The sequence below is a fragment of the Pogonomyrmex barbatus genome, unplaced genomic scaffold (assembly GCF_055798465.1).
Source record: "Pogonomyrmex barbatus isolate J1 unplaced genomic scaffold, ASM5579846v1 scaffold13, whole genome shotgun sequence".
Taxonomy (NCBI): domain Eukaryota; kingdom Metazoa; phylum Arthropoda; class Insecta; order Hymenoptera; family Formicidae; genus Pogonomyrmex; species Pogonomyrmex barbatus.
In genome coordinates, this window is record NW_028297109.1 from 928,415 (window position 1) to 1,000,503 (window position 72,089).

General features: G+C 35.1%; 1 protein-coding gene and 5 pseudogenes across 5 annotated transcripts; 5 read left to right on the plus strand and 1 right to left on the minus strand.

Moving 5' to 3' along the window:
• The first annotated feature begins 8,570 nt into the window (after positions 1–8,570).
• Positions 8,571–10,619, plus strand: LOC148937524 (uncharacterized; annotated as a pseudogene).
• Positions 10,620–10,677: 58 nt separating this feature from the next.
• LOC148937525 (uncharacterized) lies at positions 10,678–11,879 on the plus strand (annotated as a pseudogene).
• Positions 11,880–14,623: 2,744 nt separating this feature from the next.
• LOC148937526 (uncharacterized) lies at positions 14,624–16,423 on the minus strand (annotated as a pseudogene).
• A 4,817-nt stretch (positions 16,424–21,240) lies between these two features.
• LOC148937527 (uncharacterized) lies at positions 21,241–22,949 on the plus strand (annotated as a pseudogene).
• On the plus strand, positions 22,932–23,763 carry LOC148937528 (uncharacterized; annotated as a pseudogene).
• A 15,752-nt stretch (positions 23,764–39,515) lies between these two features.
• Positions 39,516–57,838, plus strand: LOC105431874 (angiogenic factor with G patch and FHA domains 1). Of its 5 annotated transcripts, none has more exons than XR_016138306.1 (10): positions 39,516–40,378; positions 40,814–41,044; positions 41,201–41,430; positions 41,559–41,714; positions 41,928–42,099; positions 42,670–42,830; positions 42,953–43,395; positions 45,882–45,981; positions 50,715–50,851; positions 51,352–51,649. XR_016138306.1 is itself a non-coding variant. In XM_089072510.1 (10 exons), exons 2-9 carry the CDS (start codon positions 40,882–40,884, stop codon positions 50,751–50,753), a joined length of 1,464 nt encoding a protein of 487 aa, XP_088928636.1. In that variant the 5' UTR covers positions 39,516–40,378; positions 40,814–40,881; the 3' UTR covers positions 50,754–50,778; positions 57,600–57,838. The 5 variants fall into 5 exon arrangements, 4 of the variants coding, with proteins under 4 accessions (XP_088928636.1, XP_088928635.1, XP_088928634.1 ...); XM_089072510.1 differs by lacking the exon at positions 51,352–51,649 and adding an exon at positions 57,600–57,838 and having other exon boundaries at positions 50,715–50,778; XM_089072509.1 differs by lacking the exons at positions 50,715–50,851; positions 51,352–51,649 and adding an exon at positions 57,600–57,838 and having other exon boundaries at positions 39,520–39,948.
• The last annotated feature ends 14,251 nt before the right edge of the window (positions 57,839–72,089 follow it).

Here is a 72,089-nt window from a genome sequence, read left to right on the forward strand (position 1 = left end):
TTGGTTTAAGTTTATCTATACTGTTAAGCTCTTCGTTCTCTTCGTTAGTTATTTCGCTTCCTCCTTCGTCGTCACTCTCTTTTTCCGTGTCGCTTTTGTTGGCTTGATCCGCGATTTCTTTGGGTTGCATTGAATTTAAGTGTTTATTTCGTTCATTTATCGTTTGGCTGCGAGTGAGCATTCTTCTGGCTCTCGGTGGATCGTGTATTAATGCTTTCTCTGTCTGCTGCACTGGTAATTCATCCAGTTCTTCTTGTGTAAAGGGTATGGAATCCGTATTATCTTTAAACAGATGGTCGTCAGGTAATAAATTTTCTGTTTGCTCGTCATCTGAAAGATATAACTCGAAGTTTTCGTCCTCTTCTATTTCTTCCTCCTCGTCGGATTCTTCTAACATTTTAGAAATTATTTCTGCATCCTTTGCTTCGTTGGGATTCAAAGTTTTGCGACCAATAATCGCCTTGCAGTTCACTTCTTCGAAATTCACCGGATTCCTGGATAGCGCATCAGCATTTACGTTAGTTTTTCCTGCTTTGTATACGACATCGTAATCGTATTCGGCTAATTTTAATCTCCATCGTAATATTCTCATGTTGGTATCTTGAGCGTTTTTAAACCACAATAAAGGTTTATGATCTGTGACTAAAGTAAATTTTCGGCCGTATAAATATGGGCGGAAATGCTTAACACAGTATAATATAGCCAGCGCTTCCTTCTCGTATGTATCGTATTTTAATTCATTATCAGTTAGAGTTCGTGACGCATACGCGACTGGTCGGTCCTTATTTATTTCACCTTGCGACAATATTCCTCCTACGGCTACTCCGGAAGCGTCGGTGGTTAGGATAAAAGGCTTTGAAAAATCAGGATATTGCAACACGGGTTCTTCACATAATCTTTGTTTTAATTTTTCGAATGATTCTTCTTGTTCTTGTGTCCACTCGAAACGTACGTCATTTTTTAATAAATTTGTCAAGGGTTTTGCTAATTTAGAAAAATTAGAGATAAATCGTCTGTAATATCCCGCTAGTCCTAGAAATTGTTTAATGTTTCGGGGTGTCTTAGGTCTAGGAAATCGTCGTACGGCTTCTAATTTTTTTGGGTCGGGTTTAACTCCGTTTTTGTCTATGACGTGTCCCAAATAAGTTACTTCGGATTTTAAAAATTCACATTTGTCGAGCTGTAATTTTAAATTTGCTTCGCGTAGTTTATCTATTAAAAGATTATATTTTCTTTCATGCTCTTCTAATGATGACGCGTAGATAACTATATCGTCCATATAAACAAATAATTCCTTTCCTTGTAATCCTGATAAAACTAAATCCATTAATCGTTGGAAGATAGCAGGAGCATTTTTTAATCCAAATGGCATTCTATCAAATTCATAATGCCCAAAAGGTGTTGTGAAAGCGGTTTTATGGCTATCTGCTGGATTCATTTTTATTTGATGAAATCCTGAGGCTAGATCGCATACCGAAAAATATCGAGCTCCTCCCAATTGATCTAAGATATCGACTATATTTGGTAGTGGATACGCATCTCCGATAGTTTTGTCATTTAATGCCCGGAAATCTAATACCATTCTCCATCGAGATCTAATACCATATTTCCTTGGGAATCTTCTTTCTTGGGTACAATCCATATGGGCGTATTGTAAGACTGTGAAGGTTTTACTATGCCCCCCTCTAGCAGTTCTTCTACTTGTTTGTTTATTTCCTCTTTGTGAACTTGCGGAAATCTATACTGACGGGTGTTAATCGGCTGATCATCTGTTGTAGATATTTTATGTCGTAAAACATTAGTTGCTGTCAGTTTTTCCTCAGGTATATGAAACCTGTCTTGACTATTAATTATAAGATTTATCACATTCTCCTTTTCATAATTATTCAAGTGCTCTAGTCGTAATAATTCTATAATTTTTGTGAGCCTATCCTTTTGGTTTTCTTCCGATAGTATTAAGCATTTGATAGCTCCGTTTTCCTTGTTATTACTTTGTATCCCTTGTATAACTTTCTCTTTATGTTTTGATTTGCGCTTACGTATACATTCGTCTACTATCACTTGAGATTGATTTTGTCTTAATTTAAAAATTCTCGAGGACGGTTTTTTATTTTTCATTCCTAATTTGCCGAGGTTTATTTCATTCGACTTATTTATTTGTATTCTTTCCATAAGCTCTTTGACGGTAATATGAGAGGGTTCATTTTTTTTATTCATTTTTTCTGAGAACATCCCAACTCTTGGGAATTTATCGCCTTTTAGCGAGACTGAGGCATTAGTATTGTCGTTTTCGTTTAGGCAGAATCGTGTCGGATTACGTAGTGAGGTTTGGTAACTTCCCTCCTCGTAACCGATGGAGCTGGAAAATGCTCGAGAAGTGCGGAAACTTTCATCGGCAATTCCAGAATTAACCTTTGAAGTGATTCGACAATTTTCACCTCCAAGGAACTCAAAATTTTTTAAATTTTCGGACGAGGTTTGGTAACTTCCCTCTCCGAGGATTTTGGGATGGGAGGATATCTCAGAGGAGGTTTGGTAACTTCCCTCTTGCTGAGTATCGAAATTATGATTTCTCCTTTTGTTTCCTCTCATTTTAATTTCGTTTTTATTTTTGACCTTTAAATTTTTATTAATTTTATCTCTATTTATGGAAATTTTGATTTCTTTATTATTTATATTTCCGTCCTCTTTTGTCTTTGCATTTTCTCTTTCATTCTCATTTTTATTTTCATTTTTATTTTCGTTAACAATTTCAATATTCATAATCTCGTCTTCCTCTCTACTTATTTCATTTTCGTTTAACAATTCTTTTTTATGGTCAATATGTTTGGTCTCTCTTGGAAAGGAATTCGGGTGTGAAGTTGTTAATTCTTCGTGATAATCTAATGTCTTTATTCTGGTTTCACACAGGTCGACCATCTCATTCAGAGGTCTAAGATTTATGGTCGGCACCCTGACTTCTACTTCTTCGTCCCGCGTGTTTATGATATTTAAGTATGCTTTCCCCGAGACATTTTCCACGATCGTGTCCCCTAGATAGATTCCGTAAGTTATCTTCAATTTCGGTACATATCCAATTTTGACATTAGGGTTGCCAACTCTTACATAAAATAACGATTCTGATCTGGGTGATACTACTATAGTTTCTGGTGACAGAAAAGGTACTTGGATACCGGATACATCTATACATCCTTGTGCATAATCAATTTTCGATGATGTTTGTTTAAAGAAATCGTTGCCTAATATACCAGCTTGCGGTATCGGAAAGTCGTCGGGTACTATGTGGAAATTTACTGCGGTGTCGAAAAGGCTTAGCGTAGTTTCGCCGAGAGTAAAGACCGGATAATCGTTTATTCCGTTTAATTTTAGAATGTTACAATAATTAATGCGTACTCCCTCAGGTATAAAATTTTTTTTAATTATATTAGGTCCGGAACCGGTGTCTAACATAAGAGTTATGTGAGGGACTGTTTTTTGTATTTCTACCTGAACGGTCGGCACGCGACTGTGTTTATCGAGGTTTACCGCTACTGAGCGAGCGTTCGGAGCGTTTTTTATTGAGGCGCCGAAGATGTCGACGGGCGTGGAATCCGTTCGGTCCCCTGTTGCACGCCCGGCTTCGAGGGGCCGTTGGAGTTTACCGAATCTTTTGCCATTCTTCGATTATTACTTGCGATGCGCAATTCACAGTTTTCGAGGAGATGCCCTTGCGTTTTGCAATATCGGCAAAATGGTGTGTTACTATCGCTTGCAGTTCGATCCATTCTAGATCTGCAATCCCTAGCAGTGTGCCCTGCGGTGTTACAATTCTGGCAAATAATTCTGGCTTTATTTTCTGTCATGCGCAGTTCATTTTGCTTTTTCCAGCAGTTATTAGCTGAGTGTCCCTGTCTATCGCACTACTGGCAAATCAAGAGAGGCTTGTTTTGATTAGTACTACGGCATGACTTCGCGTTATGACCGGTTTTAGAGCACAATTGACAGACAATCGTATTTTCTCGTATCACGTTAACAGTTCGCCGTAATTGCGGGTCGCGCATTCGACATTTACTAGCATCGTGACCACGTTTTTTGCAAATCTGACATATTAGTATTTCGTAATTCTGCTGTGAATTTTGAATGAATTTTCTACAGTTGCTGGCTAAATGTCCGTCTTTATAACAAATTTGGCAAGTTTCGCGTTGTAAGTTTATTTTTGCGATATTACCACGCCGTAAATCTGACATCGCGCGTAATTCTCTTTCTATGCGTATCGCGTCGGCTACGGCTGCTTTAACATCCATCTGTGAATTTCTTAATATTCTCTGTTCGATCTCCGGTTTTAACCCCTTGATAAAGCATTTACACATGTCTCTTTCTAACGAATCTTTAATATTCTGTTCGGGAAGAGAAGGTCCCGAACTTCGATATGCTTCGAGTATTTGCTTCCCCAAAATTTTTACTCTATTCGCGTATGTTATTACATCTTCGTCGTTCCCTTGATAGACATCCCAATTCCCCTTGTAGTTGATAGACATTTTTCGAAGGACCGTAAATTTGTTTTAAATATTTAGTGATTTGAGCGACATTGTTAAAGTCTTGATCCTGAATAGTTCGACGTGCCTCTCCGATTATACGTTCTAATGATTTTAGCAAATTGAGGCTCAGCCTCGGGAAGCATAGATTTCGCCTCCTCGCAACCCTCGATAAAATAATTCAATGGAATATTTTGTCCATCGAAGTATGGAATGGCGTCGACGGCGTATTTTAGCGTAGCGAAAGGATTATTTTGTGCCATTTTTAAAGATTCTAGGTTTTTTGCCTTTTCGTCGAAATTATCGGAATTATTACTAGTTAATGACGTTTCGCGTGTGGAAATATTAGATTCAAACGTTTCGCAAACAGTTTCGAATCGCTCCTCCGCTATCGAAGTGTCCTCCAGAGAAAAAGTGACGTGTTTGGAAGCGAGGAATTTAGATGGAGTGGATGTGTGCACTGTTTTCGACGCGCCTGGCTTGGGTTTACCGCCACACTCTAAACCGAGTTTATAAAGTTCATCTACTTCGGACTTATTCGAACTTGACCTCGTACTCATTCCCGCTAAAGATCGCACCTTTTAAATCCCGGACGAGCCCCCAAATTTTTCAAGCTCTGTTACGTCCGTGTTCTGAACGAAAGATAATATCTCTCGTCAGGAGGAGGAGAACTCGGGTGGACGCACGGAACCTCTCCTTTTCTCGCGGAGCGACGTCGTGATGCCGATCCGCGAGTCGAACGCGCGTTAAGGGGGGCAGGGATCGGGTCAGCGTCAGCGACGTTATTACCCTTACCTGCGCCCGCGCTATTCGGCGGTCCGTTTTAGGTCAGAGAACCGAATCTCTTTGACCAGGGATGGACCTAGTGCGATCCTGAGGGAGCCGGGAACGGCGCGGGGTCAAGTTTAGGAGAGAAAAAAAAATGTTTACTACCGAATTTTGATCAATTAATTTAATAAGAAATAATAAAAGTGAGCTACAATTTTCTGTTCGTGTACATAAAAAGGTTGAAGTATTGGTAACAAAGAGAAATCTTATACATAAAAAAATATAAAAAAAAAAACGAACGCGGGCCAGGAAAATCTCTTATAATCCCAGTTGCTCAAGTTGGGGTAAAAAATTGGTGATAGCGAACATGTCTATAGGATCGGGTTGCAGGTGTGGAGGAGGATTGGGGTGCGCGGTGCGGAATGCCTTAATCGGGACGAGGTAGGGGAGAGGATCACGGGAAATGTACATAGGGACAGTATCGGTTACTGCATGCCTGGAGATTTGGTCCCAGAATTGTTTGTCAGGTTTAAATTTTCTTGGGATGAAGAAGGTGCCGGGAGGTGGATGGGCGGGAGAGCGAGGGAATTGACGGACGAGGTGAAAAAACTTCTCCACGTCGAAATTTTCCGGAGTACACCTGCTCTCGAATTCGGCTGCGGAACGGAGGGCCGAGGCGTATTGGTGGAGCGATGTGTTGGCTAGTTCCGGCTCTACTTCTACTAAGCGCTCCGCGAGTTCTTCGGCGTGGCATTCGCGACGAATCCGCTTATTTGCCTTCTCGCGACGGTGTCGCAATGCCCGTTTCGTTGGTCCGTTCCGAATGGCATTTGTTTGGTTCACTATATAAATGAAAGTCAGATAAGAGAGAAGTTGAGGAATCGAAATAAGGCAGCTTCACCGAATCAATCGGCGGCTTGCCCGGTTGGAGTGTTGTGGAATTGGAGGAGGCAGCTTCACCGAGTTAATCGGCGGCTTGCCCGGTTAGAAGGTTGTGGAAATGAATATTGTGAAGTCAGGGAAGGCAGCTTCACCGAGTTAATCGGCGGCTTGCCAATTTGGAATGTTGGAGTGGTTTTAAGATAAATAAATTGAGAGAAATAAGTAAATAAGAGGTCGCGAACCAAACTGCCAGTTACCGCGGGAAAAATGATAAGCTTGGACTTACTTTTTGTTGTAGTGGCCGGTGGCGATGGTCTAGGAATGCAATTGCCCAGGCTGGATCGTTGAATTGTTCGAGAATAATAAAGTCGCGCACAGATTCTAACTGTAATAGTTACGGAAGGTGTCGATCTCGAATGTATCAGGAAGAAGAGAGCGATCCGCTCCGAGTCGCGGTTTTTAAAAGGTTCCGGAGGGATGGGAATATCTGAGGGCGTGATGGATTTCCGTGTTGGCTTGTCAAATGATAGTTTAGGAAAATTATGAATATAGAGGAAGGAGGGAAGCGGTGTCCTATGATTTGTGGTCGTTTTTCCATTTCCAGATTTCCCAGCGAATGATAGAATTAGTTTTTAGATTATAACGGTCTCGCTTTTCCGCGCGGAGAGCGGTCAGTCGGTTACCAGGGGGAGAAGCGAGGACGTTAGAGACAGAAAGGCGAGATTAAAGTGTGAGACGAGATTGATAATAAATAACGATGTTTATTTAGCTAAAAGTGGTGCGATGGAATGCACCGAATCGTCGCGTTAAATGTTCGTGGCCGTAGACGGGCGAGGCGGCGATCGGCGTGCGGAGAATGCGTAAATACAAAATAAGAGATCGCTCGGGCGGTCGGCGCGATACTGATCGCGGTGCGCAGTTCGATGGCGCGGGGCGCGCGTGGCGGTGTCGCACGTGTTAGTCGCGGACCTTTAAATCGGCGATTTAAACGTGCACGCGTGTCGCGGGTATTGTCGCCAGGGTGGATATTTCGCGAGGTCGGCGGATCGTTGAGATCGGAGAACGGGTGTGCCCGTTCCCTGCCGAGAGTGCTCGGCTGACGGGGGGTAGGCCCCTCGTCTGTTTGCGTGAACGCCGAGTGTACTCGGCCAGCCGGGGAGAGCCCCAGCTGTGTGCGGAGAAGAAGGTGGCGGCGCCGAGTGTACTCGGCCGACCAGGGTGTACCCTGGTGCTCGGAGAGGTAGTATCGGGGAGAACCCCGGTACTCGGCGGTGAAATCTCGGAACGGCAGAGTCGGGTCGAGCGAACTCGACGCGCTGGGGAGACCCCAGCAACTCTCGGCTTGCCGTGCGAGCTACGGAGACGGCTTTCGGCCAGGCCAAGCGAACTTGGCGCGTTGGGGAGAGCCCCAACAATCTCAGGCTTGCTGCCGGTTTCGGAAGATCGTTTCCTCGAGGCGAGCTCTCGGAGACGATCTAGGAACAGGAGTAAACGGAGCGTGAGTGAGTGATTTTCTGTGGAGAGCGATGCCTTTTTATATCCGAGATCGACCTCGGTATTTTCGGTCGGATGGGTCGGATTGGTCGATCTCGGGGTTAGCATCCCTCTCCCCAGGAGCGGAAAAAAAGGATCGGGGAGATGATTGGTTTTTTGGGTAGGGAAGGAATTCGTAGGGAAGGTAGCGGCGGGGTGCGGGGTGGTTGCGCGCTTGTGGACGCGGTCGTGGCGCGGTGCGGGACGCTCGCTCGGTTGCGTGGCGCGGCGTCGGTGCGGTGCGGGACGCTTTCGCGTTCGGTGGTACGGTGCGTGGCGCGGCGCGGGGGGCGTTCGCGCTTGTTGACGCGACGCTTGGCGCGGTGCGGGGAAATACCACGAAAACATCGTGTTTTCGCGGTATTCTCCGACGCTTTCGGAGTTCGCGTGTACAAGAAATTAAAAAAGGAGGCATTGCTGCCTCTTTGCGGCCACTGCCGCACTCCGCCTGATGTTCGGCGGTCCCCGACGGATGGTCGGTCGGGGGAAATCCGGAGGAGGAACGGAGCGGAAGGATGCGCTCCGTTACAAGATAGATAGAATTTATTAATAAAAATTCTCCCGCTAGTTCACACTCTTAATCGCTCATTGGTGTGCCAGCCAACGGCCACTAATCAGTTTTTCTTGATTGTGCTTTTTGTGTTTCCCCACCAATGTGGGGAGTGTCATCCCCGAACGATCCAACGCGTTTCTTATCCGTTAGGAATTTGCTTTTGTTAATATTAATTTTTTATATTGGTAAGTCGTAAACTTGTCGGCGCCGACAAGGCTGTTTACCAAGGATTTTTTGATAATGAGACATATCTCGGGAGAATGATTGTTTATTTAGAGTTTTTTTTTGTTTGATCGGGTTATTTTTGTTTGATCGTTCGAAGTGCCCGTTTATGGATTAGCAGCCGTTAAATTTTTCCTTCCCGAAAGAGAAGAATTTGTGAAGTCCCCCGGACGTAACACTATTAATATATTAAAATATATAAAATGTATAAGAAAGATTTGTGATAATGAAATTTACTGTTTTTTGTACGCCTCATTCTGTTTAATCGAAGTGTAATAATTCACAGAGCTTCTTTTGTACATTTTTTCAAGAGGTGTTTTTTTTTATAGAGGTATAGATTGTCCGTCTTTCACAGAGCGATTAATGCAACAATGATTGTTAAAGTTCTTTTTAATTTGTATACCCCTCTATTCCTTTTTCGACGGTTTACGCGAGATGTGAAATATAACCCTCATTAAAATAGCAATTTTTGCATAAGCGCCGACAAATGGCAGCTGCGATGAGATTATACAGAATAAATCTACTTTAGGCACGTTTTCGTACATCATTCGATATATGATATAACTGTAGATACTGCAACATTTGCAATAATATTAGCGCCAATATATGGCTGCTACGATGAATTTCGCGTAAATATCTTTATCATGTCACAATGAGATCACCTCACGTATTGCAAATTTGCAAATCCACATAGGTCAACGGTACGAAATATATATATTTTTTAAGAACAATTGATGTTTTTCGCTATGAGATCGGACACGTGTTAAAATTACAAACTTGCAATTTCATGTAGGTTAATGGTATGAAATATGATATTAAGAACACGTTGGGCACGTCACAACGTGTCCTGCGATGAGATCATTGTGTTAAAAACGCAATTGTTGCATTTTCACATAAGTCAAGAATAAATTCTTTATATATCATTTGATACATTCTGAAATTAAATGCCACATGCGAAAATATTCTAAAGGAGATACAACCATCATTGGTAAGATATAATAAAAAGACTGTGACACGTTCTGTCATTAGTCAAATTGTAAGTTGAGAGTTGTACATCAAAGAAGATAATTAATATGGAGCAAACCGAGAGTGTTCTTTTGGAACAATCTATCCGATTGAATTCGAGAGAAGAGTACATCGCGTGAGAGCAACGATGCGACAAGTATATCGAGTCGCTAGAAGAGCATGGTCGAATTAAACGCCCGCGATTATCAATTAGTATTAGGCAATCATTGGTCGCACGGATAGCGTGACTCGAAAGATTCGGTACGCCAACGATTCGTGACCGCGGGTGCTGGATACAGCGCAGACCTCAGGTGACGCGAGATTAATACGGCGTTTGAAAGCCGTATTTTGACTGGTGCGGTCATTAATACGAAGCACATCGAACCTCGCCAATTTCTCGAGGATGCGAAGAACATTGTGTTTGAGCGTGTGTAAAATATCATGCAGAAACATAACAATATCAAGGTGAATACAGTATTTAATGGTGAATTTGTTGCGAATAATAAACGTGTAAATAAAAGTGTCAACACGAGAAACTGTAAATTCTTTCATTCGTCCAATTTACACGAGTGGTACGAGTTGCGCGTTATTGAGCCTACCTTGGCATCCCTAGAAGAATTTCAGGAACGCGATAGCGGATGGGCATTGTTGCGTATACTCAATTTGACTGTTAATATAAACAAACACAATCCTCTGCACGCAGGATGTTACATTCAGTTACCACGGGAAATTATGATGAAGAGAGCGGTGATTAACGTACAATCTACAGACAATGCGTGTTTTGCATGGTTAATGGTTGCGGCTCTGCATCCAATTGAAAGAAACACAGAATAAGAATCCTCGTATCCACATTATACGTCGGTACTCAATTTTCAAACATTGAGTTTCCAATGACGTTGGAACAAATTAAAAAGTTTGAATTTCTCAACAACATATCCATAAATGTATACTGCATCGAAAAGAAGAAAGAACTTTCGATCTTTCTGACATGTCTTACCAATACGAAGAAGGAAAAGCATGTCAATCTGCTATACGTGCAGGATCCGCGGGACCATAACGCGGGACATTTCGTGTGGATCAAAAATTTGTCCCGCCTCATAGGCATCAAAAAAGCACACAGGAAATTTTTTTGTGACCGGTAAGTATACATATTTTAATAAGTTGGGAAATATTTTATACTCGTTTAAAAAAAACTAAAATAATTATGTTTCTTGCAGATGTTTACACTATTTTAGCATGAGTGAAAAATTGGAGGCTCACATTATAGACTGTACAGAGATGAACGACTGTGCTATCAGATTATCGAGTGAGGACAACAAGTGGCTCAGTTTCAACAATTATAACAGGAAAGAACGAGTTCCGTTTATCGTATACGCGGACTTGGAATGCACCCTGGAGAAGACAGAAAATGAATATCCGAAAACATCAAGCTATGCGTACCAACACCATCGGGTATTTAACATAGGCTATTATGTACGCTGCTCGTACGATAACTCACTATCCACATATCGGTTTCGTCGCGATAAGGATTGCGTCGTGTGGTTTGCCGAGGAACTCAGAAATTTAGCGCATCGCGTAAAAACTATTTTGTTCCACTAATGTCCCTATGGCAAATTTTACGCGAGAAGATTGGGAAAAATTTAATAACGCTATGTACTGTTACGTGTGCGAAAAACCATTCGCTCTAGATGACATGCGGGTACACGATCATTGTCATCTAACTGGTCGATTTAGAGATCCCGCGCATTCAAATTGTAATTTAAATTACAAAGACTCGCGTTGCATTCCCATAGTTTTTCACAATTTATCCGGGTATGACGCGCATTTTATCATTACGGAAATAGCTACGGCATATGAAGGACGAATAGAATTACTTCCGATAACAAAAGAAAAATATATTTCGTTTACAAAAAATGTCAAAGAAGACGGAAGACAAAAATGATCAGAAAAATTGTGTTAAATTACGATTTATTGATTCATTCAAATTTCTCAATACCAATTTTAACAAACTGGCATCCTTCTTGAGTAAAGATAAGGTACAAATATTGCAATGCGAGTTTCAAAATTTATCGACACAAGATTTTAATTTACTGACGCGAAAAGGTATCTTTCCGTACGAATACATTGACTGCGTCGAAAAATTGAAGGAGTTATGTTTACCATAACGCAAATCATTTTACAGTTCATTGACAGGTGACACCGTGTCCGAGAGCGATTACGCGCACGCCGGCAACATATGGCAGCGGTTCTCCATCCAAACGCTCGGCGAATACAGTGATTTATATCTCAACACTGCCATCTTGTTGTTGGCTGATATCTTTAAAAATTTTCGTGATAGTTGCATCGCGAGTTATGGACTCCTGCGTACTATTATACCCTACCGGGTTTTACGTGGGACGTAATGTTGAAGCATACTCGTGTCAATTTCGAACTGCTCACCGACATCGATCATGTTCATCGAACGCGGTATACGCGGTGGTCTAAGTTAATGTTCCAGCCGATACGCACGAGCCAACAACAAGTACACGCAGTCATACGATCCATCGAAACCATCATCGTATCTTATGTACTTTGACGTTAACAATTTGTACGGTTGGGCAATGTGTCAACCATTGCTTTACACAAATTTTCGATGGATCGTCGACGTGTCCAATTTTAACGTAAACGCAACCACTGGATTATCGGTTACTCGCCTATCCGTTACATTCTCGAGGTAGATTTAGAATACCCGGAATATCTTTACGACGCGCACATTAATCTACCGTTTTGTCCAACGCGCGATAAACCATCCGGTAAGCGACAGGACAAACTCCTCGCAACCTCACCTTGTACGAGAAACGTTATGTCATACATTATCACCTACAGCAATGTATTCGTCACGGTCTTTGCGTTATAAAAATACATCGCGTATTACAATTTTCGCAATCTTCATGGCTCTGGGAGTATATCGAACTCAATACGAAATTTAGAACACTCGCTAAAAATGATTTCGAGAAAAATTTATATAAATTGATAAACAACGCGGTCTTTGGCAAAACCATGAAGAATATGCGCAATCACGTCGACGTTAAACTTTTTAACAAAATGGGAGGGAAGATATGGCGCGGAGGCAATGATCGCGAAACCAAATTTCCACAGTCCAAGCGTTTTTTCAGAGAACTTGATCGCGATCGAATTGCGTAAACTCGAGGTGAAGTTCGACAAACCAATCTATGTAGGTATGTGTCCTCGATATATCAAAGACATGTTTGTATGAATTTCATTACGATTACATGTCACTATTGTATGGCGAGAAATATAAAGTAATGTACATGGATACCGATAGTTTAATTTATCACATCGAGTGTGACTACGTCTACGATATCATGAAACGTGATATTGAAAGATTCGACACGATTATGCGGTTGATAATGTATATGGTATTCCACTTGCTAATAAAAAGATACCAGGTTTGATGAAGGACGAAAACAATTATGACTGAATTCGTAGGGTTTAGAGCAAAAATGTACGCCTTGCGTATTGATGGAAAAAATGATACGAAAAAAGTGAAAGGCATCAAGAGTAACGTAGTAACAAAATCGATAACATTTGATGATTACACACAGTTTGCGAGACGAGACTGAAATAACACGACAGTCTTGTATAAGATCAAAATTGCATAAAGTATATACGATATCCGAAACAAAAATTGCTCTAAGTCCGTACGATGATAAGCGATACATTGTATCCGACTCTACCGACACACTGCCATGGGGACATTATAAAATATCGTCATAATACATATCTTATAAATAAAAAACTCATTTATTTTGTATAATATATATTTATATATTGTAAATAAAAATTCATTTTACTTCTATAATAAATTGTACATATATAATGTATAATTGTAATACATGTATAAAGAAACTTGTAATAAATTTATTTTACACGTTATTTTTGTGTATCCATGAATTGTGCGAATTATCAAATCACAACCATTTAACATAAACCTCGTTCCCCCTTTTGCCTAATACTTTTTCAACGAGATACACGTCGAGGTTTACAACGCGATGCAATTCGTATTCGTAGAATCCTCCAGCGATTGATTTTCCATAATCTTGCAATAGATACGTCATGGGATTAGTTTTCTGAACTTTGATGATCTTAAACACCTCCATGGTCCAATTTGGTGTATAACCTTTTTCAAATATTGTCTTGAATTTACTCACATGTACCGAATCGCCTGTTTTGAATCGTGCGGGTGCAGCAATTTTTATGTGATTAAACACTGTGGTCAAGAGTTTGTCTGCGATTGCGGGGATAACGATGGGTCGCATATCGATAATTCGATGCTTTCGCGTATTATACGCCGAGACAAGACGTGTAACAAGTCGGGCCATCTATAATTGCCATTATGAGTAAACATCTTCCACATGTCATTTTTCAACGTGCGATTGAACCGTTCGACGATTGATGCTTTCATTACAGAATATGTTGAATAGTAATTAATATCGTATCTCTTTATGACTTTTTGTACATTTGCATTATAAAATTCCTTTCCTCTGTCGGTCTGCAAATTTTTCGGACATCTTCCATCGTCTCAATCATTATCTTTTCGCTCTTGCAACTTCGTCTCCACTCTTGGTCTTGAGCGGTACGGCCCATGCGTGCTTACTCAGCACATCGATAATAGTAAAGATATAGTGGTAACCTTTGTTGAATCGCGTATAAGGTCGCATTTCTACATCTGCCTGCCATAGGTCATCGTACCCGCATACTATGACACGTCTTCGTGGAAAATTTCTTTTCGCCGGAGCGTGCAGTTCCTCCACTAGCCACTGCTTCTCAGAATTTTTCTTCTTCTCGAACATCACGACACGAAAATAACACAAAATTTGGTGTATATTCTTATCTACGTACTCTCGGTGCGATGAGTAATCATCATTTGTCGAAGCTCGTTTAAAATAATCTGCATGTCCTTTTGGAACGTAATCAATTTCTTCTCGATTTCGTTCTGTCGATCCTTCAAAATTTGTACATTATGTTCCACGTACCGTTTGTTTATAACGTCGCCATCATCTACCGATAACACTACACGTCGAATTTTGCGTGACTTTGCATCAAAGTCGGCTGCGACCACGCAAAGAGCGTTATCACGCACGTAATTTCTGACTAATCCACTCCATTGGTAGTATGGTTCCGCTCCGCTTCTTCCAAGTGATGTCCCAAACTTGTTGATTGGCATTTCGACACTTGTTAAATGACTCATTTCCTTGACACGCGGTTCAATTTATAATGAGATCAGCTTCAACAAGTTCCTCGATAATTGACTGTATCTCATTGTCGTGAGCGTTGTGTCCAGCTTGGCGCGAAGCCTCGAGTAATCGGAGACGATCTACAAGTTCATTTGGATCATCCCAATGCACGTAATCGATGGCATTATCGTTTAGTGTCATGACACGTGATATACCTACCTTTTGGGGTAGAAGGGGTGCGATTACATATTTGTATTTGTATCCTTTATTACCCATAACTGGATTAAGCATATTATGATTACGTATATGCGCGTTTGTCAGTAGCAAAATATCTTTGTATTTCTGTTTATCTTCTTCAGTGTACAATTCATCGTCAGGTACTTTTTTAAAAATTAACTCGTAAAGACCTTCCGTTCCCAAGTATCTTATTCCGTTTATAAATATATTGTCATCTTTGCTTACATCGAAACACTTATCACCAAGCATCAATTCATCGTTGGTGAAACACCATAAATGTTATCTATATCTTTGTTTCCGGTTAAAATAGCTCCCATGTACTTTTGTCCTAGTGGACCGAAATGGTTTTGCAACGTTTCTAAACCTTCCGAGGTTTGTAACTGACGTTGAATAGACATCACCAGTGACTCGTTGGTAGTTTCAAAAACATCTTCGACAGGTAAAATATTGTTCGAAGGCTGTTCATATGGTGTTGCATGATGTGTGACATTAATCGGAACAGAGGTCATCTGATATATCCGATAAAGCGTTTGATCGTTTTCGTGGAATAGAAGTTATCAGTGAATCATCTAAATTTTGCGACCGTTTTCGTTTTGTCTCCCTTGTCACATTAGACTCCATCTTATAGTTAGGTTCTTCACCGCCAGTATTTTCAACAATTTGAATCAAAGGTTCGACAATCGGTTTGAACTGTCTTTCTAAAGCAATATCCTCTTCCATCTTACCCGTTTTTAAGGCGCGATACTTCTTGCGAATTGAATCGCTTGTTTTCGCAATCTGCTTTACTATCTTCTCGCGATCTCTAATCTCCTCGTTATTATCTATTTTCGTAAACGTTGTCTAGTCGACGTATCAATAACAAACTAACAACATTATAGTATCGCAAAATCGTTAAATTCTTTTCTGTATCGTCCATTAGCAAGCGTGCTGTCTTTGTCTATCACTACGAAACCATATTTTTGTTGCCAACAACTGCGACACAATTCACAGAAATCCTCGTAGGACATGTCAGTGTTTACGTGATTGTTGTATACATGTTTTAGATTGGTATCATCTTGTTTAAATAGAATCAACAGATTTGCATTGTCGCGTATAAGATGCTTGGGTATCTTTACATACGTCTGACAGAGATAAAAGCAATCAATGTCAGCGTGACGGCCCATTGCAAAGTACTCTCTTACTGTATCTTGCTTGTCGCACGCCATGTCATCAAAGATAAAGATGGAATTCGGAAGCGCTTCGCTCGGTGGAATGACGTCGCTATTATTGGAGAATGTAAAATAACCAATTTCTTCTATCGATGTTAATAAATTTTCCAAGTATCGATATTTCGATTGCTGCAGCGATTTAGAATATATGTACACGTTTTCAAAGCGTACACTATGTGGATTTTCCAGCAAACTTATCAACACATTTGTTTTGCCACAATTTGACGGTCCACATATGATATCACGTATAGAAATAGGAAGCATGTTTCCATGTTTGCGTGTTTTCCTTTCAAGTTGTACTTTGTCGTCTAAATTAATCACTCTGATCGTCTGTGATTGTCGCACGAATTGCATTTTGTCTCCCTACAACGACAATAACTGAAAACGGTGTAGAAAAAGCGGATCTTAATATTTATAGAGGAGTACGGAGCGAAACCGCTCAGTAATCAAAATGTTTCTTATCGTGTCAGATAGCTGCAATATTTACAATATAACATCCGAACAGTTACAATATATACCGAAAGTTGTTTTACTACGAGAATTTCAAAACTGCATAGATCTGTTATGGGACAAGCTGTCCGAGCATATAAAGACGGATTTGGAAGTTCGAACCTATCGTCGCTGCGACGAATATTATAACCAATCGTGGCAACGCACACACATCGACGGTCCAACACCGTTGATAAAGAATTGTGACGAATGTCAACGAGAGGCAGAGGTCTGTTAAATCGAGCGATAAATGCGCTTCCTTTCAAATTGCATATCCCCGGATATCAATTTTGCGGTCCTGGAACGCATTTAGAAAAGCAGTTGGCTAGAGGCGATCGAGGAATTAATATATTGGATGCTGCATGCCGCGAACACGATATAGCTTACTCACAAAGCAATGATCTCGCTAAACGACACGTAGCCGACAATATACTCGCCGCAAAAGCGCGAAAACGCATCACCGCGAGAGATTCGATTCTGGGTGAAAGAGCTGCCGCCGCAGCTGTCTGGGCGGCCATGAAGGCCAAGACAAAAATCGGCATGGGTTTGAAAATAAAGAAGAAGCCGATGAAGAAAGCAATGAATAAAAGAATAAAAGAATACTTCCAGTAGCGAAACGCGGTGGTATCTTACCTATCCTGCTATTGTTGAGAGTTCTCGGTTCATTGGTTGGTGGAGCGGCGGGAATCGCTAAGGCAGTGAACGATAACAAAGCTGTCAACGTCAACTAGAAGAATTGAAATGTTATAATCGTGCTATGGAAGGTCATGGACTTTATCTCCGTACAAGCGTGGACGAGGTGTCTCTTTAAGAAAAAAAAAACGCCAAAGAGACGTTAAAAATTCCTAAAGGTATAACTATCAACATACAACTACAATAATTGGCAACGCATTCCGTATTTTAGAGGTGTTTTTATGCGTACTACCTTACCTACAGGAGTACATCGAAACGAGAGCGGTATCTTGAATTTATTAGGTGTACAAAAAAGTTCTAAGTTTTAGATTTCATACACCCAAAATAACAATTTAAATTTTATATATCTTCCCGCCCTTTTGCGGTTTTAAAGCATTGACATTTGGCCTTCTAAAATGCCATACGGTTTGGCGTTTGATGCACATAACCTCAAAAATCAGTAGTATTCACGATGGCAACAACAAAAGAGCATATTCGATTTTCCATCCACTTCGCGTTTCACCTGAAGAAAAATGCTGCTGAAGCCACTGCAATGATTTGTGCTGCATGGAGAGAACGCTGTAAGTCATACTACATGTAAAAGATGGTATCAAAAATTTCGCTAAGGAGATTTCAGTCTTGAAGATGAACCGCGTGCTAGACGCCCTCAAAAGATTGAAACGGACGAATTGCAAGCACTGCTGGATATAAACTCTGCGCCAACTGAAAAGGAGCTTGCAGAACAGCTTGGCGTTACGCAGCAAACCATTTCTGTATGTTTACATACGATGGGAAAGGTTCAGAAGGAAGGCAGATGGGTTCCGCATGAATTGTCCTATGGGATGTGGCACTTGGTGGTCACCAGTTTATTGTCGCCTATTTGTGGTGGCGTGTTGTTGGCTGTTGATGTGTAGCTGGAATATTGTGCTTGGTGGGGTGGATAACGATTGTGTGTGTGCGTTGCGTCTCGAGAGTCTCGAGCGAGTGTGTGGCCTGCTGCACTGCGTCGCTCGTAATCGGCTGTGAAAGCTGGTTCTCGGTCCGAGGGGAATATCTATCCTCGACCAGCTGTGTGGCGGACCAACGGTGTGAGTGTTAGCACCAAGCAAAGCGGAAAGTTTTATCAGCCAAGTATCGCTATGCGTTGAATAATAGGAGCGCAAGCTGAAGGATATGTGAAGGTTGCATGCACACTAACAATCAAGGAACGCTGAGTTAATTAAAAGCCATTATATTTTTGTAAACGCAAAAGAAAATGCTACAAAGGCAGGCGGGACTTGATTTGGGTCCCGCGAGAGAAACGTGTGGGCGACTCGGTCGCGTCTGTCTCTGCGCGTGCGCGCGCAAGTTCCTGTAGCCGCTCCCTGCGCCTCTCACGAGCCCCGGCTCCTCCTCGGCGCGGCCGGGAAGTAAGTGTTGGAGGCTTGATCTGGGCCGGTGGTAGTCTGCGTGGCGGCTTCGGTATAGAAGCAGCAAGTGTCACGGCGTGGCGGTTGATGCTGCACGTGGCCGAGCTCGGTGGCGCAGAGTTGCCACGGCCTATCCTGTGGCGCGCCGAGTTCCAGAGAGCGGCCAGGAGTCGGTGGCCGCTCGGGTGCTGTTGCGCTCGAGGAAGTCGACGGCCTCGATACGTCCCCTGCGGGCGGAGTCGGTGGCCGGAGCAGGCTGTCCTCGGAGGAGGAAACCGACCCGAATAGGTCCAGAAATCGTTGCTTGCAGCGACCGGTTGGGCGCCTAGTTCGTCGTCCGGCGATTCGTCCCTCCTCGTCGGTGCACGGCGAGGGAGGTGTATGCCCAGGGATAGCGGCGTGGATGGCCACGCGGTCGGCGGCGGCGAGCGTTGTGGTGCCGGTGCCTTCTGGATGGTGGGCAGCGTCGATCGTCCCGGGGATGGCGAGTCGTCGTGGACGGCCCCTAGAGAGGAGGCACGCTGGCGAAGGTCCTCCTGTTGAGCAGCGGCTCCCCGAGTTGATGGAGATCGGCGTGCTGAGACTGCGGCCTGGAGCAGGTCGCCCGGACACAGGCGGATTGGGCGGCGTCGCTGGCCGCGAGAGACCTTCCTGGACGTGTGGCTGCGGCGTACACGGCTGACCGGAACACGTCCGTGAGGAGAGAGGCGAGATGGATATGGCGGCATTCACGGCCGTCAGAGGTAAAGCCGGAAGGATGGCGGCGTTCACGGCCGTCAGAGGTAGAGCCGGAAGGATCTGGCGGCGTTCACGGCCGTCAGAGGTAAGGCCGGTATGGCGGCGTTCACGGCCGTCAGAGGTAAGGCCGGAAGGGTATCCGCGGCGTTAACTGCCGCGGGGAGTACGACTGAATGTTGGTCGGTGATTTCCAGCAGGCAAAAACTGCCGTATGATGATCAATGAGACCAGGACTGGCCTCTAGAGCTCAGAGGGCGTCGCAGTGCAGCTCGTACCAGTAACTGGTTCGAGGCGACTGAGGCGAAGAGCGATGCCGAGTGCCGCTCTTATATAGCTCCGCTGTAGCGTTTCAGACACGAGAAAGTGATTTGTCGATTCGCCATCTAGTGGCGGGCGCGCGAACCACCATGCTGCGCGGGACTGCGCGCGACGGTGTGTCGATGGTGCGTTCGCGAGGCAGTGACCGCCATAGTCTGAAGACAACAAAAATCGTCGGCGTGACACTGCACTCACAAAGTCCCGGAAAAAAGATTTTCTGCACAAAATCATTATAGGCGATGAAAAGTGGATTCTTTATGATAATCCTAAACGAAAATCATGGGTTGACCCTGGTCAACCTTCGACATCGACGCCAAAGCCCAATATCCACGCCAAGAAGGTTTTACTCTGTATCTAGTGGGATTGGAAAGGTGTGTTGTATTATGAGTTGTTATAACCGGGTGAAATAATCACGGCAGACCGCTACCAACAACAATTGACCAATTCGAGCGATACATTAGAAGAAAAGAGGCCATTTACTGGCCAAGGACGTCGTAAAGTGATCTTGCTTCATGACAATGCTCGACCACATGTTGCGAAAGCGACTCAGGATATCTTTGCGTTAGGCTGGGAACTTCTCCCGCACGCGGCGTATAGCCCAGACATGGCGCCTTCCGATTACTATCTATTTCGGTCGCTGCAGCATCATTTGACCGATACACATTTCGTGATATTTGAAGAGATACGAAAATGCATTGATGACTTTATCGCTTCGAAGCCGGTGAGCTTCTATCGTCAAGGAATTCGCAAGCTACCCGAAAGATGGCAAAAGGTCGTTGATGCAAACGGGGAATATTTCGCTGATTAATATTTTTTTGTTTGTTTTTGAATAAAGATTGAATTTTACAAAAAAAAGCTCAGAACTTTTTTGTACACCTAATAGATAATGCTGAGGGACCAGGTACTCATTGGGTAGAGCAAAGAGAGGGGATCAAGCTATTTATTTTGATAGTTTTGGCAATCTTCGACCACCGAAGGAATTGGTACGATATCTAGAAAAGACATACATCGAATATAATCGCACAGCATATTAACGGTATGATCAAAGCAATTGTGGACAACTATGCCTGCAGTTTCTGAAGGCAATTGACAATCAATTTAAAAACCGACATTGCGTTGTATAAAGTTAGTATTCGATTAAATATGTCACTAACGTTTATATTGACCGGTAAGAATAGTCTGCTCTCGGTAAGCTACTTTCCAGCCATAGATTTGAGCGATTGATTACGAACTCGGTCTGGCAGATTTTGAAACGTACCACGCAATATCGAATATAACATTGTCTAATAACAAATTTTACTTTGACCAAGACGACAAAAAAATTGTCATTTCCGAAGGATCGTACGAACTGCATGATATAAGCAGATATTTAAAACGTGCAATATTACAATATCCTCGTCTCAACGATGTTGTGAAAAAGAAGATGCTCGAAAGAGAAGATGAAAGGAACGAGTACACTGATTACTCGAGCTAATAACAATACAATGAAGAGCGAGATCAAGTGCGCTTATTGAATAAATTTCATCAAACCTGACAACATTGGACCGCTGCTTGGATTTTCGTCGAATCGTATGGAGCCGCAACAATGGCACGAATCAGACATACCGATAAATATCATCAACGTAAATATTATTCGTATAGAATGCAATATGACCGCTGGTGCGTACACAGCAACGACAAGTGCATACATACGATACATGAGTTTTCACCGAGCCTGCCGCCAGGATATAAAATATCGGAAACGCCGACACAAATCATTTACCTTCCGATCATCGCACGGAGCATTACAGATTTAATGATACGCATTGATGGATCAAGACGGATTGCTCGATTTTCGCGGAGAGGAAATCAGGAATTAGATGCATATACTCAAACGACAGCGATAACAAGGGTGTTGAATGAAATGCTAGTGTTGAACGAGCAGGTGAAACAAATAAAGGACACAATTTTTGAGGCGACGACTAAGAATACTAAATCATACGGTAAAAAGAAACTTAACATATCCAACGTTAAATTTTTAAGATCATTAGGATTCATCGTTCGAAAATTGATTGATATCTTAAATATTGGAAATGAGCCGGTCTTTGACGATCGCATCATCAAGATTGAGACTCACACGTACAATCCGTACGCAAACACGACGTTTAGACATAACGATGAAATAAGAATATCTATATATCAGCAAGATTTGTACATCTTGCCATGCGAAAGCTTTCTCTATGTCGAAGGAAAATTGACGATAAAGAAGAAAAATAATGAATCAGTGACAACTCTTGGAAACAATTGTGTAGTATTTATGTTTGATAAAATTTGATACGAACTCAATGGTGTGGAGATTGATCGCAACAGAAACGTCGGAATAACCAATACAATCAAGAATTATGTATCGCTGACGTATGACAAGGTGCTAATTTTGCGAAACGCAGGATGGGATATTTCATCGACCATATCGGAAGGATACTTTAATTTTTGCGTACCACTCAATCTGTTGTTTGGCTTTTGCGAAGATTACAAACGTGTGGTTGTTAACGCTCGTCACGAATTGATACTGATACGAGCGCGCAGCGACAACAACTATATGGTGGGAGTTTTGACGATGGAACCGGAAATAGAATTATTCAAAGTACAGTGGCGATGCCTCATGTAATGTTGAATGAAATCAATAAACTATCTTTGTTGCGAGCTTTGGAAAGTGGGCGATATCTGAGCATGGGTTTTCGCTCGTGGGATTTATACGAGTATCCTTTATTACAAAGTACAACCAAACATTCATGAGCTATAAAAACGTCGACTCAGCTAGAGAAACCGCGTATGTTATCTTTGCTCTGCAGGCGGGCCGAAAGAATAACGTGTCTGAAGATGTTACAATATTCGATGACTGTAAATTGACCAATGTGAAACTTTATTTAAATTCCGAATTTTATCCGTACGACGACTTAAATCTAGATTTTAACAAAAATAGATACGCCATCCTTTTTGACATATATGCACATAAATCATATTACGGATATGATTGTTACGAAACGTTTTTCACCTTTAGGAACATTTTTGACAAAAGGACCTATTGTGGTCATTGATTGCTCGCGACAACGAGTCCATCAAGAGCGCTACTGTAGATGTACGAATAGAATTTGATTGTAAAGAAAATGTACCGCCGAATACTATTGTGTACCGAGTACCGCTTATTGTCTCATCTTGCACGATCGCGTTATTGAGTATTGCCCATTATCCAATGTAGTATGCAAGATTATAACAACGTTTGCAAATATCCCTTCTTTTTTAATATAAGAAAGGAATAAAAATCCGATATATTTGTCGATGGAGCGTAGTCTCAAAGGAATTGTTTTTTCATAATCGTTCGTTTGCGGATCTGCAAGGATTCGTCATCGGAAGGAGATTTGTCGTGAAGGAAGTGGCTGTGTTGAGAAAGGGGACAATTCTCTCTTATTATATTTTTGCAAGTCCTATACTATGGCATCTCCTTACAAAATCCAAATCTTGCGCTTCCTGGTTGATTGCAAATCATCATGGCTTGCGATGGGAAAACGGAATGATTCCATATAGCATGGCGGAACGTTTGATTACAACAGCTGTGATTGACGGAAGATGAAGCTTTCATATACGTTAAAGGATGTCAGAAAAAAGAATGGTTAACAAATATCGATAGCGATTATTTTAAATACATTTTGTAACGCGTATGATGTCACCATCGAAACCTTGGATATTGATTATAAAGATTTAGAATCATTGAATAATCTAGATGTTAACAATACTTTTCGATGTGTAAAACATTCGAAACATTGCGTGTTACAAAATGTATTTAAAATATTTAACTGGTGGTTACAATGCCAGAAAGAAAAATTTTAAAAATAAAAAATATTTAAACATTAATATGTTGTATTCCTTTACCCTATCCATGTATATATTGTAGTTTAGATGCTAAATATAAATATAAATGCAAAAACTGCTAGCTTAACACAAATGAAAGTACATACACATATATAACATATGAAATTGAGATATATAACATATGAAATTGAGATATATAAACGAAAGAGACCGAGACTTTTGTCAGTAATTGAGATATATAAACGAAAGAGAGAACGAGACTTCTGAATCTACTGTTAGAAATTAAAGATATTATGGCTGATAATAATGTTATATTAATTAACGATGAAGAAGTAATGGCAAATAATCAAAACGAAATCGAAGTGATAGATTTAGTGAATAAAGAAGTGATAGTAGCAAATCAAGAAGAAATTGAAGTGATTGATTTGGTAGATGAAGATAATATTGAGGATGAAGTTATGGACATTGAAGATGAAAATGACGATGATGATGATAATGTTGTTGATGACATTGATGATGATAGTGATGACAACGATGATGCAATGAATATTGATGAAGAAGTGCTCGAAGACTCTGATTATGACAGTGATGATACTGACTTTAATATGAGTTTCGAACATAAACTCTTGAATCAACGTGAAATTAATGCAGTAAATGAACTAAGAAGAATGTGCCGCATTACATTTTACTATTTAGCAGGAAATTCTAGTTCGAGATTTTGTACAGAATGTTTTGTGAGAATTAGAGACTTGTATTCGCATATTAATGTTCTTCGTATATACGAAATTGACTCTTTTGGCACAATGGAAGGACTATTTTGTACCGAGTGTAGAACTCCGCTATATCAAATAATGTTGTGTGATATGCGTTCTATATGTGTAAATTAAATAGAACACATAAATGCTACATATAAATTATAAAGATACGTATGAATATTTATTTTAAATTTACAATTTTTTAAATTTTAAATAACTTCTTTGTTTTTATTTGTTATAATCAGTGAAAAAAGAAGACGTTAACATAAATCTCGCGATGTCAACCCGTATTTTTAAAAGATAAGAAAGATGCAAAGCGTATCATGTATCAGCGGCAAGACGAAGGAGTGTCATCTTTAACCATCAGTAGATGTTCAGACTCGATTCATCAAGTATTAAGTGCAAGTTCTACTGATTGAATACTAAGTGCGTGCGAGTAACTTATGAAAGATATCTATTAGATTCGGAAAAAATTAACGGAGACCGACTGGATTTGAACTCGGGATCCCTCGTCTACCAATCCGACTAAGTGTCGGATTGGTAGACGAGGGATCCCGAGTTCAAATCCAGTTGGTCTCCGTTAATTTTTTCCGAATCTAATAGACCACTCTGAATCTCTTTCATGACCGCTTACGGTCGTCTAATTCTTACACTTATAAGGTAAATATTATAAAAGAAAAAAATTTAAATGAGTTAAATATAATATTAATTGTGAAGTAAAATCAAAAGATGAAACCGCCAACGAGCCAAGAAAGCGTGAAAGCAGTAGACGGAGTCATCCTGGAGGAGTATCCGGAAACTTACAAGCCACTTCTGCTGGGAACATGCGTAAAAGCTATAAACTCTGCCAGTGTCATCTACAGAGAAGATGATTCCTTTTCGAAGGATATGCGAAGACTGCTTTCATGCAGAAGTACAAGACTTTAATCGTGTTCGAGTAGCAATAACAAACTGGCACACATTACGTAAAGTAGTGCCACAAAATTATGAATTAAAAAGAAAATGTTTTATTTGTCATAAACTTTTAATGGAATATAATATAGCTTCAGATTGTCGCGAGTGTATTAAAGAGTTTATTAATAATGAAAAATATTATTGATTAGATGAGATAGATATATTACAAGACGAAGAAAATTAAATTTAAGATACTAAATAATATTTTATAATATTTTTTACATTTTATATTTTATATGTTATATTTTAAAATTTCAGTATTTTAGAATTTATTTTCTAATATATTGTATATGTTGTATTCTATCATATTACATTCTTAAATTTTTTTTTATATTTTGTTATGTTTCGTTATTTATGTTTAATAAAATATATTTCATTGACCTACGTAAAATTACAAGTTTGTAATTTTTAATACGTGTCCGATAAAATGATCTTACCGTTTTAAAGATATATATTTCATACTGTCAACCTATGTGGAATATTTTCGCATGTGATATCTAATTTCGGAGTGTATCAAATGATATATAAAGTAGATAAAAAATTAATAATATCAAACATAAAATTAAGAACAAAACTTCGATTATAGATTGTGAATCATTAGCGTACGCAATAGATAATATTGTACACTATGCATTACATGACCAATAAATGTATATTATAATAAATATTACTCGGTTTATTCTCCATTCTTCCTTTCAATTCAGCGGTTTCAGGTTGCGCTGGGATAACGAGTCGCGTGCCGACGCATCTTGTCGCGAATAATAATATCACTCATAATAATAAATTTAAATTACTAACTAATATTTAAAAACAATCTCCTTTAAAAAAATAATTAATTTTAAATAAATAATTAATTTTAAATAAAATAATTAATTTAAAAAATTAAAATTACAAAAAAATATCAAGACAAAACGAGATACCTTGGCGGAAAGAGGGAGAACTTAAGAAAAGAGGATGGAAGAGAGAAGAGGAAGGAAGAGAGAAGAAAAAATGGTAAGAGAGAGAACATGATGACAGCGGCGGCGGCGGCGGCGGCGGCGGCGGACCCCGCATCGGTGACGTCACCCCTCGCTTCGCGGACCCCGCGTCATATTCCACCTCCTCGCCCCGCGGACCCTGCGCCTAATGACGCACTTCCCCCCTCCCTTGACCCGCGGATCCCGCATCCATAGCTTATGGAGTGTTCCGCGTCGCGGAATCCCTCTGCCCCTCTACTTCCCTCGGAGCTCCCGAATTAGAACCGGTCTTATATAGCTACTGGCAATAATGGATGATAACGAAAAAAATGCGCTCATGTTTATGCGTGATGGTCTGCTCCTACGTCTTTTATGCTCTATAGTGAGCGTATTTAGTAATTTATGTGTTCCAATTAAACTCTATAACAGTGTCTCTCTGTGTCACACTAAACTCTCCTTGTTGAAAAGCACGATAGTGTCTCGGGTGTCAAGTCAATCGAGAACATTACCATGTGACTTTATGCAAGTCGGCGAGATGCGAGCATTCGAAATTATCGGCTCTCAATAACAGCTAAACCGATCAAATTCTAAGTAGGCTTGATCGATAATTTGAGTTCGGCTTACATAATAAAAGTATTTTTATTTTCCTGCTATGTGCCCTACGAGCGGAGATATTGCTACGCAAAGTTCGATTTGGAAATTTTTACTTTAAGAAACATCATTATCCTTTGTACGGCTGCAATGTCTGTCGCGAGATGTCACTATTTCTTATCGACCCAGCAGATCATCAGACTGTCAGGAAATCAATCATCATGTTCGCTGAGTCCTGCAGTGACTCTGACTCGGCCTTTTATCCGCAGGGTCGATAAGTCTAATAATGTAATAAATACGCGTGCATTAGTGTCGGTTCACAATAGGTGATTTAAGCTTTAAGAAATAAGAAATTGACTAATTATAATTATAATCAAATATGAAAAGAATAATCGACTATGATTGGTTAATTTCTTACAATTTAAAGATTAAATACTTATTGTGGACCGACACTTATGATCCGATTTATGATGTCTTTGGAATGTCTTAAAGACGTCTTATTTTTCAATAAATGACATTTTTAGACGTTTTTCAAACGTTTTTCATACGTCTTTCAGACGTCTTATTTGGAGTCTTTTGGACTATTCTATAATGACATAAAAATTAATTATACGAAAAGTATTGACAAGAGGAAGAATACGAGGCAGAATTACTTAATAAATTGATACATCATTAATATAATAGTTACACAACTTTGATTTATCTATTGTAATCAGAAATCAATTTTGTTATTAGAAATGTTGTGTAGATATTAAATCATTGATTGTTTATTCTCACGTCGGCTGAAAAAGACGTTACACATTATTTATCTGAATATTGCGATAAATATTACCATAGCCTCAATTGTCTAGTGGATAAGATGCTTGCCCGGAAAGCGGGCGATCCAGGTTCGATCCTTGGCTGAGGTGATATTTTTCGCAATATATATTTTTGATGGGGGGGGATAATAAAATGGATTTTAATCGATATCAATAATATTGATCATCAAATTATTATAGAGCCACTACGTTGAAAGTCTGCTAAAAAAGTGGCACATAGCTTTGATAATATAAAAATTATTTGAATTTATTTTCATATTATAAAGACATTAGCAACCAAGATCCTGCTTGCCGACTAAATGCCATGTCTCGCGTTGTAGTGTATGTTTGTTAAATTATTGACATATCGATTTATCAAGTAATTCCAGCTTCTGTCTCGTATTCTTCTTCTTGTCAATACGTTTTCGAATAATTTCATCTTAATTGCGTTCTTGTATATTATAATAATATAAAATATTGGAGTATTAGATAAACTGATTGCCAATATTTTTATATATTACATTATATTGAAATTGGTCATGTCATTTATTCCAATCAATAAATATGTAGTTGCTTCTCGATAAATGTCACAGTCGGTAATATAAATAATTATGTTTGGAACTGTCATTTAAAATTTTTAGAGGTTATATTGATGACAGATAGGTTATAGAACATATGTCTTAGAAAAGATGTCTTTAAGACATCAAAAAGACGTCTTTCTGATATAGTCTTAAAAAACGAAATTTTTACATAAAACATCTTCAAAACATCTTTAAACATCTTTAAACATTTTTTAAACATTTTTTGCAAAGATCTTTAAGACACCTTATGTTCCAATTTTATATTTTGTGTTGCCTAGGAATTCACAAAAGTGATTAATATCATATTTTATCTCTTATCTCTCATTCGTGTAGTCCAAACTGTCGTAATTTATATTTCCTATAAATGATATGTAAGTTGCTATTGGATTTATGAATGTCATATATACACAGAAATTAGAACACATAAAAATGTGCTATATACGGAAAATAATAAGTTAATAAAATCATTTTATTAATTTTCATATGGTTCTTATATTTTACCCTAATAGCACTCGTCTATTCTAAGAACATCCCATGGGATATTATACAAGTATATTCGAGATATCCTCCGAACATTCGAAATACGTACTGCGATATATTGTAGAATATATTTAAATCGTTACTACCGCTCACTAACTTAATCTCTAGTATATACTGGAGAATATCCCGCAGTATGGCCATAGGATGAAAATGGTTTAAAAACAATATATCATGTAGGGCATGCATAAGGGTACACAGCCATATAGATCGTGAAAATCTATAATATACATGACACCTTACGGAAAAAAATGAAAAAAAATGAGAGAAAATAATGAAACATTTTTTTATCTTATATCATTGCATGTTTTTAAAACGGTCATCCAACCTACTTGGGATCCTGCTCGATGCTGCTTAACTTCTATAATGGGATGAAACCTGCAACTGAAATAATGATATAGTGAACAAGGAAGTTTGACATAAAATATGATAAATCCGGTTAATAAATGTTATTATATCGTCATATAAATAATCTTAATTTTAAAATCTCGATTGCATATGTAATTCTTGTGGATAATTTAATTACATATATAGATGCGTGAATTTATATTGTGTTTAATGAGAATTATTTTTATTATGAAAATTGTTTATAAATTGTTGAATATATTTTGTTTATTTGTTTATGAATTTGTCAATAATTGTATTAAATATGGAAAATATGGAATTAAATATGGAAAATTTTTCTTATTTATACATTACAGTTAATTAAGAAAGATAATAATTAACAATGTTATTTAATTATTTATTCTTTAAAAATGATGATTAAATAACATCAATATCAAGAGACACGAATAATGTCTCGATGCCAAATTCACGCGCAGCGAAGTCGCGTAGAATGACGGCGAGACACCCGTGACATGAACTTGGCGTTGAGATACTACCCGTGTTTCTTGATTACGCGAGACTCCGAGATGAACTCGGCTTACATTTTCATATTTCAGCAATGGCTAAATCGAATGAGCTCTAACTTAATCAATAGCGAAGCATCAAATTATATAATAAAAGTATTTATAGTTTTTCTCTATGTGCCTTATGAATAGAGATATTGCAACGCAAAGTCAAAATATTCAAATTTTAAGAAACGTCTATTAGGCCTATTCTCTAACTTCTTAACAACAGTTTCACTAGCTAGTGATGTCGTTACGCAGCTTTTTTCCCATATATTATACTTGCGTAATGACAACGTAACGCTACAATACTGTCGTTAAGAAGTTAGAAAATAGGCCTACACGCCGTCAGATATCTCTCTAACTTTTTCTCTCTCACTATCTGTCCTTTTCTCTCTCAGTAACCCAATGTAACTTTCCTAATTTTGACACTAGGAGATAGCATTCCTATTCTTGAGGCCAAGTTCACTCGGAGCGAAGTTGTGTAGAAGTCGGCAGCGAGATGATGTTGTAGCCAGATCTACAACCAATAATAAAATAATAACCAATAATAAAAGTAGTCCGCATGTCAACAAAATTAGGTCGCATGAATCTCGAAAAGTTTTTCGAAAGATGACACAAATGTGTGACCGCCGAAATTGCGACTAGTCTTTCGAAAAACCGCAGAAATGCATCACGCGAGAACATTGCGAAAAAGCCTATCAGCAAATTCCTAAATTTGATGATCAAACCGAGCGTAATATTGATTAATCAATATCACGCAACCGATCGACGCAATCGATCAGAATGCTGATGCTCGGGCATCGATCAGACTATAACCGGTTACACAAGGCGGAATCGAGAGAGTCAAGAGTCAAGAGTCAAGAGTCAAGAGTCAAAAGTCAAAAGTAAAGAATAACGTGTCGTTCGGTATCGTTATTATAATTATCGCGCAAGATATTACACGAGCACAGCGAAGTTCACGCGAGCCGTACTATCAGTGTCTCAGGTGACATATTCGGTCGACGGCCGCCAGAGTAACGTGATACGCGCCCGCCGATGTTTAACCGTGTGTGAAAGAAATAAAATAAGCAATACTAAATCCAAGAAATTGTGCAATTGTTAAATAAACCAAGTAACATAAAGAAAGTGTGTTAGTGATTTCAAGAAGATTTCCTTCCATTCTTTTGATCCTGCTCGGAGTCCCAACTCCTTAGGCTTAACGAACCCGACTATCTCTAATATTATCGTTGTAGCCCATCCGGGGTACAACATTTTGGTGGCAGCGGTGGGATTGTCAAAACCATCCCCAAGAACAACAACTTGAGAGGATCATCGTTAATCAAGCCAGCAGAATCAAACGAGTAAGCCCCGACGCATTGTATTACGGGCAGAAGAAGAAAAAATTTTTTCTTCTTGAAGAAACAAGATAAGACCTGCAGTAATACAATACATTACAAGCAGGCAGAAGAATCAAATTCTCAATATAAAGAAAATACAAGACCTGTAGAAAACAGGCGGACGGAAAAGGCCCCGTCAAAAAATAAGCCGCCCACGAAATTGTGTCAAGTGTACAGTGCAATATTAGTAGAGTGCCGACCTACGACAACGAGTGTCCAGTGGCAGCTGAGCCACGACCAGAGAATCCACGAGCACCGAGAGCCAACCAGCGCTGACCGTGTACAACGATACCAGACAGCAAGGACGCTTCACCGACACGCACTACTACACGCAGCTAACTGACACGCCAGCACAAGCAGCGACTATGCGAGCGTATACGATTTATCTACTAATGTAAGTCCGAAAAATTATATTTTAAAAAGGCGAATGTCCGCAGCGAAGGACAGCGTAGCAAATGCGACTTGGCCAAAATCGCGGTCAATAAATAATCCTATAAAATTTCCGCATACTATCTCCGCGTTAAATACCGCGAGAAACGCATTAAAAGAAATACGCGATAACGTGCGCCGCGTACTACAATACGAAAGTGACGAAGACGTCCATGTAATAACCGAACGCGAATTTCCGTACGACGAAAAAGATTACAGCTTGCTCGAACCGAACGACACCGACTCTCACATTAACACACACGTACAAGCGCGAAAACACATACACACGAATTTACGAGACGGAAGCATATTTAATTCTTTTAATATATACCAATCTTTAATAAACGAAATGACTCACTCACCTGTCGAACAACAGAATGAAATCGACAACGAAATTTTACAACTACGACATTCGGTCGAGAGACATGGACCACAAGAAAGTCGAACGAACCGCCGCGTCACAATCGACACACCGCCCGATAACAGTCTCCTTTGAGAATTAATGGATGAAATACGCGATCTCCGTGTGCAAGTCAACGGATTAAGCCGGCAAACACAATTGCCTATGGGCGAACAAACGAGAATATCTCAGGATTTTCTGCCGCACCCGTTAGATCTAACTTATGGACGTTCGTATCGAGATATACGAAACCAGCCGGGAAATGCACTGGCATTCCTCACACTGAAAGACGCGCGTAACATGATCCCAGAGATCGACGGCACGTCACGAGGACGCGTGTACGAATTTCTAAACGCAAGTATGCGATAAAAAATATACATCCCGCTGATGAACATTCTCTATTAGAAGTCATTCTTTGCACTAAATTCAAAGGCAAGGCCATGATGGATTTCCGTACGCGAGATATAATAAACTTCGAACAATTAAAACGAGAAAAGGAATATTTGAGCAAACGAAGCACCGCACATTTACAACTCGAATTCAACTCGCTCAAACAAAAACCAAACAAGAAAGGCATTTCGATAACTGACGAAATGTAGCCAGGGAGCTCATCGCAAAAAAAAAAAAAAAAGAATGAAATACTAAAAGGATCACACCGATATAATAAATAAAACAGAAAAAATTAAATTAAAAGTTATACAAGACGCAACAGACCTGACGGAATTAACAAAAAAATTAAATAACATGAAAAACGAAATAAACATAACGAGATATCCCCTTTTTCACAAAAACACTTTGTATATCCTGTATCAATTAGCAGCTCATTACTAATAATCATTGTTATCGCAACAATAATAATTGTCATGAGAAAGAAAAAACAAAATGAAATAATAACTCACGCAATGTAGATCGCGCCGTTAGAATAAGCGAAAGTATTCGATTCTAAGTAAACGATTATACCAAAAAATGTATATCGGAAAAAACAAAAAATTATGTAAAAAGCGAAAACTTCGTACCTCCGTTTTCTTTTACTAACAGGGGGGGGATGTTGTAGCCAGATCTACAACCAATAATAAAATAATAACCAATAATAAAAGTAGTCCGCATGGCAACAAAATTAGGTCGCATGAATCTCGAAAAGTCTTTCAAAAGATGACACAAATGTGTGACCGCCGAAATTGCGACCAGTCTTTCGAAAGACTTTTCGAGATTCATGCGACCTAATTTTGTTGCCATGCGGACTACTTTTATTATTGGTTATTATTTTATTATTGGTTGTAGATCTGGCTACAACAATACCCATGAGGCGCTAATGAACGTCTCTATATGACAGCGATAATTTTTTTTATTTGATATGTCTTTGACAGATGTCCTTCATATGAAGTTGTATGTATTGATTAATAAAATTGATTAATAAAATATAAAATATAACGCGTGTTACATATAATAAGAAGGGAGGGTGTGCGTCACGGCGGGGCCCGACCACGAACCAGTCGTGAAAACTCGTAATTATTTTGCGAAAAAATACCACCTCAGCCAGGAATCGAACCTGGATCTCCTGCTTACCGGGCAGGCATCTTATCCTTTCGACTACCGAGGCATGTGATGATATTTATCGCAAATAACGTGTTTAGAATAACACGTCAACAATACAATGATACATATATATATATATATATATATATTACAATATACATATATACATGTATTCTTTCGAATCTCCACCACCGGTACTCCAGAGAGATGATAGTCCTATTCTCTCGATGGATGCAGGTCGGACTGCAGCGGCGACACCCTCCAACGCCATTGGCAAATATACAAATAATCCTCCTGGAGCATGACAGGAGAGATTGCATCAAGCATATAATAGTAAGTAATACTATAATATAATACATCAAAGAAATAGTCAAATCGATCCACCAAAATAAGTAATTTTACATTAAATTTTAAGAAAATGTTGATTAAAATTTATGTCAAAATGTATCCAATTATATAAATATTCACTTAAATATATTAATGGTATTATTATCTACAATCATGATTTATAATATATATATATATATATATATATATATATATATATATATATATTGTAAGAATTAGACGACCGTAAGCGGTCATGAAAGAGATTCGGAATATAAACAGCTAACAGAGAGGAGCCGTCGTGGTCGTGCAGACTAAGTGTCGGATTGGTAGACGAGGGATCCCGAGTTCAAATCCAGTCGGTCTCCGTTAATTTTTTCCGAATCTAATAGATATCTTTCAATCTCAGAAGTGGGATTCAGCCTATGTTACCTCAGAGAAGATTCAGCCTATGTTACCTGACAAGTCGATCGTTCAAAAGTGAACGGAAAAAGTCGGGGGTAGTACTCCAAAATCGTGTCGGTCGTTCAAGAGAAATGAACGGAAAAAAGTCGCGGAGTAGTACTCCAAAGGAGTCGTGTCGGTCGTTCAAGAAGTGATCGAGGTCGGGAGCAGAAGCTCCAAGTTTCGGATAAAAGTTCGATAGAGGAAGACTCGGTACATTTGGGACGAATGTAATACCAGAATGGCCGAATTGTAAGAATTAGACGACTGTAAGGTCATGAAAGAGATTCGGAATATAAACAGCTAACAGAGAGGAGCCGTCGTGGTCGTGCAGACTAAGTGTCGGATTGGTAGACGAGGGATCCCGAGTTCAAATCCAGTCGGTCTCCGTTAATTTTTTCCGAATCTAATAGATATCTTTCAATCTATATATATATATATATATATATTATTAGGTGTACAAAAAAATTCTGAGCTTTTTTTTGTAAAATTCAATCTTTATTCAAAAACAAACAAAAAAATATTAATCAGCGAAATATTCCCCGTTTGCATCAACGACCTTTTGCCATCTTTCGTAGCTTGCGAATTCCTTAACGATAGAAGCTCATCGGCTTCGAAGCGATAAAGTCATCAATGCATTTTCGTATCTCTTCAAATCTCACGAAATGTGTATCGGTCAAATGATGCTGCAGCGACCGAAATAGGTAGTAATCGGAAGGCGCCATGTCTGGGCTATATGCCGCGTGCGGGAGAAGTTCCCAGCCTAACGCAAAGATATGGTCCTGAGTCGCTTTCGCAACATGTGGTCGAGCATTGTCCTGAAGCAAGATCACTTTACGACGTCCTTGGCCAGTAAATGGCCTCTTTTCTTCTAATGCATCTAATGCATGTATGTAAACGTACGGAAATGATTTGCTGCATAACGTCAAGCTGTTCTGCAAGCTCCTTTTCAGTTTGCGCAGAGTTATATCCAGCAATGCTTGCAATTCGTCCGTTTCAATCTTTTGAGGGCGTCCAGCACGCGGTTCATTTTCTGAAGACTGAAATCTCCTTGGTGAAATTTTTGATACCATCTTTTACATGTAGTATGACTTACAGCGTTCTCATATGCAGCACAAATCATTGCAGTGGCTTCAGCAGCATTTTTCTTTAGATGAAACGCGAAGTGGATGGAAAATCGAATATGCTCTTTTGTTATTGCCATCGTGAACACTACTGATTTTTGAAGTTATGTGCATCAAACGCCAAACCGTATGGCATTTTAGAAGGCCAAGTATCAACGCTTTAAAACCGCAAAAGGGCGGGAAGATATATAAAATTTAAATTGTTATTTCGGTTGTATGAAATCTAAAGCTCAGGACTTTTTTGTACACCTAATATAATGATATTAATTCGTTATTCCACTTAGTAAAGTATGTAATGTGAAAATAAATTTTTAAAAATTAATATAAGCATCGGACCGTTAACGATCCGAGTTTGCATGATGAACGATGTTACACTCGTACATCGTCGTTTTGAATCTTCGAACGTACACATTATGATGATCGAATCGACGCTACGCCGTATATTTAATCTCGCCGAATGTATTAATGTAACGTTCAATCAAGACAGACTCATCGATATGATCGATGAAAAGTATACGCGATTCTCCAACATTGCGTCTATTATAACAAATCCCGAGGAGATGTGATACGCGATAGCGATATTTTCGATAGGCATTAACTCGTCGATTGCGAACTATTAGCTTTAGTTTTTAGTATGTATGAAAAAAAGACGATGTAACAAAAATGTGAACAAAAATGTTTTCACGCTTAAAAATATGATTTCAATCAAAACAAACCTATTTCCTATCTTAAAATAAAATAATATTCCGGTTAGGATATTATTTATTGGTATAACATCAATAAAAAAAGAGTAATATCTCTTTTTTTCTTACTGAATTCATTTCATTTTTTATAGTTTCCCATTTTCCACGTCGCTGCCAAAATTTATTGCTTTCTACGTGAGAATTTGACTTGAGACTTGAGAATTGAACTTGGCCAAATAGAAATGAGCACGTTTCAGTATTTGTTAAAAAAAACAAGAAAAAAATTAAGAGAGGAGAAGTGTCCATTTATCGATTAATACATTATTTTCATTGAATGGCATTGATTTTTCGAGATTGTTCGAAATTAACATTGCGACACGTACATTTGTTTGCAGCCAGAGTATCGGCTTTTTTTTCTTTCTTTTCCTACGTCAATTTCTACAAAAAATAGTTTTTCTAGCAGCTCTTCCTAGACAAAAAAGACCCTCCCCCTCCCCCCTCTCAAAAATACATTCTAAAGGACCATTAACAAAACATTCCCTTCTCCTCGTGCCTATCAGTTACCCCCTTTCCTTTATTCCCGCGTCTCCGAGTTCCGCACACCCACACCCCGCTCGGAGCCCCTGGGTTAGAACCGGCCTAGTATACCTACTGGCCGTATTGCAGAAATCTGATGACAGTCAGAAACGGTTCGCAGGTCTTGCATCCGTAATACGCCTTTCGAAATTTCAGATACATGTCATACAGCACGGCAAACTTTTTACACTCGAAATCTAGATTCATATCGTCGTAGGGATAGAACTCGGAATTCAAATAGAGTTTTACATTAGTCAACTTGCAATCGAATTTAGAAACGTCTTCCAATAGTTTTTTCCTTCCGATCTGTAGCGCGAAGATCACGTATCGCGGTTTTTCCAATTGCGTCCAAATCGCCGCTTTTATCGCCCACGAATGCTTGGTCGTACTTTGTAACAGCTTTGGAAATTCGTATAAATCCCACGAATGAAAGTCTATGCTTAGATATCGTCCGCTGTCCAACTTTCGCAGAAGCGACAATTTGTTGATGTCATTCAGTATCATGTGCGGCATTCGCCACTGTATTCTCAACAGCGTGATCTTTGGTCTCTGATTCAGATGCGCCACGACGCAATTGTTATTGTTGCGAGCGCGTATCAGAATGAGTTCGTGTCGCGCGTTTATCACTATGCGCTTGTAATCCTCGCAGAAACCGAGAAATATGTTGAGAGACGCAAAAGTTGAAATCGTCCAACGCTATAGGCGGTATCTCCCATCTGGTGTTCTGTAAAGCTCTATCTTTCTCGTAGCTGATACGTAATTTTTCATCAAGATCGTTCTGACGTTTCTGCTCTTATCGATCTCCACGTCATTTGATCCACTCGTATCGAATCTCGTCGAACATAATGCGACGCAATTGTTGACTAGCTTCGTTCTCGTACCTTCCTTCGCCATACCTTCTTTCGCGCTCTCTCTCGTCGCGAACTTTTTCTCGATGTACATCCCGCACGTGGCGTACAGCCCAGACATGGCGCCTTCCGATTACTACCTATTCGCTGCAGCATCATTTGGCTGATACACATTTCGTGAGATTTGAAGAGATACGAAAATGCATTGATGACTTTATCGCTTCGAAGCCGGTGAGCTTTTCAAGGAATTCGTAAGCTATCCGAAAGATGGCAAAAGATCGTTGATGCAAACGGGGAATATTTCGCTGATTAATATTTTTTTGTTTGTTTTTGAATAAAGATTGAATTTTACAAAAAAAAGCTCAAAACTTTTTTGTACATCTAATATATATATATATATATATATAATATATATATATATATTTAATATATATTATTTTATTTAATATATATTTTTATTATATTTAATATATATAATTATATTTTTTTTAATATTACATATGCCAGCCATTTTCAATTGGAGCTTGAAAACATACTGCAACTGCCATTTTATAATCTTGAAACAATTAGAAAGCACACGAAACTAAAACGGAACGATAGCCGCAGTACACTTCCATTACGTCATAGCATGATCACTCGGAGAAAAGGAATGCATTCTAAAGGTCTCTAGTTGCAGCAGTAGCCGCAACAGGAAGTACGTCAAAATCAATGACGTCATAGAATTCAAGGCAGTACTTTCGTAGTTCTTTCTAGAGATACTATAATCAGAGATTGGCCACGAAAAAGCAACTTTTGGTCCGCCATCTTTTAACTATTCTCTTATTTTCAAATTAACTACATTAATCACTTAATTAATCACATTAACTACATTAATCTTAAATTGTAATATTATAATTTAAAAACATAAGCGTTTTAAAGGTAATAAAATATGTATATTTATAAAACTTTAGTTTACATAATTATATTACTTATTTATTAATATATCCTTTAATTTTAACAATTTTAAATTTATTTATTTTTTTTTGCTATTTATCTTTTTCAACACAAGAGCAAAAATTAATATAATACTATTATACTACTGTTACACTATAATATTTTTAATTTTTTGATTCACAATTGTCAAAATGATCCTCTGTGAAATCAATACAATAAGAACTATTCACAAAGTTAGCGCAGCGAGAGAACCCATTGCGGAAAAACGTCAACAATAAAGTTTGAGGAAATTTCGAGAGATGCAAATATCGATGTCATGCCTTTTTTTAGAAAGGATTATTATACATATTTATTATTATTATAAATAAACTTTATTACAATATAAAATAAAATTTAAGTAAAAAAATGAACATCCATCCATTTTTTATATTAATTTATCACAATTAATTAATTTATAACTATATTTTGCAATTTTAGTATTTCTAATTTAATAATATTTTAGTATTTCTTATTTAATAATATATTATCACGCTTTCCACGTGTTTAATACACATGCACAATACACTTAAATCAATGCACATGCAAAGTAAAAAATATCTCTATTGGTTGAGATGAAGTGAATTGATGAGTGAGAATGAGCTGGTGTATATTTCTTTCACTCTACTAAAACACGTTATTGGTTAGAATGAGATGGTGTGTATTTTTTCTTTCTCGTAGGATTTAGCCAAAACATGGCGGATCAGAGTCTCTGATTGGCGAATCAGAGGGTTAATCATGTAACTTTTCCCCTAGGGCGGAAATGTGAAAAGTGAAAAGTTTCACGTGAACTTACGATCATGTACGATTTTGGAATCATGTAAAGCCAGCGGCACACGATGCTTCTTTTCCTGCTGATTTGCTAGCTGGATTTGCGTGCTCGTGAGCTCTTGTTTCTGATTGGTATATTCTTTTGAATCTAAAAAAATATACCAATCGAAGACAAGAGTTCCACAAGCACGCGAATCCAGCTAGCAAACCAGCAAGAAAAAAAGCATTGTGTGCCGCTGGCTTAACTCTCTCAAACATGAAAATGTGAATTTTTCACGTAAACTTTTTCGCCATGTACTTTGGTGACAGAAAGGCGGAAATTTAGGGAATTAATAAATATGCTTCGGAATTAAAGAATATTAGGACTGCGTTAGGATTAAGTGTACGTAGTACAATTGGTTATTAAAACATGTATATAATACTGTACCAATAAAATAATTTTCATTAGCTATAAAACCTATGAAAATTATGTTTCATGATTTCACTTTCCACGCATCCAAGCTATATACATAAGTACGTGAAAAATTTCACGTGAAATGTCAAGGTGTGAAAAATGAAAAGTGAAAAATTTTACGTAAAGTTATGATTGACGTGGCCAGTCTCTGACTGTAGTGTCTCTAACTGCTCTCTATACCAGAACGCTATTTGTAGTACTGACAGTACTTCATAGTACTCGGAATGAATAAAGGAATGCATCCTAAGTCGATATGACAGATTTCCTAACCCTGGATAATGCAACTTTAAGAGATAAGTTGATCTTTGACCATTGAGTGAGTAGGACGTCTTTTGTCCCCACATGAATTTTTGTGTTGCGTCATGCAATTTGTTAAGGATAAAGAGAAAGCTAAACGTGGATAAAGAGAAAGTTGAACTAGAATATAGAAGAATATAGATAAATTTATAAAGGATATAAGTAAAGAAAAAAGGGAAAGAAACAAGAACCAGGGGAGATAGAGAATCCTGTGTCATATAACTCTGGGGTTGAAAACACGTAATCAGGGATTTATCTGGCACTCTCCAGAAAGGAGAGTGCCAGATAAATCTTTCTCCGGAGAGAACTTTCAAAAATAAAAAAAATAAAAAAAAAATCTTAACGATTAATATCTCGGTTCGCGGGGCAAAGCAACGCCCTTTTTTTGCAAGATTTTTTTATTTTGTATAAAAATGCGTCGAATGAGTTTAATGTTATCAAAATCGGAGGTGAAGCCCCTTAAATTAAATAATTATCAAAATTAAACAATTTTACATTATATTTTAACTAACTTTTAACGTTCATAACCTAAAATTAACACGTCGAATGATTTTATATTCAATTTTAAACGATATCTTTCATCCCTGATTTATACCGATATATCTTGATATATCCATAAATTCGTACAAATAATTGAGTATAATTATTATGTTATACTGTTTCATATACACCAACGCTACACTTTCAAATACCTGTTCTATCTCCGAACATTTTTACGAGAATCTATGAAAACTCCTGCTATATTTCACGTCAAAAAAAAAACATAATGACACATCTATTGATATCAAACATTAAACTAAATATATACTTATTGTATAACTTTTTAATATTACTTATTATATAACTTTTTAATATTTTTGTTTCTTCTTTTACTATGATTGTAGCTAAATCTTATATTACGGAAACATTGATACTCGTTATTTTTTTCAACGATTTCATTGGATCATATAAGATGCTTAGCGAAAGTGACGAAGGAGTTGTATCGGACCTTGATCAAACTTTTGCAAAAGACTTGCATAATTTGCCCCATGTTTTAAAATTTATCCATAAACTATGTAATCGTATTGATGAACAACAGAAGACAATCGACCAACTACGAAAAGAAGTAAAAAAAAAGATATATATCTTCTAAAATTAATTCTTATTTCCTTTTTTTTAGATCCGATTAAATTCAGCTTTTCTTTCATATTTGTATTTCTCTTACTTTTTTTTTCCATTGTCCTTTTTTTCTGCGTTAAATTACACTTTCAATTTTCTGACCTATCTTTTACAGAAAAACTCACCTTGTATAAAAACCTATATAGATTGTGGAATTCAAACCAATCTTTTCGATTTTAATGAATTATCACAGGATTGGGATGTTAACCATGATATTGAATCATCTAGTATAGTAGAGCAAGTGAAACGAGCAGCGGAATCAGCTTTATTACAGACTGGTTTTGTTTATGAACAAACATCGGGAATGTATTATGATTATACTACTGGATATTATTATGATACAGTATGTATTATGTAAATTTAGTGGATGTTAAAATATATATAATATTATAACGTTTTAATTTCTCATAATCTCATAATATCATAAAAATATTATGAAAATAAAACCAATGATGTTATTTATGATTGTAGAAACAAGGTTTATATTATGATGGAAATACTGGAACATATTATTACTATGACGAGTCTAGTAATACTTATCAATTCCACAGTCAGATCTATGTAAATAATATTCCTACGCATTCTTTAATTTTACCAGAAAAGAAAAAATATGAAAAAACATACAAGGTATGATTTAAGTTTCATGTACTTTTATCATATGTTTAGTATTTTGCAGAAAAAAAAATTTATCTTGAATTAGAGGTTTCGAATATAATTTATCATTAAAACTAATAAAAATTCGTTCATGATATTGAATAAGGGATTTTTCTAATGTAATAGAAAAAAAACAGACAAACTTTATGTAATTATACTTTTGATTTACACGCATCTCTCTTGTAGGATAACATAAAAAAGCGAAAATTTAAAAATGAAGAAGAAAATTCTCAGAAAGAGGAAGATAAAGAACCTGAAGAGGGTGAATGTTCCGAAAGTGAAAGAGAAACTGACAATACTTCGTATGAAATTATTCCTGATGTATCGACGAGTAGTGAAAGCGATGATGAAGATCAAGGTTTATTATTTGTACATTCGATTCTTAGTTCTTTATGCTATTGATTTTTTTTTTTTGTATATATCTTGTCATTTTGTTATTCATAAAGCAAGTTCAACGTTTATGATATAAAATTTTAACAAATTTTCTTGCGATAAAATCTTTTTATTACATTGTATTAAGGTACATTTCAAATTTTGTCATCATTAACATTAATCTAACTAATTTATGATCGTATATTAAATTTTATAATAATATAGAAATACACTTGATCTTTATAGTGATTAATTTAATAATTCAATTTTTTTTCCACATACTGTCCAATTATTTTTACAGAAGCAATTTTCTATTGATATCTTAATATAAACCTATGTATCATTATCTCTGATTTTTTCGAAAATAAATTTTAATCTTTTCTCAAATCTTGTTAAAAATTCTTTTTTGACACTTTATTGTAAGAATTGCGATTTTATGTTTGATTCAAATTGGTACTACAAAATATTTAATATGATAAAAGCTCAATATTTTCAGAAAGATTATATTTTTTTTATACGTATAAATTTTCAAGTCCGATAATCATTTTGATTTCAGATTTAGCGAAAAATTATCCACCATGTATGAGAATTATTGTCAAAGAAACAGACTTGGAAGAATTAAAATTAGGTTCTCTTTTTCTTGTAACATATACGGGAGGTTCGCTAGGCCGAGAAGGAGATCACTCGGTGCTAATACCGGATATAAATATTAGTAAGGTATACGAAAGAGATAAATTTACGTAATGAATGAATAATTTTATTTTTCAATAAGATTATGAACAATTTCCGTAATTAAAAAAATGTCTCCTCTATACTACGATAATAGTATATATTTACAGTATCACGCACGTTTTGTATACAACGAAACTAGAAAACGATACCAAGTGATAGATTCTGGCTCGAGAAATGGTACGTTTATAGATGGCAAAAGACTATCGGTTGCTAAACAGGAATCCAAACCTCATGAAATAATACATGGCTCGGTTATTAAAATTGGCGGAACAAAGTTATTATGTCATATTCATAATGGAAATGAAACTTGTGGTCATTGTGAACCAGGTCTTGTTCAACGAAACGTTAATCTTAGCGAAAATAAAGCTTCGAAGAAAAAACTTTATAAGGAAGAATTGCGACGTTTGAAATACAAATTTGGAATTGACAAAGATAATGTAGCATTTAATTGTCAATTATCTTCGAATTATCAAGACAGAGCGCAAGCTAGAAGATTATATGTAGGTTCCTCAGATCCTCATGCTAAGACGCAACAAAGTTCTATTCACACGTAAGTATCTCACTAGAAAACTATCGGTATTTGTCTAAAGCCGGCAGCATACGATGCTTTTTTGCTTACATCATACTCTCATACTCATCTCGCTATCTTGTACATTTTGCTGCAACAATGTTGTGCAGGATTTTTTTTTTTTTATGATAGACTCGGTGCTATTTTTCTTACATAGTTCTGTATTGATTCATTGCAAGAGCCAATCGAAATACAGTTTCAAATTACTTAATCAAAATTTTCACATAATTTTTGCAAAAATTCAGTTGCACTTATTCGATGATATACCGCAGCAGCGATGGCTCACTCCATATTTATTCGGATCCAGTGTTTTTCGAGTACAAAGATCTAGCTGATCGGTCAGTGCAAACCACACAATGTGAAATCAAAGCAATACTGCCAGTACAGCTGTTCCCATAGCAATGAGCAATGCTTTTTCAGTAAATAACCTAGTAACTGAAAAAGCAACTGAAAATCATATGCAGATTTAACTTTGATAAAGAGTGACCGCAAGAATCATTTGTTTGGTCATCCTCGAAAGTGAGCTTGAATTTAGTCCTAAACGATAGTTTATGATAAGACATTAACTCACTAAAAGTTTGGAATTGAGCATATTTTTAATTCTTGAGATATGAGACCTCAAAGTTGTTCTTATACACTAGCTACCTTATGGTAAGATATCACACTGAATCTATTAATGCTTATGCAAAAATCATTAGACTGATCTTTTTCAAACATTGCAAAAGCGGATATAGCATCATAAGATGATAATTCATCAAATAAAAATTATTTTATAATTTGTTTAACTGGTTAATTGTTAAACAATAATTGTTTAAATAAATTATAAAATCATTTCTATTATATGGATAGTGTATAAGTGCAACTTTGAAGTCTCACATTTTAGGAACTAAAAGTATGTTCAACTCCAAACTTTTAGAGAGTTAATGTCTTATCATGAACTATCGTTTAGGACTGAATTCAAGTTCATTTTCGAGGGTGACCAAACAGGCGATTCTTGCGGTATTTTTGCGGTCATTCTTTCATATACATCTTAGTACTATCTTCCATTAATTAAGTCTTCTATATTCAACATATATTGATTTGGAGAGAAATATACAGTTAACGATTGTAATTAAGGGTAAAACAAGAAACTACTAGGAGTGCCAAAATGAGGTCTCGGCTCACCAAGAATCAGGTAGAAGAGGAATTTGTACTGTGTACGAAAAAGGAGAATGTACGCAAACATATATGTATTTCTTCTTTGTTTGCAGTTCCCCTTCTACTTGATCCTCAGTGAGCCGAAATCCCATTCTGGCACCTATGCTGACTATTACACGTCTTTTCTTTTTAGCTAAATTAGTTGCACTAGTTCAGAGTTTATCTTTCTTCTTCTTATAGTATAAAAAAAGAAAGATAAATAACCTGTGAATTAATACCAGTTTAGTCAAAAAGAACAAATCTTATGTTAAAATATTGCGTGTTGCTGATCCAAATTTTGTTTTTTCCTTTTTTTTTTCACAAGCTGAGCTCAATAAGAAAAGGAAAAGTTAGGAAAATTTTAAATCCATTTCTCTTGCATTTTTCTTATTTCATATAAAAGTTGTAGCATTTCGAGAGAATCACATGATAATAATATTGATTTACTTGTTGATGACGCCACTATTGAAATTTTTTTTAATCGCCATTTTTTAAATTATTTTTTGTTATATAATATTGTTTTAGTTATAGTTTTAGTTTTACTCTGGAAAAAGAAAAGAAATATTAAAGTACAAATCAAAAAGTCAATGGTTTATGAAATATTTTTTATATTTTATTCTCGCATAGTCTGACATAAAATATGAAATATTTAATGAATTATTCATTTTTTTATAATTATACTTTAATATTTTTATGCATAGAATAATAAGAGATATTCAATCAGTGCGAAGAAGTAATTTAATTATTTTAAAAAATATATACAATTAGCGAAATGCGAGTACACACTTTTTTAAAGACAACTACATATTTTCTCCACTAATTCTCCACTAATGAGATTTGTTTCATTACTTCATTATTGTATAAAAGTATTAAATACCGCTATTAAAGAATTAGTAATTTGAGATTTTATGATGTTATATGTTGAAATATGCCAAAATGAAACAAAGTATTTTTAAATTATTGATTTTTTTTACATTTGTACCTTAATCATTTTTTATTCAGAATAATTAGAGAAATCGTACTGCGTAAAGCTATATAATTCCATTTTTTAAAAATGGAATTATAAAAAAATTTCAACAGTAACGCCATCTGCGAATATATTACTATCGTAGTTATGTAGCCCCTTCGAAATCCTACAATTTTTGTATTGAAACATTTTCCTTTAAAATACATTGTTTAAGAGATATTTGAAATCGTCATTTAAAACAAGACCTATACATAAGATTTTATATATGTGTATTAGAATACATATAAATCTTAATTAAGTTATGTATATATTTATTTCATTACAGATCAATAACAAAGGACAACATAGGATTTAAATTACTTTCGAAGATGGGTTGGTCCGAAGGTCGCTCTTTGGGCAAGGATGGAGATGGAAGAACGGAACCTGTAAGTCTTCTTTATTTCCATTAAACTTGTTTTAATTATCACAATTGATATGATCACAAAAAATATGTAAGCATGCAATGATTGTAAAAGTTTTCAAAAGTCTTGCGTTTTTAGTTTTTTAAATGATGAAATATTTGTTACAAGAAATCTATAGAATTTTGCTAGATTTATCACCGATATAAATCCGATGGATAATTTAGATATCACACAGTAATATAATAATTCAATGAGAAAGAAATCCTCTATTAAAAAAACGCATGTTAACATTGAAATTCGAAAGTCTCGAATCTCTCAAAGCTTATCGTTGCCTTTTTCCCGCGATGCTGATTAATTTTCTCGTTGCACTTACTTCGTAAGTGGCTGTCATCACCGAGATTGTTTTTATACATTTTGACAATTATACACTATATGTATCACGCGGTTAATAATATAATAGTATTATATTTTTGCTCCTTCCATTTAAAAAAGGTAATAGCGCGCACTATGCGCGTCTCTGTTGTCTATTTAGATAAAAAATTCCTTGCGATTTCATAGTGTTTGATGCCAAAAAAATATATCGAAACGACTTTACATATACCTAAAGAAAAATTATTTTTAAAAAATCGAGGCTCGAAAATCTTCCTTTCAAAATGACCCAGCAAACGAGAAATAATTGAAAAATATTGAAAATTATTCATTGAAGCAATGTCGAAGTTTTTGGATTTTTTGAATCTATTTTCTATTCGTAATCCATTTGAATCATTAATTATAGATTGGCTATTTACTTTTTGTATCCTATCCAGTATGCATAGAAATGAAATGTGCGACTAATCCATTTGAATAAATACAGATTAGCCAGTTGCTTTTTGTATTTCATGCAATGAATATCAAAATGAAACTTGCTACCAATTCGTTTCAATTCGTAATTGTGGATTGGTCATTTGCTTTTATTATCCACTCGAATCCACGAATTTTGTATATAATTATAAGCACAGGGAATAGATTCATATTTTCATTTTTGAATTCTCCTGAATCCACCAGAATCCACATTCCCAAGTAGCAAGATAACGTCATCGATAAACGACGATGATTTAAAGTCGTTTTTTGTCATTCGATGTCGGTATACTAAATAATGACGTAAAATAAACGTAACATTTGTCACGAAATATTATCGTTATAAATATATCATCATTTTTAAGTCATTTTTAATGAATAAATAATGAAATAGCATTATTAATTACTATCTTTCTTAATTAACTATAATATATAAATAAGAAGAAATTTCCCATATTTAACACAATTATTATAATTAAATTCACAATAAACAAGTAAACAAAATATATACAACGATTTATAAACAATTTTCATAAAAAAATGACTCTCATTAAACATAATATAGGTTCACTGCTCTATATATGTGATTAAATTAAATCTACAAGAATTACATATGCAATCGAGATTTTAAAATTGAGACTATTTATACGAGAATATAGCAACATTCATTAACCAGATCTATTCATATTTATATATCATATTCAAAATTCTGTATTCACTTATATCATCATTTCAGTAGCAGATCTCATTCCAATATAGAAGTTAAGTAACATCGAGCAAGATCCCAAGTAGAATGGGTAACCGTTTTAGAAACATGCGGTGGTAGAAAAAAGATAAAAGATGTTTCATCACTTTTTCTCATTTTTTTTCATTTTTTCATTTTTTTCACTTATTTTCCGTAAGGAGTGTTACGTATATTATAGATTTTTGGTACTAGCGGTCAATATCGGAACGCAACCGTAATTTTATCGTCATAAATATCACGTCATCGGTCTGTGATTTATAAACGTCATTATGATTTCCTTTTTGACGACTTTTACTATATAACGTGAGCTTGGTGATTAATGACGTAAAATGGACGTTATAATGGACGTTAATGACATCTTGCTATTTAGATTATTGTAACTAGACGTATAGGAAACGGATTCAGTGTGTTCAGTATCTACAAAATTAAATATCTTTTTCACGGATTTGAAAACTTTATTCATACGGATTTATTCAATCCAATTTGTTCTCGTTTGCTGGGGAGATACATGTGTTGTCACATATATTAGGCAAAAGATTTGTCACAATTTTCACCACGTTTTGTGCCAAAAAATTATAATTTTAAAACAAATCTTTCATTTACGATCTATACGAATAAGATACAAGCATGCGTGAGTGCTGAAAGCAATAAAAGATAAAGAAAAGAGAAACGGATGCGCGGTCTCGTGTCATTAGTCGATCACGGAAAATTCGTAATCTCTTCTTTCTTTTGTATCTTTAGTCGTAGCGCGTTCAATATCAATTTAGTCCTGATCGCCCGTCGTATCGCATTTCGACGGCGACAAAATGAACGCCGTCGCGCACGCGCGATACTAGTAGTAGAGCATTTGTATGATAACGAGAGTAACTCTGCGAAATGCGAAATGGCAAAAGAAGAGACCGCGCGAATCGCAGACCGTGAACAGGAGAAAGGTGCCCCGAGGTAATGAATGCAAATGTATTGAAATCCAAATCATTATTTTGTCTAGACGCATCGTATGTCCCATTACATATATCAGGATACGTCGGGATATAGTCGACGATGCTCGTATGCATAACAGAATTAAGGGATAGAATAAGGGGAAAGCTATTATTTTCTCTCATCTATACTCGTGTCCACTGTTGTCTCATTACCCATTTACTTATTCTATTATCCCAGCAATCTCCTCTCCGTCCGTTTTTTTTTTCTCCAAATTTGTTTACTATTCTAACCGTTTTTTCGATATAGAAAATAGATATAGAAACGTTTGGACTTTTTACTCGTAAGAAAGTAACGAAAAGAAAGAGCTGTTAAAGACTGTAAGGTATTTGTATTTTCTATATAACATAAATCTTTCATGTAAATTTCTTTGATTTTCATGTAAATGAAATATACATATAAAACGCAGTATGTTTTTCGCGATATGTCGAATAAGAACTTAAAATTTTTTTAATTTACACTTAAGATTTTTATTTATATTCGATAATTTTTAATTACTAGTAAAACTAAAAAATATTATTTGACTTTTTTGTGTCTAAAATATTTACAAAAGCATGATGGAATATTATACATTCCATCTTTTTCTTGTCAATCTTTTAAATATTTCCTTAATTTTTTAACTATAAATATGCGTACAATGTATCGTATACTTTGAAGAATTCAAACTATCATTTTTAATGATGTTTTAATTAATTAATATATTTTTGATTGTAAACAAATTAAAAGAAGAAAATATGATTTTTTACAAATTAATTGAACTAATACACGTAAACTAATGAAACTAAGAAATGAATTAAAATAAAAAACTATTAGATATGCTTTATATTACAATATATTGTTTATTAAAAATTTATCACATGATCTTTTTTCCAGAAGGAAATTTTAAACATATAGAAATTTCAAATTTTTTAAATTTAAAATTCGTTATCACTGATTTAGAAAACATTATATATAAATGTTGACAAAAAATTTCCTTTGTGACCAGCCAATTCTCGTTATCTTTATTATATTTGAATTTGAATTATCACAAAAACTATCTTGACTTTTTTCTTTTAGTGGTAATATATTTTTTCTGTATTAGACCTAATTACATATAACATGAGAATAATTAATATTATTGTAAAAAAATTATATTTTATGAAAATTTATCTAAATAGAAGGACACACAAAACATGAAAGATTACAAAATAAGCGCTATTGATCCTAAAATAAATCCTGGATGGAACTTATGTCAGTGCAGAAATATTATACGTAGAAATATTAAGAAAGTAGAAATATTAATCATGAAATAGAAATATTAATAATTGCAATAGTTTTGATACATTGCAAAAACTAGTTTGTTGAAATAAATTTAGAGTTATTCTGATTTATCGATCTTATCCATGCACTCATTCACTATCACTTATTATTGTCGACAACTACTCTGCTTTTATATTAAATTAATTTTTTTAAGTCATTTTTTAAGTTATTTTTTTAACGTATACCACTTATACGATTACGCCGCAAGATAGTACCTGTACTATCTTTAAGTGCATTTCAAAAACATGACCTATATCGTAAACGATAGAGAAAAGCTAGGAACAAAATGCGGAAGAAAAACACTTGCTGGAACATACGTCTCGTTGAAAGCTCGTAAACTCAACATTGTAAAATTCGCGAATTACGATTGCTAGTAAACCACGAGGTATAAAACCGATGTGGGCTGTGTGATCTACGCAAAGCCATGCTATACTTTAACGACTAAAATCTCAGCGGATTCATTTATCTAAGTGCCTCACTGGGCAGAGCTAGTGCTATTTGATATAAATCTCACTGCAATTCTTATCTCCTATGAGTAAAATTCTAAACAGAAATATAATTTTTAGAAATTTTGTAGAAATATAATAAATATATAATAAATTTTATTTGCCTAATTGTGTCAGGACTTCTTAAAACTTGTGATTAAATTGAAAGTAAAAATTAAATTGAAATGCATTAATTTATGAAAAGCAGAAAGAACGATGGTATATGATGGTAATTTAAAAACATTGGTGAAATGAAATGCTTCGGTAAATGATAATTATAAAAAAAATTTCTTATTTTATTAAATGACAATTGTACTTAAGATTTCAGAATATTTTATATATTGCAAGCAACATATTTGTAAAGAAATAATTGTAGACTGCATTTAGAAACTGCAATTAATTTTATTTTATAGAGTTTCCTGAGAGAATATCGACTGCTATTTCACAGATAGGGCGCAAGCAAGTATATCTCCAATGGTTCGTTTTACGATTTACATCCATTCCCGTATTACACCTATTTATGGTGGATTTACAATCCTTAGGAAAAAAACTCGTTTGACTAATGATACGATATATACTTTCGTTGTTTATTAAAGTAATAAAGAGTCTTCGAATTTCAAAGTCACAAGTTTTGAATCACAAAGTATATTTATAGAAAAAATATTTGTTTTCGATATCCCTTTCTCTGTATTATCTTTTTACCGATTAAAATTGTCGATATTTCAATGCAAATATGATATAACGTATAACATATCTGTAACTAATACGAGAAACTAAGAGAAAATAAATTAGCCGTAAAAAAATTTTTTTATAAGACAATTAATTAATATATAAGAAAGTTTGCATTCAATAAAATAAAATCAACGAATTAAGTTAGGACACACTTAAACGTTTAATTTAAATTATCATTTACTTGAAACATCGTCCGCGTAATTGCAATCGCATAATATATCTTTTTATAACTGAAATATTTTGCATTAATTTTGGAATTAAGAAAGATATTTTAAAAGGGTATATATTATTTGCGCTTATATAAAACAACATAGTTACATGCGCGCAAATAATTTGTTCTTATCATTCTATCTCTTCGCATGGATTAATTCACGAAAATTTGTCACCTCAATTTGTTCACCTCTTATTACACCGCATCTTTTCTTACTGATTACGTAATCTGTTTATTCATCGTATCTTTCTTTTTCAACGAAAATAAGCAGCGATATAAACAAGGAAAAAGAAAATGAGAGATTTGCTTTGCACAGCAAAAACAGACAGCACGAAACATGAATATATATCTATCTATAATTTAACAAATAATGAATAATGAATAAAAAGAGAATTTATTCACAAACATTTGAGTAGGTTTTTTTCATATTTTATCTTTGTATCGTTTATTATAATTTGTTATTTATTATTATTTGGTCATTTTATGTCATAAATTTCGCTCATGCTTATCGTAAGATATTTTATTTTACTATAATATATAAAAAATTCAATATAAAATGTTTTTAAAAAATTTTTAATCTTGTTTAATTGTCTTACCTTTAAGACAACATACATTTGTACCTATACTTTCATTTTATAAATTGATATAGATTTAGATCTTAAGGAGAATGTTTGGAATGCATTACTTCTGAAAACAAATAGGCCGTATAAGAGCAAATCACAAATGTTGACTCACATTCCGCGCACTTGTTATTGCCATCTATCTTTCCTTTCTTCTTATCTTCTTCATGCTGTCCATTTCTTTCCTATATGCTTTTTATTTTGGCAATAACGAAAATAGCATCATCAAAAACAAGAAAATAGAAATATAACGCGTGCGTCTATCGCAAGAATGCTTACAAACTTACAAACTTGACAAATTACAAACGACAAATTAATCTTTTATATTCTAATGTAACTTTCGATTTACGATATCAAAGTAAAATTCATTTTGTTTTAATCTAATTTTGACAATTTTCTAGGGATAATTTAAAAAATTGTGAAATAGTTATTTTATCCATTATGAAAATTAGTACATTTACAGATCGCCTAAGTATTACAATTTTATATTTTCGTAACAAGTCGTTTATTCTCCATACGTCTTACATAAAAAATATTTCTTTAGAAAACATTAAACATTAAAAAAATCGATAAATAATTAAAGTGAACAATAATTTATATATGTTAAAATAAAGAAAAGTAAAATAAAAGAGCCAAATTAAGTCATGAAAAGAAAAAACCTACTTAAAGATATACAGAAATTGAATAAATAAAGAAAAGACAAATCTTGATACAGTAAAGCGTTCAAAAAAGTGATAGGAGGCAACAGGTGGGAACTTATAGTCAAATAAATCCAAAGTAACGTAGCTGTCTAGATATTGACTTGTTTAATAGTATAGATATATATATATATATATTAAATAAGACGCAATCTTTTTTATTCTATTTATTCTTTTTAATTTTGTAATTATTTTTTAAAGATATTTTCCTTCCCTCTTTTCTTTGAATGCGCGCATACGCGTGTATAATTTTTTGCAAAAGCTTATCACAATATTATATAAAAATGCTTATAATTTTTAAATAGTAAGAAATATAAAATGTTAAATGTTTAGATTTTACGTACATATATAAAGATTAAAAATGTGGAATACTACTGATCGCTTTCCACGTAATATGAGATTAACACGATTCTCCTGGAAAAATATGTAGAAGCAAAACGAAATTAACCGGAACTTAGTTACGGGGAAGCAAATACGAGTATATAATTCTGTGCATACATGAAGTCTGTATACCCAGCGCACACGTGTGTGTGTGTGTGTGTGTGTGTGTGTGTGTGTGTGTGTGTGTGTGTGTGTGTGTGTGTGTATGTGTGTGTGTTAGTTTAACAGCAGCATTGCCATACATGTATACGTTTGTTTACATGTCGGTTGTCCATAACGTTAATTAGCTAGGAATATACAAGGAATATACAGGAATATTCAGTCAGAAGCGGTCGATTGGTCCAGACGGGATGTATGTATGTATGTGTGTGTGTGTGTGTGTGTGTGGTGTGTGTGTGTGTGTGTGTGTGTGTGGTGTGTGTGTGCGTGCGTGCGTGCGTGCGTGCGTGCGTGCGTGCGTGCGTGCGTGCGTGCGTGCGTGCGTGCGTGCGTGCGTGCGTGCGTGCGTGCGTGCGTGCGTGTGTGTGTGTGTGTGTGTGTGTGTGTGTGTGTGTGTGTGTGTGTGTGTGTGTGTGTGTGTGTGTGTGCTCGCACACATAAACGTTGGTCGAGTCGCCTGGTATCGACACACAAATATGTACAATGAAAGATTTATTAATTACAGCGCGCAATGTTCAATACATATGTCTCAGTCATAACAGTCTCAACATAAACCATATACGACCAAGCATTATCAGATCAAACAACGCGACACAATGAAGAAAATTATTGTTTTTGCACGATTCGTTTTCAATTCACATACATCTATTTTTTATACACTTATTTTTACGTAAAATACGTATTTCTTTATTCGTTTTTTTTTTCATCTTACATAACATTCTTCGTGATATTTCAAACGTAAAAACGAAAAATGAAGATATAACGTGTAAAATAGTCGCACTGTATTATGCTATCAATAAATCATCTTTTATTATCGATTTGTTTACTTTTTATAATTAAATATTGTTAATTGCCGTTTTATATTTGTATATCTTCTTTAATACAGTTAGTAGTGTCAATACACGAATTTCGTACGTATTATATAGGAGCCTTCGGTTGTTCTATCGCCGCTAGACGGCTTCCGTCTGGGTAAACATACCGTTGTACACCGAATAGTCTAGCCGATAGGACCGATCACCTAGGGACATCCATCACAAGATTATCACAGAGGTACACTCGCACGCAATTGGAACGTGTGATGCCTATATATTTATGTACGCTTAATAATGCGTAAACTTTTGTTAATGCTCTTCGCTTATATCTCCATTTTTTTATTCATATTTATTCATATTTATTTGCTATGTATATTCTTACATTCTTGTACATTATACATTGTACATTTTCTATGTACTTGAGATAAGAGTTATCTTTTTATTAAAATTAACTTATCATTTATAGTTGGTACATTCGCAGAGTAGCAAAAACCATATATTCATCACGCACGCGTAATTTGGCTGTAGTACGTCTCGTCTTTATCGAATTTAATTCAGAAGTACAGTTTGTGTAAATCGCCAATATATATTCTAATCTAATAGATTTCATCTAAGTATTTGTATAGCTCACAAAATTCATAAACAAACAATTATTAACTTTTATGTAATGATTATAATAATCACTCAAATTTAAAAATAGCTACATTTTTTTCTATCCTTTTTCTATCTTTTTGCATATCTTACTCAAACAATCTATCGCGCAGCATCTATCAGCATCGCGTGCACAATAGATAATTCATATATATCAAACATAATTAAATAAATTTTAATTGATTTAAAATCATTACATTTGATCATTACATAATATTTAGAATTTGCAAGATCTTTTCTTCCAATAATTTAAAATAGGCTTTTTCAAGAAAATTATCACCTCTTTGAATATTATATATGTATGAAAATCTCGATTGTAAAAAGTATATGTGCGTGCGTGCGTGCGTGCGTGCGTGCGTGCGTGCGTGCGTGCGTGCGTGCGTGCGTGCGTGCGTGCGTGCGTGCGTGCGTGCGTGCGTGCGTGCGTGCGTGCGTGCGTGCGTGCGTGCGTGCGTGCGTGCGTGCGTGCGTGCGTGCGTGCGTGCGTGCGTGCGTGCGTGCGTGCGTGCGTGCGTGCGTGCGTGCGTGCGTGCGTGCGTGCGTGCGTGCGTGCGTGCGTGCGTGCGTGCGTGCGTGCGTGAAGATTTAAAAAATATGAAAGAAAGAAAGATTCGACGGTTATCTCACAGTCGAACATAATGCAGTCAACGTATATGCCATGGCAATGACATTGGCAGAGGGGTAAAGAAAATGACAAACAAGTGGAAGTGAAGAACGAGAAGAAGAAGAAGGAAGAGCAAGAAAAAAAGAAGGAGGAAAAGAGAGGTAGAAAGAGGAGTAGCAGGAGGATGGGGACGATGAGGTGGAGGTGGTGGAGGAAAAAGAGAAAGAGGAAGAGGAGAAGGAAGAGAAGGCGATGGGAATAGCGACTGCGGTCGACGGTGGATGCAGACATGCAGCGTTGTAAACGAGCAAAGTTTCAAATCCAATATGCGCTGTCCAGCATGGATGCTTGGAGCCCATATTCAAGCTGTCAAGGTGCAGCACACGTGCGTCCACGTCGTTTCCCGGTGTGCCAGACGGGTAAACCGGGACAAACTTTTGAACTAGCACAGACTGTCTGGCACCCTACCACCATGTCTCAGAGAACCCGCGAATTCCTAATATGTTATTGTACGTCGACACCATTTTGTTCGCACAATCGACTACAATAGCGTCTGGGTTCTTGACTCAAGGATTTCTTTCCTTTTTTTTTATCGAGCGTATCAAAAGTTTTCCCGGGGAATGCCAACTGGTAGATTAATCACACAACTGTATATTCTTTCGTTGTACAAACTTAATCGAAGAAATATGAAAAACCTCTAACAAACAAATGTTTGCAACACAAGTACGCACTCTTTTGTATTTGCCCTATTATTTATATTTATTAACAAATCCAATGAACGTATTGTTTCCAACAATGAGTTACTCGTTCGTATTATCTAGAGTTTCATGTTTTTGCGGACGTGTGTGTTGTGTATGTGTATGTATGTGCGCGTCGCGTTCGTGTGCGTGCGTGCGTGCGCGCGTGCGTGCGTGCGTGCGTGTACATATCGCATAATCGGTACATCTCGACAAGTTAGTGTATGCATACGCATTAAATATATCTAGATTTGAATGATGTATTGAAAGAGGAGAGTAAAAAGATACGCGGCAGACGTCACGACGTCTGCATCATTTAATCACTATGCATTGCCTTTACTGATTATATTGTTCAATGTAACAAATTGTATTTGATTATATTGTTCAATCAGTATGGCGTATTTATCTATTTGCTACATTCTTAATTTTTTTCCTTTATAAAATTAAATAAAATTTTGTAAATTTAGGTGTATCATTCAATTCGTTAATTTATAAAAAAAATTTCAAAAATAATAAGATTTAAATTTATGTATACTTCTTATCTTGAAGCCTGTTCGTCAAAATTTTTCTGTCAAATTCTCCTAAGATTTCATAAATTTAAAAAAATTGAATAAAATTGAAACTATATAAATTTAATAGTGTTTTTTTTTGCTTTTTAATCTATCAATAATGTACATTTGAATATATATGATATATCATAAACATAACTAAACATTTTGGCTTATCTCTTTTAATAAATTTCTGAAACATAAGTTATAATGTTGCGATAGAATATAATTATTTAATAATCCGATTATACTATAACATAATTGTTATATAAATGTCTCTCTCTCCCTCCTCTTCCTTTCCTTCTTCTTTTCCCTCTCTTCCTCTTTCGTTTCATCCTCTTTTCTCTAATATCAATCAATCTATTGCACAATCTAAATCGTAATGCTAATAATTATTCTGTTCGATAATTTCGCAATATATGTCGCAATATCAAAAGAAATATCAAAATATTTTTTCTCGAAGATTGTTAAAAATAAATTGATATTTATATTGATTATAGACTTTGTATTCTCGATGGCTCCTTGATACTAGATACTTGATACTTGATACGTGTTTAAAGAATTGAATTACAGATTTAGAATAAATATTGTATTTGTTAATCAATAACTAGTACTTTTTTTAAATAATTAAAATAAAAAATAAATAATGCTAAAATAAAACTAATAATAATAATAATAAATACAGCTTTCTTTTTCTACAAATCCGCGTTTTTCATCAAAGTAATGCAAATAAGAGGAAACTGGAGCGAAATATAATATAAATATATTCATATACATGCGTAAATGCATACACAAAAATTAATGAATTACGAATTATAAAATACATGACTATGTTAAAATAATTCTTTATTTTAATTTATTTTTCACTCGTCAGTTTTCATTTTGTTCTTTTGAACTAAATATGTATGAAATAAAATAGTACATGTAATTACATTTTTTTAGAGCCCAAATAAAAAATTGATCAAAATGCAATCCAAAGAATTGTATATGTTAGATTAGTTATACAACAGAAATTGCTGAAAAATCTTCTGTAATATTATCTGTTGACCACAATATCTTTTCGAGATTCATAATATCCAATTTTCAATAATTATAATATATTAAATGATGAAAGATGTAATAAAAAATTGCTACGTCTGTTACAGTTACCTCTCATGTATAATCACAACAAAGTTGGTCTTGGATCCAATAAAATGGACTTTCCCAACATTGAACTGGATTCCAATGTGGAAAAGAAACAAACGGTATGGCGGAAAACACAAAAACGTTACAAGGAAATAATGGATTAACTTCTTATAAAAAATTAACTTATGATAACAAACTTGTTCCATACAAACAGTTGGAAATAAAAATCCAATCATTTCTTTATATTAGAAAAATAAAATGTATTATTTGTTATTATCTGTCTAACGGTATTGTAAATTTGTCCAAATACAAGAATGATTTTGAATTTAAAAAAGTAATTTTGTAACAAAAGTAACACAGTACAGAGATGTACTCGATTAATTACTATAGCTATCTCATTTTTGTATATATGTATATATATATATATATATATATATATATATATAATAATGGACAATATTATTAATAATTACTTTGGTGCTTGTGAGATAATTATCTTTAAATTTCTGCCTCTCTCTCTCTTTCTCTCTCTCTCTCTCTCTCTCTCTCTCTCTCTCTCTCTCTCTCTTTCTCTCGCCAAAAATATATTTATCATTCAAATTTTATATCCTTATAATGTTAATATATTTATTTTGCTGCTTTTTCTAAGAATAAAAACAATTGTAATTCTTTTTGCACAAAACGATTATTCGACAACCTTCAATTATCAATCATCAATTATCATTCGATATTTGAAAATAAGAAATTCGAAAACATCAAATCAAATATTATGTTAATATATGTTTAAGAAAATTTTGGAAAATGTCATTGTGGCTAAAATTCGTTTTCTCGTTTCTTATGATAAAAAAATCAATTTTATATATCATTGGGTATATGTGAAGTTTAATAGCATCCACTTGCAGGCCTGGTATTATTTCTCCGTTTTAGGTTATATGTTTTCACACTAATTTAACAAAACATATGAGAAAAGTTTATTTTTTTATTTATTTTTTATTTAATCTGATCTCGCTTTAGAATTAAAAAAGTAACAGAAAAAATAATTAATCGTTCCTTTTTAAGAAATGATTACGAATTATTGTTTCAAAAATTAGTAACGATAACTAGTTACTTTTTTGATTCGATAAGGAATTACTAAAAGATATTTATTAGATTCGGAAAAATAAAGAGATCGACTTGATTTGAACGGGATCCCTTGCTTACTATCAAGACACTTAGTTTGCACGACTGCAACGGCTCCCCTCTCTTAGCTGTTTATATTCTGAATCTCTTTCATGACCGCTTACGGTCGTCTATTTCTTACATTACTTTTAAAAAGTAACTTTCCCAATCCTGCGCATTTCCATTGCATTTAATCCATACTGATTAAGTTTTCTTTTTCGGAAATTTGTGTCGTATTTTATGTATTACTTGCATTAAGCTTGATACTAGCAATTTTTCTACATTTCTCTGTAATTTCGTGCATTTTTTTCCTTTTAATAATAAAATTAATAACACATAGTAAATCATTTTGATATATTCTTGTGTGTATATATCTCTATAAATATCGCAGCGAGGTGTTTACAAAAACGTACCACATTAACAATTAGTATAATAGAAAAGAATTGTAGCAGATATAGGCTTTGAGTGTCACGTGATGGTAATATAATAAATCGATGTTAACAAATAACTCCCGTTTGTTGTCTTCCAGCCATTTTTTGGTCCTCTATTGAACTAGTAGACAAGCCTCATTTCTGTCAATACTAATAGAGAGATACATCCTTGATGTATCTCTCTATTAGTATTGACAGAAAAAATATAGAGACTCAATTTTGAATTTGGCCATTTTCAGTTATCCCCATTTTCTCGAAATGATTCATCCATTTGACAATCAAGAATTAGATTTATCACGTCTCTTTCTTTTGTCTGTCTCGGTTAAATTAAAAATTACATAAATTTATTTATTATCAATGTTGATTCATATTATCACTATTAATGTACATACATTGTCGATCATGTTCATACACTGCGGAATATATAGAACAATTGAAGAGACAGTTGGAGAAAATTGAAAATGATGAAAATTACTTGTTGTGTATTTGTGTCGCATCGATAGCAGAATGCGTTGATGGGTTAATTATTTTGATTTTGAAAATTATCAGAATATTATATTCCATTATTTTAAATATCATATTAAATACATATATTGCGTACAATGAGACAATACAAGTGAGACAAATTGTGGTCGCGGTTTCATCGTGCAATTCGAGACAATGTCAACGAGCCTCGTGAGATAGCGGATCAAATTCGCGATCATTGTTCATTATCATTACTAAACGTATCTGAGAAATATACTTTAATGTCACCTGCGCGCATTTGAAAACCGCAGAACTACGATTAATGCAATTCTATATAATTTTGGTATATACATAAAAAAGTATATGAATATCGATTTGAAAATAAATCACAATATATAAAACACATTTAAATTCATATTTATTATACGATATAATATCGTATTGCAATATATATATATATATATATATATATATATATATATATACAGGGTGTTTTATTTTAAGTGATCGATTATCTCGCGAATCAATGATTTTATGGAAAAATTTTTCGAATGAAAGTTGCATGACTTGAAGGAGGACACATGATGGAAATGTGGACTTGACCTTGAGTGATCTTGTCAAAATTAAGTCAAGGTCATTAATGTTTTTTTAAATGGAAATCCCTATTTTTTATTACATATTCTTGTAGTTTATCTCGAGAGCTTTCCAAAACACTATAATAAAGTTACGTTTCATTAAGTACTTTCCGAGTTATGAAGTTACAGTACCGCCGGCGTTATTCATGTACACATGCGCCTTAGTTGACCGGATCAGTGATCGGTCTTGCCTTAGTTGGCTGGATCAGTGATCGGTCTTGCATTAGTTGGCTAGATCAGTGATCGATCTTGCCTTATAACTTAGCAAGTACTTAATGAAAAGTAACTTTATTATAATGTTTTGGAAAGCTCTTGAGATAAACTACAAGAATATGTAATAAAAAATAGGTTTCCATTTAAAAAAACATTAATGACCTTGATCTGATTTTGACAAGGTCACTCAAGGTCAAGTCATTCACATTTCCATCATGTGTCCCCCTTTAAGCAACTTTCGTTCGAAAAATTTTTCAAATCATCAATTCGCGAGATAATCGACCATATCACTTAAAATAAAACACCCTGTGTGTGTGTGTGTGTGTGTGTGTGTGTGTGTGTGTGTGTGTACACACACACACATATATATATATATATATATAAAAAATATAATAATCACATCTATTTATTACAATGTGCGTGCATGCATGCAATAAACGGATGTGATTGTTATACATTGTATCCTAATATTTTGTATATTGTGTATAATTAAAAGAAATATTTATACGTATTACGTTATTACGTATATAAGAAGGTCACATACTACATGTTATAATTGGAATGAATAAATTAGTCTTAGTAATAATAATAACAATACTTTATTATGAATAACCTGATGAAATGATGTGAAATCCAAATTGCGTGCATATAGACAAAAGAAGAAACTGGTGAACAAATATAATTTCATAGAGCTAATGACAGCAATAATAAAACGTGTTTTTACAACCAGCAAGTGTAATAATGCAACTACCATATGTGTTTAGTAAGTAGTAATATAATGTTTCTAACTGCGTTGTAAAACTCATTCGTATCATTCGTATAGTTTATAAAATTTTTAATATTTAGTATCTAGCACCAATATTAAACATTAATTGTAAACAGGTTTTCCCATAGAAGAAACTTTCTCAAATTATTACTTCTATGATCTTTCTAAGCTAATCAATTAAAATACAATTTGCATTTCAAAATTGATGCATGGCTACTCCGTTTTGTGAATTCCTCTTTGGAATGAAATGGTTTTATGCACGTGAGAAAATGTAGAAAAATACATAGTAACGCTAAAGTGTCAGAAAAAAGATTTCGATAGACTAATTAACGCTAATAATGAAATATTAATTACGACAAAGACGTTATTTAAAATACATGTACACTGCGTACAAGCGTTATAAAATATAAACATTCGTAATCAATATTGATAAAAAATTGGATTAGATTGGAAAAGATTTTACAAATAAAAATTATATGATGTTTGATCGATAAACCGGATGTCGACCGTAGCACCAATAGAAACAACAAAGGTTTCGATTCTGGCTGAATAATAAGCCGTAGCCGTTGTTAGCGTTTGTCCACTGTGTTGTCCATGTTCTAATAGACAAGTGAATACACTCACACATGTTCATGTACGTAGGTGTGCATACCTTTACGCGGCTTGTAATTGCAGGGGCTAGGAATGCGGATGCACGCATGAAGTAGCAGCCGGTAGATAGTACAGGATACGCTTTGCAATGTACCACGAGCATTTATGTATGTCCCTATTATTGAAGAGCATGCATGGAGTATGTGCTCACGTTAATTAACGATGGAGAAACAAATGCTTGTCGCGAACTTAGTCTTAATTGTAATTATATGCAGCTTTTCACTAATACGCAATAAAGTATATGTAAGTATACATACGTACATATTATATATTACGCATATTATATTCTTTCACGTGGAATATTTATATGGAGTACAGTAAAATATGTGCATGAATTTCATATATCCTGAGTTCAACTACCTCAAGAAGGGTATGTGCACGTGTCCGCTATTACTGAAGACGTGTCACAATAACATTGATAAATAGATTATACAAGTCACTAATTCGTCACACGCGGTACATGAATTGCTCCCACAGAATCACATGTGCCTACGAAAGGGCCGCCCAATCTATGACAAGTGGATCTTCCTGTTTTGTAGACTGATCTATGCTCCATCATATTGGACTGGATTTTATTCAAGCTAGAAAACAATGTTTCTCATCAAACTTTCGTATTTTGTTTTCTACACTTTGATTTTGATAAGAAACTATCGACACTTAAGCTGTCTTTTAATATCATACTGTCTCTTCACTTGTAAAAAATTTATAACTTAGACATATATATCTTATATGTCAGTAATATGAGACATATAACAGTTCGATCAATATCATATTAATAAGTCCAAATATCAATTGTGTTTTAATGGTCCATCGAATAATAAAACACGTATGCGTATCGTAAGATATATCGATATTATACAATTGTTAAACAGGACATAACTTAAAAATCATGTAATTATTAGCTTGTGTATACGCACGCGTATGTTTTTGAAAGAACTATGTGCATCTTTGACAAATAAACTGATAATCGCCTTTTATGATAGAAGCGTGCAAAAATTGTTTTTGAGGAAAATTAGCACAACTTTTATTAAAAACTAATCAAAAATCTTCAAAAGTTTTGTATTCATGCAATATGATTTAAAAATATATTTAAAATATTTGCTAAAAATAAGTGAATTATTTATTAATATTGATTCTACAATCTTTTCGATCAATGGAATTCTCTTTCCTATTGTTAAAACATTTTCTGAATATCGTTCTTGCAACAACTAATAGATAAAACGACTGTTATAATTATATAAAAAAGAAAAACCACAAAACATGTACAAATCTGTAGAAATTCGTGAGTAGTAACTAACTCGTTCATTCAACACACATTATAAGATTAAAATAGTTTCAATCGCCGAATGAAACGAATTCAAGGAAGATAAGACACATTCTCTCCAACATAAAAATTTCTGACCTATTGAAAACAAAAATATCGGCATAGATGGAAATAAGACATAAAGAACAGATAGAATAACAAGTGTTAAATAGTTGTGAGAGAGAGAGAGAGAGAGAGAGAGAGAGAGAGAGAGAGAATAGAATAAAGAAATATATATTCTACAGACGTCATCAACGTTATCAATTTTATTTTGATTGAACATTAATCAAGCTAGAAACTATGATATAGTATAGAAACTATGTAATAAACTTTTTATATTCATATACCATATTTCCGATGTAATAATAATATAATAATATACATCACACGCATACGCGCATGCATGCACATATGACATATATGAGAAACTCATTTATTCAAACAAATTTCTCATCTCTTATCGTTAGTAGATTTATCTCCTTTTCCGAAGGCATTATCATTTCTTCGCCACATTATTTAAATAATCTTATACGCTTGATTTTTTAAAATATTTTTTATAGCTTAAAATAAGTTAGAGAATCGGAAATTTGTCAATTCGTCAAACACGCTAGCGAATCAGAGATGTACAGCGGTCAAAAGCGGCGCATCAAACCGATTTACGAGTCGCTCGCATAATTAACGACAGTTACATCAGTGGAAGTTAAAATCCCATGACGCGATTCGGCGGCATATGTTATGAGTATATCGTGCACGTAGCCTTCGTCAGTGCTCTCACATCACATGTACATACGCGCATGTAAAGCAGCGCGTATAACATAGATACGATAACATAATACGATAGCTATGTAGCGCAGAGTTACGCAAACCCAATAGTACGTCTGACGGCCGTCTAGACGGGGCTACATGAATGCGGCACATCGCCGCGTGTGTAATCCCGCGTACGCACGATCATACGTACTATACGTACTTACACGTGACTAACGCTCGTCGTCATCGCCGATGTAACGCCATGCATATAGCGTTGCGAAAGCAAGTTACGTGGCATGACTGCGTACTCTCGCTCTCGCGCTCGCTCTTGCATTCGTTCTCATGCTTGTGCTTACTCTCGCTCTCGTTCTCTTTCTCAAGTTCCTTCGCACTAACCGGAAGGATATTCTATCTGATGAGATATCCTCAACGTCCCAAATTGCTCAGGATTAGATAGCTTCATTCAAGAATATCCTAGAGTGCATGTTCGTTATGTCCTTTTTTCCAAAGTTAATTGATTAATGCTCATTACTATTCTTATTTTAGAGACATTTTCTTATGTTCCTCTTATTTCTTAAGTTAGATGCATAGTACACGATATCGTATTTTTATATTTTGATACATAAAATATTTTACATATATTTTGGTACATCTTATATATGTTATTATAAATATCATATCTCATCGATTACAATTGCAATGCTTTTATTATATCAAACGATGTTTTATAAACGATGTATTATATCAAACGTTTTATAATGTTTACAACACCTGTTTGAACATATGAAGTTGAATGTAAATGTGCGGTTAACTAAACAAACACATAAATAAAAAAAAATAAGAAGGGAGAGTGTGCGTCACGGCGGGGCCCGACCACGAACCAGTCGTGAAAACTCGACTAATTATTTTGCGACGTAATTATTTTGCGAAAAAATACTATCTTAGCCAGGAATCGAACCTGGATTTCCTGCTTACTGGGCAGACATCTTTTCCTTTCGACTATCGAGGCATGTGATGATATTTTATCGCAAATAATGTATTTAGAATAATATGTCAACAATACAATGATACACATATATACATATATTACAATATACATATATACATGTATTCTCTCGAATCCCCACGACCGGTACTCCAGAGAGATGATGGTTCTAGTCTCTCGATGGATGCAGATCGGACTGCAGCGGCGACACCCTCCAACGCCATTGGCAAATATACAAATAATTCTCCTGGTGCGCGACAGGAGAGATTACATCAAGCATGGCTCGAGTCCCCGAATAAGAAGGGAGGGTGTGCGTCACGGCGGGGCCCGACCAGTCGTGAAAACTCGTAATTATTTTGCGAAAAAATATCACCTCAGCCAGGAATCGAATCTGGATCTCCTGCTTACCGGGCAGGCATCTTATCCTTTCGACTACCGAGGCATGTAATGATATTTTATCGTAAATAACGTGTTTAGAATAACACGTCACAACACACTGATACACATATATACATATATTACAATATACATATATACATGTATTCTCAAAAAAAAAAAAATAAAAATAGTTGTAAATGTGAATTATGGGTTTAGGTTAAGAGAATAGTTTTTGTGTAAATATAACTCAATGGAGGTCAAACCGGATGAGAGACATTAATTTTACAAAAAAAGAGTACATAAATAAAAGAAATAATATCAGAAAAAAGGAGAGAGAATATATAATGCGCCTATTTCTTACCTCGAACACCTACAATATCTAGAATCAATTACTAACGAATGAGGTATGAACCAGTTTGCATGAAAAACTCGGACAGTTGTACTCGCTGGTCATGAATAATAATCGTAATTATCCGATATTGATTGACTCATGATTACTGACTCTTGTGGACCACGAGTCGTGATATAATCAATCCGATCCTTTTCTCATCTCATTATCGCACCTCTTTATCATCATTCTCTTTCACTCTTTATCCCTTTCTTTCTCCTTCTTGGAAAATTAAAAATATTCTTAGTTATCACCATATTCATACTTAGGAAGATCAACCAACTTGCATTCTTTGTATATTTCATTTTATATATCTTTCACAAAAACGATTAATTTCAATACTTATATCGAATGTATGATCGGCAATTATTAAAAACTCAAAATAAATATCTTTTAAAAGAGCAAAATTGTATAATTTTATGACTTTTGATATTTAATTATACATAATTGATTATGTATTTACATAATTATTTTTTTACAAAATAAATATTTACATAGTATGATGATTTTCATTTTTGGCTAAACTTAACAATAAACAAGACATTTTCCAAAAAGACATAGAAATGTATCATAATGAATATATAATTTAAGTGATATATCCAAAGAATTGTCCATAGAATTGTTATATTAAATGATGTAATTCAAATTCTTAATATTTCTTCTTAGAACAATTGTTATAAAAATTTCGTTCGATCCTTAAAGTTAAAATTGAATATTTGTTAACATTGTAAACAGCTATGATATTAATTTAATTTATTTATTTAATTAGATCTTTTATGACAAGTGAACATTACATGTAACATAACATTTCTTGATTATTGATTACAAGTTTAATTTTAATATTCTTGATTTCATTCATCAAGTGTACTTCTCAAGTCGTGTAAAGAAGTGCAAGAGTATTCTGTACTGTAGCTAATGATTCCGTCTGAGTGGGAAATTGACCACTGGGATGTTGAAGACCACTAGGATGTTGATCGACTGTTGATCGAGAAAAGAAAAATAAGAAGAATAGAGAAAAAGAAAGAGAGAGAGAGAGAGAGAGAGAGAGAGAGAGAGAGAAAGAGAGAGAGAGATCTCTATGTCTCGTAGACAGAGGTGGGCAATATTTGAAATACATGTATTTGAATACATTTTGAAATACGTATTTAAATATATTTTGTATTTTGTATTTTGTATTTAAATCCTTTTTTTAAGTGTATTTTGTATTTTGTATTTAAATACTTTTTTTTAGAGTATTTTATATTTTGAATTTTATTTATAAATACATTTAAATTTTGTAAAACGATCAACCAAGCATTCAAGCGACCAACCATCGTATCTACTATCTTTGCAGTAGCTGAATTCGTTGAAATTATTACATATGAAGATAAATCCATTGGTTTCAACCAATCATGGCTCGAAAAGAAATAAATTTTGAAAAGAATATCGATGGCAGTCTACTAATGTTGCATCATGCATAGAATGAGTACTCCGTGGTGTAGTGCATCCGGCCTTAGTGATCGCAAAAGAATCATTTATTTACATATTCGCACCACCACAGCGAATTAGCGTAATATTAGATACGTCGTACAACAAATTTTTAAGCGTATTGATTGGCTGCAGGATAGAGCAATTCTCCAGTTTTTAGAAACTTTTTTACCCTGCAGCCAATCAACACGCTTAAAAACATTTGTCATACGACAAATGTAATAGTATCCTTAGAGCCTATCCAGACAAACTTGCGTAGCAGTATAATCATATGCATAAGAAAAATTATCGCATTTTAGATGTGTCTTTATGATAGAAATGCGATTGGATAATTTTATGCGTATGATTATGCTGCTATACAAGTTTGTCAGGATAGAACCTTATTTGAGTTTTTTTTACGCAGACGTAGATCTGTCGGTGGTTTGATTTTTTTTATAGACTGCCATCGACCGTCCCGAAACGTGTGCATAAATAAATTTGATATCGTGTATAACTTATATCAGACTAAAGATTAAGATTGATAATTAGATTGAAATTTGATCAATCTAAACAAAGTTTACCAAACTTGAGATTGATTTTCTTCTTTCTCATTGGTTAAATTCTAATCTAATCTCAATCTCAATCTTTAGTCTGATAAGTGTAATGATGAAGGCTCAAGTGTAATGATGAAACAATAATGTAAATGAAATGATGAAGCAATAGTGAAAGTGTAATGAAACATTTCTGTATAAATTAAAATCGCGTCGGTAAATATAATTAATATATTAACCAGAGGTGGGCAGTATTTGAAATATATATATTTGAAATACGTAAATACATTTTGTATTTTGTATTTAAATACTTTTTTTTGAGTATTTTGTATTTAAATACAATATTTAATGTATTTTGCCCACCTCTGCTCGTAGACTACCAAATACTTTTTAGTTTTTCAATAGTATCTATGTGTGGAAAACGCATTCTTCGCACAAGTTTCCTGTATGTGTACGAATAATTTCATAAAATAAAAATGACTTTGTTTTATTCACTTATGATTTAGTTTATTTTAATGAATAATTCCAAATTAAATTTAACACTTTATTTCATTTAACAAAATTATAAGTACATAAAAATTTGTTTCTTAACCAATCAAATAATTATCAGTAAATTAAACTATTATTTTTTTTTATTAAAGTAAATATATCTAGAGTAAATATATCTAGAGATGATATATCAACTAAGAAATGCTGAATAACTATTAGTCTATGCTATTTAAAGTTTACATGATGAATACTAATTATAGTGGAAAGATCCAATGTTATAACCGTAAAATTTGGATATTTAAATAAAATCACGCAGAGCAATAAGATCCAAAAATAATCAAAGGCACTTTACGATATTGATATTAAGAACGATTTTGCAAGAATATAATTAATGCGTTATCAGAAAAATATAAAGAAAATATAAAAGAAAATTAATCGAAAAATATTTTTCATCTTGAATCGTATAATGTAAATAAAAAGAAACAAAGTAAAAAAAAAATATATAATATATATTTATATATATTTATATAGATATTTATATTAATTAAATTAAATGTGTGGTGTGTGTGTGTGTGTGTGTGTGTGTGTATGTGTGTGTGTGTGAGCACGCGCGCGCACAGGAAATAACAAAATTAATAATAAAATAAAAATTTCCCTATACAAAATAAATAATGTTGACTAAAAATAGAAAGTCACAGTCTACCACTATACAGTTAGAAATAAAGATAATATAATTATAATTTACATTTAGATATGCAAATAAAAGAGGATAAAAAATAAAAGAGGAATAATAGAAAAATAGCTTGTGATAGATGCATTGCGGCAAAAAGAACATACACACGTCGATAAGACATATCGAGAACATCCAAGTAGAAGGAACTTCAAGGACGCTACGGAACAGGGTAGAAACAATCAAGTTTTGAAGGGTTGACTCGAGCGGGGGCATCAAAGGTTGAATGAAGGGGCGAGCGGTTTCAACAACCCCACTGAGTGGCTATTAGGCACCCCAAGCCAAGCAAGAGCAATTTGCTATAATCATTACCATTCAAGATCTCCGAGCCAAGAGAGCTCGTTTCTCCGTTCGTCTCTTGCTCTCTTCGGCTAAAAACCTATAGCTTATGCAAGTACCATTATCAATGGCGGGTGATGTCTAACCGCAATTATACATCTACGCTAAAGTAACGCGACATTTAACGTATAATTCATATACTATGATTTCCGAAAATAATATATACAAATAAAATATCGAAAGATAAAAATAAATAAAAAAAACCTTTTGAATAAAAAAGAAAGGCTTATATACACTTTACATTTAACGTTTTATTCGTAAAAGATTTATATATTTTGTGCAATGTTAAACTACACGTGAACTACAAATATTCTATATTCTATTAAAGGAAAAGTAAACAAAATGAAAGAAGAAAGAGGTAAATAAAGCGATGGCGAAGTACATAGCAAGAATAACAGCGTAGAATGAAGGAGACAGGTGTACCGTGGATGTAACTGAAAACTATATGTGTCATCTTTGAGAAATATCTTAACATCTTTTCTTTTAATGTTCTTTTCTTCTCTCACATTTTCCATTCTTTTATCCGCTTCTCATGTGCAAATTCTCAGGAGCAAATTATCGACAATGAAGTTGTCCGAGAAAATGCATGTTTCGCATGAAAAATAATCATGGAATAAGAATATTCTCTTGATACATACAAACTTTAAAAAAAAGTGTGTGTGTGTGTGTGTGTGTGTGTGTGTGTGTGTGTGTGTGTGTGTGTGTGTGTGCATAATGCGTGCTCACACGCGTGTGTGTAAATATATGTATAAAATAATAAGTAATCCAGATAGATAAGAAAGTAATTATTAGAATAACTTAACAAATATATATATATATATATATATATATATATATACTTGTTATATACAATATAATTGTTACATACAATATAATTTCGACGAATTTCTATCCGTATATATGTATATATTGTCGAGTTCAAAAGTAATTCGAATCTACGTCTACTTGCTTACTGATTACGAAACATGACGTTTCGTGTAGACGTTTCGCGCCGCCCTAAAAATCTGCTCCATTCGGTGACGTCGGTCTCGATGACTCGAGTTGAGAGATGAGTTTAGACTGTCGGTAGACATGACAAAACAACGATATATTCAGTCTCGTTTCGCTTGCTGACCGCAGTCGGCGAATAGCTGTCTTTGCACAGATGCTACTTTCAAAAAGACTTGCGAAAAAAGAAGAGAAGACGAATAGAAGATGAAATGTATTTATTAGAAATTTACAAACTCTTCTGATATAGGAATGAAGACGAATTTGATTGATACCCATTTTCGCTGATTATTGATACATTTTTGTTTCTGTTCTAAAATTATGATGAGTTATTTTCATCTCAGTACTGCTTTTTTATGATTTTGGTTGTCCCGTATAATCTCAATCTATCGACCTGGATTTTGGAAGAATTTGAAAAACACATGAATGTCAGATACAAAAATATCTACATTTGACGTATATTCTTTCTGTACGGATTGTATAAAATCTTATAGATATAATAAATATAAAGTTACGATATTCAACAAAGATAGATACACACACACACACACACACACACACACACACACACGCGCGCGCGCATGTACATACTCACTCGCGCGTGTGCGTACACGCACATAAGTTTCGTAATTATTACTTGAGTTTTTTTTCATTGACTTATTTTGATTTTTGTGGTCAAACTACATTACGCAGATTCTATGTCCGTGCATGTTACATGCGAATTAAGGCCCCTGAGTAGTCACTGCGGCCATATTGGAATCATGATGCCACAGGCGAGAAATGACACAGTAAAGTTTATTGCGCTAATTTTGCAAATAAAGAGATATTTTATTAAAATAACACCTGATATTAGCCTGATAGTTTTAAGATTGTGAAAATGGGCGGCTGCTATTCTTTCCCTTCCTAATAGTCAATAAATAGCTATAAAAGGCACGTGAAATGAAGTCTGTTCAGGCAGAAAACACACAATTTGACAACTATTGAAAGAAGTGGAAAAAATGCTTTCACATGTAATGTCCAAAAATAATTTTAGATGCCGCCCATTTTTACAAATCTGCTAAATACAAAACAAGTCACATCTGCGATTAAGCACATAATAATTTATTATCTTTAACGAAACTATTTAATCAAGGCATTTTTTAACAGTAACCAAACATTTTGTTTTATACAAACAGCAAGTTAGTTGTTTCTACAAAATATATTTTCTTGTTTTGTTCTAGAGATCAAATAATTTTGTACTTAGATTTTATATGTAAAATAAATATTTTTTGTTAATTTTTTTATGTATATTAAATTTTATTTCATGTAAAATAAAAAATCCTTGATTGAGTGTAATTTAACTTTGTTATAAAGTAAAATATGGAATTTATATAACAAAAAAGAATATAATAATTTAAATAAACTTATTTTATTCTGTCAATCAAATAATTTGATTATTCGTAATTATTTGAAAATACCGTATAATCTAGCACATGGTGTGCCACTAAAAAGTAAGCAATATGCAACTTTCATTTATTTCATTCTTTCGAGTTGCTCAATTGTATAGACTTTTTATGTAGCATATGATATATATGTACTTGTAGAAATACATACTTAATATTTTATATGAACATTACGTTTAGTAGTGTAAATGTAACAAAATTTCGTATATAATGAAACTATTATTTTTATAAATATGAATCTTGTAAATGATTGGGTGCATGTGTTAATTAAAGCTCTGGCTATATAAAGAACAAAAATTCATTTTGTTAATATCTTTATTAATGCGTTATAATTAACAAAACAAATAAAAACAAAATGTAAATAACAAAAAATATTTACATTAAAAATAATAATTTATACTAACTG

What these genes read in the sequence shown, in the direction of transcription:
- LOC105431874 (XM_089072509.1), top strand. Translation starts at nt 40,882, where the DNA reads ATGCTTAGCGAAAGTGACGAAGGAGTTGTATCGGACCTTGATCAAACT. An exon ending in ACGAAAAGAAGTAAAAAAAA is followed by an intron (nt 41,045 to 41,200) that starts AGATATATATCT and finishes CCTATCTTTTAC; the next exon opens with AGAAAAACTCACCTTGTATA. An exon ending in CAACAAAGTTCTATTCACAC is followed by an intron (nt 43,396 to 45,881) that starts GTAAGTATCTCA and finishes ATTTCATTACAG; the next exon opens with ATCAATAACAAAGGACAACA.